Source organism: Spermophilus citellus, assembly GCF_964194105.1.
Source record: "Spermophilus citellus genome assembly, chromosome: X".
Taxonomy (NCBI): Eukaryota; Metazoa; Chordata; class Mammalia; order Rodentia; family Sciuridae; genus Spermophilus; species Spermophilus citellus.
In genome coordinates this window covers 121845546-121917634 of record NC_138190.1, presented here as the reverse complement: position 1 = coordinate 121917634, position 72089 = coordinate 121845546, and positions in this window count along the sequence as shown.

Here is a 72089-nt window from a genome sequence, read left to right as displayed (position 1 = left end):
TTTGATGGAATTATTAGTAGGGTGGTGGAAACTATAGGAAGTGGGGTCTATTTGGAGGAATAAGTCACTAAGGATATGTCGTAGAATGCTATATCTTGTCCCTGGCCCTTTTCCTTTCTCTCTCTCTTTTCTCTATCACCCCCTCCCTCACTCTTTCTTTCTCTCTCTTTCTCTTTCCTGGCTATTCCTCTACCTCTCTGAGTGTCACAAGTTGAGCAACTTTTCTTTGCTATACCCTTCCATCATGATGTTCTGCCTTACCTCGGGCCCAAAGCAATAGAGGGAGCTAACAATGGATTGAAACTTCTGAAACTATGAGCCAAAATAAAATTTAACTCTTTTAAGTTGTTCATGTCAGGTATTTTGGTCACAGCGATAAAAAAGGTAACACAATTAGCTTATTGAATCTTTATGTTAACACTCCAAATTTGGTATTATTATCTATATTTAAAGATGGGAAATTGAATTTTTGCTGCTGAAGGACATTTTCCAAGTCCTACATTGACTGACTTTTGTATAATGAGTTCTTAGGTGGACTCTGCAGCCAATTAGCTGTATACGATCATTCTGTACAAATAAGTCAAACTTGCTTAATATTCTTGTTAATTACATTTAAATAATAATTGTTATTTTCATATACAGATATGCCATAATGAAATCCAGTATTCTCTATACCTAATATATATACCAATAAAAATTAATAAATAATAAGGTTGGTTTTAAAATGAAACAAACTTATATTTATATTATTGCATTCTGAAAGAAAAGGTGCCACACAACTAACACAATTACCTACTTCGCAAAATTACTAGGAGGAGGAGGGTAAAATGTAGTCCTAGGAAACAACATATTCACTCAAAACATTATGCTAAGTGCTAGATTTTCAAGAACAAATGTAATCAAACATATAGTTGTAAGTGCCCCAAATGGTCACCAGAACACATCCAGTTTCATTTCTAAGTATTGTGCACTTTTGGAATAGTCAGATTCATGAACTGATCAAATTGCATAGTGTAGTATTAAGGCACCCAGTGGTGCTGTTTTGAAATGTTAAGACTAGAAATATGTTATGACTAGATATTGGAGCTTTGATCCTTAACTGTAACCTCCCTTGCTTCTATGGCTTTAGGCAAGAAGCTGAGCTTCTTGCATTTTATTTTTATCATTCCTTAAATTCATGCAACATAACCCACTTGTGACTATGTCTCACTCTATCAATACCCCTGTATAGTACCTAATTCTTTGGACTCCATTGTCCCTCTTGGCTTGTCAAAGTCACCATCTGAGGTAAAACAATTTCTACTTTCCCCTTTGTAAGGTTAATTTTTAATGATTTTGCTGTAGATACAGTTTCCCCCTTAATTTTGAGAGTCTTTAAATATTGTTCTACTTATAAATTCTACAAATAAATAAATAACCCAATATATAATGTGTGCTAATTCCAGCTCTCTCTAGGCTTATTCTACATACCAGCCTGAATGTGGAGATGGGTTTATGATAAAGACAAAGAGGACTGCTAATTAAACGTCTACCTTTCCAAATTGTAAACTGATTTCCTTGTTACCCAAGTTGAACTAAATCCCGTTTTCAATCTAGAAGTAATTACCTAGGCAGTGCACAACTGAACTGAGGCAGACTGCTTTTTGCATTCTGCATCCCTGAACTGTCATTAGCTGATATAATAAATATTGATATATAGTATAATACTCCATCAAGTTTATTAAAAGAATAATTTAGAAGTCCATAGTGGTTTTATCATCCAGGGTCCTACCATTCTCAGAAGTGTGATGAGTGCTTCCGTGGTATTCCTAGATTTTGTTTTTATGAGTTGTTTATGGCTCTGACATTATTTTATGCCAGAATTCATTAACCTTTAAAAAGTTTCTGATATGGTAAAGCACTATTGTCACCTCTGGTTTCTAGACACACAGAGTGCATCACTAAAAAGGAGGAGATGGGACTGATAGCATTCAGATTCATTGGAAGCTGCTTTCTTTGGCTGCTCGGTCTCTGAGGGGCACTGCTGGAGAGGGCAGAACTGCTGCCTGGGATGTGATGCCATTCTGATTCCTTTGTTACAGCCCCAAATTACAAGCTTCATTCTCTGATAACTGATGTCTTGAAAGGTATATTCATCTCTTTACTGTAAAAAGCAGAAGAGAAATAATGTCGTTATTTAAAGAATGGTTTCAATGTATATAAAAGGGGTGATTACTACGCAATCTGTACATTGCCTAAATGAGTTTATACTCTGACAAAAACATTTCTCTAATGGCAACTCCTTGGGCACATTAATGATTCTGTTGGGATCTGCTCAACAGAGCTTAGGGGACTAGATGAGATAGACAATGAAAAACAGGCAAACAAAAACCTCCACTCCTTTCAAAACTCTTTGCTCTTTGTTCAGCTAAAAAAAAAAGTGAAGCAACTATCAGAAGTACTTATTAAGTACTGAGCCTTCTGCTGCTAAGCAGTGATTTGGAAGGACTGAGGCTGAAACTAGATCTATTTCAATATTGATTCTGGCTTGGAATAAATGTTTATGTCCTTGAAATAATTTGTTGGTGGTTGTTCATTCATTATTGTCTTTATATATTAAATGGGAAGTCCTTTGGTCTCCTTCAAGTTCTGGATAGGCTAATTAGCCATTTTGTAAACCGATATGGTACAGTATTTCATCTGGATAAATTAATTTATAGTTTTGCATTGAAATGTAATTAAAATGTTGTTACAACTAGTTTTTAGTCCCTAATCAGCAATCACTGTTACTCTGTACATGAATTGGATGGTAAATTTCATTAGCTTGTTTTCCTGGGCAAAAGGTAGTGTCTAATAACAGTCTCTGATCCACAGAGCTGCAGAACAAACCCTTGACTTCAGTTTGCTAAGCAAAGTTGTCTACACACAATTTTTAAGGATATAGGGATGAAGATGCTCCTATTTGTTTTGGATGATGTTTTTCTGTTTCTTGATATTGTGTTTATGATTGAAAGTGTCTACCTTATTAACTTGAAAAGGAGTTGTTTTTGTTGCAGTTTTAGCCAGCATTCACTTATTTTGTTCTTCCTAAATAAATGTGATGACAATCGCAATCAATCCATCAATTTGTCTGCTAATGCTACTTAAAAAGAAATTTCAACATTGAAGCTTATCCATTCATTCATTTATTCTGTCACTCAACAAGTATTTATGTATGCCAGTACTCTTTAAAGTATTGAGCTAAGTAGACGTTAAGGTGTTATTTGAGGTCACAGCAAGAAAAAGACAATATGAAATTAGTCAAATTAAAATTTTTAAATGTCAGATTTTTAGCAGAAGGAAGCTAAGTTGATGACAAAATATCAGTAAATATGATGCATTTTCACAACTATAATAGTAAATAATTGTGACATCACCAACATATTTGTTGAATTAGTGACATTATTGGGAATTTAAATTGCTTGACTGATAGCCCTTAAAAAAACACTGATACACTTTTCTGTAAGGGTCTGTGCAATCATGTGATTCAGATTGCTAAGCATTTTTCCCCCTGGGAAGTCCATTTCCTCAAAATCAAATAATAAATGTGGGGCTGGGGTTGAGGCTCAGTGGTAGAGCACTTGCCTAGCATGCATTAGGCACTGGGTTCGATCCTCAGCACCACATGAAAATAAAATAAAATATTGTGTCCACCTATAACTAAAAAATAAATATTTAAAAGAATAATAAATATGGTAGTATGTTTGGGTTACATACCTCAATTTTAACACATTTAGTAGTATGAATTGAAGGCATTAAAATTCAGTGGAATGTTGGGTTGCCAGAAGTTTTCTTCAGGATTTTTTGTAATAGCTCTTTGTGACTTAGGTGAGATTTAATAAAATGTTTTGTGTTTGACAACATTACTTAAATTTGTAGAAATAAGCTTTTGCAACTGTTTTGACATGTACACATGTGAACATGCTTGTGCGCGCGTGCGCACACACACACCCACACACACACACCCACCCCCCCACACACACACTTATTGAAAAACAGAAGATTGGATCTATTTAGGACCAGTGGAGAAAACAAGTTAATGAATGAATATATCTAATTCGGAATATACCTTTCTGATTGATTAAGGAATAGGGTAGCAAAATACTCTGGAGTGTGAACTAGTTTATAGAATGGAGTAAAGAATGGAGTAAAGAAAGAAAAGAAATCACCTTCTCATTAAACTTGTTCTCAGCCATCAGATCACAACCATCACTCAGTACCAAAACCTGGTCTTCAGTAGGTAAGACAAGATGGGTAACAAGCTTCCTAATATGACAGTATAGTGGTGGTAGGTACTGAGAACAGCAACTGATCAGCACCAGAGAGGCTCCAGAGTTCACTGACCTCCAACACCTTACTGTTGTGTTAAAAACCTAGTCACATATCTGGCTATATGGCATCTGAGTACTCATCACAGAATACCACTGTTTGACTAATTTCTCTGTGTTACCAGGCTCTTGTTTACATACTGCTATCTCTAATGCCTTTTACCAAAGATGAAAATAATTGAAAGGCCAGCCTTCTGAAGTGCTCATCAGAGGAATTCCACCCCCCATCACTCTACTATGGTAGCTCTCTAGAGGAATTTTGGTCACCAGAAACTCACTCAAGTTACCATGGGGAATTAGAACTATTCATCAGATAAAAGTAATCAAGCACTACAGACTCCCAAGGTAGGAGAAAACTTTGTGGTTTATCTGGACACTTGTCTGATGTTCAGATAGCTTCCATTTTTTAAACAGAGTCCCACTTATAAAACTGTTGCCCTTGGGCTGGGGATGTGGCTCAAGCGGTAGCGCGCTCTCCTGGCATGCGTGCGGCCCGGGTTCGATCCTCAGCACCACATACCAACAAAGATGTTGTGTCCGCCGAGAACTAAAAAATAAATATTAAAAAAAAAAATTCTCTCTCTCTCTCTCTCTCTCTCCTCTCACTCTCTCTTTAAAAAAAAAAAAAAAAACTGTTGCCCTTATAGTGTTTCCTCAAGGGAGTTATCTTTAATGCCATTCCCAATTAGTACTCTGCAAAAAGAAGTGTTTCAAGGTCAAATAAGTTTGAGAAGCAATAGTTACCATATAGGCTCTGAATATTCCTGCCAAAAATAAACCTACTTAAATTAACCTGGATTTTGCACCAACCAATTTGGTTACAGAAACTTTCTTTCACATGTCATGTTTTAGTATTCTATTCACAGAAAATGTTTCAGTATATGTTTTTTCCAGATAGTACATATTTATTGAAGCAACTTGAAATTTCATTGGACTCATGTCAAGCTCTTATTTGACTCCTTGAGTTTTATTCTATAATACACTTACTATTTAGCCACATCTTCATATTTTACTTTGCTTGACTTCTTGGTCTTAAGTACCAGTTTTCTTTTGTCCCTTTCTTTTAAAAAACTTTACATTGTTGGAGCCAATTCATTTTTCCAGCTTTCCATTTTGGATCCTGACTATATTATATTATACTTTCATTATCAGTTTGAGATCTGTGCTATTTACTGATGTCATGAGCATATTTATTCAAATTACAGAATAGAGATAAGGAGTAGGAATAGGCAATATTGAAACCATTCTATAAACCATCACCCTTTGGTTGTGACTACTGATCTCATTAATTAGTAACAAATCCTTCAGAAGGGAATTTCCCATAGCTCATGCTTCTAGTCTTTGTGATTTGCAAACCTTTTATTCAAGAGGCAGATAAATCATCTTTTTTCTATTTTTTGCTCCCCAAGTTTTTCCATAGAAAAATTGTTAACAATCTGGTTTCTAAGGACAATGGATCAGAAACCCTTCAAGATCGATTCCATCTCTTTTTAAAAAATGCTCAACATTGCTAGCAGTCAGAGAAATGCAAATCAAAACCACCCTAAGATACCATCTCACTCCAGTAAGATTGGCAGCCATTATGAAGTCCAACAACAACAAGTGCTGGCGAGGATGCGGGGAAATGGGTACACTTGTTCATTGTTGGTGGGACTGCAAAATGGTGCAGCCAATTTGGAAAGCAGTATGGAGATTTCTTGGAAAGCTGGGAATGGAACCACCATTTGACCCAGCTATTCCCCTTCTCAGTCTATTCCCTAAAGACCTAACAAGAGCATGCTACAGGGACACTGCTATATTGATGTTCATAGCAGCACAATTCACGATAGCAAGATTGTGGAACCAACCTAGAAGCCCTTCAATAGATGAATGGATTAAAAAATGTGGCATTTATACACAATGGAGTATTACTCTGCAATAAGAAATGACAAAATCATAGAATTTGGAGGGAAATGGATGGCATTAGAGCAGATTATGCTAAGTGAAGCTAGCCAATCCTTAAAAAACAAATGTCAAATGTCTTCTTTGATATAAGGGGAGTAACCAAGGACAGGGTAGAGAGGAAGAGCTGGAGAAGAAGATTAACATTAAACAGGGATGATAGGTGGGAGGGAAAGTGAGAGTTAAGGGAAATTGCATGGAATTGGAAGGTGAGCCTCAGGGTTATACACAATTACATATAAGAGGAAAGGAGGAGTAGGAGAAAAATTATATAAGTGGAAGAAACGATTTATAGTAGAGGGGATGGAGAGAGAGAAGGGGAGGGGAGGGGAGGGGAGGGGAGGGGGACAGTGGAGAATGGGATAGATAGCAGAATACATCAGTCACTAGAAAGGCAATTTGTAAATCAATGGAAATGTAACTGATGTGACACAGCAATCTGTATACGGGGTAAAAATGGGAGTTCATAGCCCACTTGAATCAATCTGTGAAATATGGTATATTAAGAACTATGTAATGTTTTGAACAACCAACAATAAAATAATTAAAAAAAAAGAAGTAGTGTTGGTCAAGATCTTGCTTCTTACTTTGCAGAAAGTATGTCTGGGATGTCTTATAATATCCATTGTCTTTCAGTGCTTAGATAATATAGTTTGTGTGATTTCAATGTATTTGTATTGTAAATTTTTGTCTGAAAGAATTGACACATGAAATTGTATACACTAATTAGTGTAATGTAATTTGTTAAATAAAGATACTTTTGAATGCGTGGGATGTAAGGCTTTCAAATTAAGCATTTAAATATAATTGCTGTTTAAACATCATTTCACTTAAAAGATGAGTATTAATTAATTTTTCTTGTAACTACAGATTTGGAGTGGTCTGTTGTTAATTTATCTATACACAAAGCAAAAAATCTAATGTGTTGCTTAAATTTGCCCCAAACATCCTATTTTTAATGTAGTTTGTTTATATTTATGTAAGTATATTTGCAAAGGTTTAGCCCCAACTATTCATTTCCACTAACATGAATCCTGGAGAAGGAGTTTTGCTTTTGTGCAAATCACTAGGGTGGTATTACTGAGATTTTGAATCTACTTTTCAATAGCATAGCATCTTTAAATTCTCATTGTTAACATTAATTTAGAAAGGAGTATGTCAGAAGTAGTAGAGAGATAAAAATCTAACACGGAAAAATCCTGAGTCCATGATTGACATTATGCCATTTCCTGGATGAGGCATCTTGAATAAGTTATTCCATGTGTTTAAATCTCAGTTCCCCATTTGTAAAATTGGCATCAGGATGGTGATGGATACCTACTTCATAGTATTGCTTTAAAGACTACATGGGATGTATTCAAGTAAAGTGCTTACTACATTGCTAATACACATTAAGAATTGGTTACAGTCAGGCTGGGGTTGTGGCTCAGTAGTAAGCCCTTGCCTAGCATGTGCGAGGCTCTGGGTTCAATCCTCAGCACCACATAAAAATAAATAAATAAACAAACAAATAAATAAATAAATCTATTAAATAAAAAGAATTGGATAAACTCATTACCAAGCTCTTAAGTTTTATTTGTAAGCAAAACCCCTAAAATGTCCAGAAAATGTTGACATGGCAAAAATTAAACTTTATTTGCATGGGGCTCTGGCAATCAAAAGGGACATATTTCTCAAAAGTATTCTATTTTTATGATTACTGTGGATTATAGTATCTAATTCATACAACATGAGAGTATATTTTAAATTCAGAATATTCCAAAAGTATTTCATATAGCCACATACCAATAGTATCTAAAACATATTTCAATCATCACACTTACCACATTGGGCTTAATTGTATATTGTAAGTGAGATGATAGAGTCTACTGCCTTTGCATGGCCCACGCATGGCCCAAACAGTTTGTAAGAAAATGAACAAAATAGTGATTCCTTCCCATTGGACACACAACTATTCTGAATTTGCCAAGTTGGAAATGAGCTTCTGTAAAATAATTTAAGTTTAGGACATGTTTCTAGATATTTTCTCTTTTAGGGCTAGCTGATTTGATTAAAATTTCATTCGCATGTTTTTCTTTTCTTAAATATAGCAGAAGTTACAAAAATATAATGGGAGGGCTCTGGGTAAAATGTCTTTGGTTGAAACATGCTCCTATCTAATATTACAAAGACAATGAGGTTTAATGATGATCAGTCCTGTAAGGACCCAGATAAGCAGACTAGCCAGCAGGCCAAGTCCTCAGAGACAGCCTCAGAGAAAACATCCAGTACATAGTGTCCATACAATCAGCAAGTCCTTAGGGACACGAGTACAGATTGTTTTCTGCACAGGGAAGCATTGTTGAAGGGACATGAGTTTGGACTGAAATATAACTTGCACTTCACTCACTGTGGGTCCTTCGTTATTCTGCCTGAAGGTGGTAATTCTTCTACCCAGAGGGGCTATCTTCTATTTCATGCAAAAGTGCTTCAGGGGGAATGCACACTTACCCTCATCTCTGCTCTGCCTTTAACTCTTCTGCCTTCTGACTGTATCTTAAATGGATAGGACCCTTCAATAGAGAACTTTATGGTAGGGACTAAGATAGGATGACCTGGTTCCTTCTCAAATGTTGCTCTTTGTTTCACAACATTTCTGGAAATGATACAAAGATTACTTTAGTATTCCGATGGAAAGAACTGAGACTTTGTAGTTAGAAAGTCCAGGATTTTCATCCAAATTCTAACACTTACTGGCTTTGTGACCTTGGTTAAATTAATGGAAAATGTGGAGAACATACATAAATCAGATTGACTATAACATTTTAGATGGTCATATACATTGTAAATTTTATTAAATGAAATTCGGTACCTGAATTGAAAGAAATGAATGATTTATAAATCAAGGAAATGCTTTTTTTGGCTAGTGTAAAACAAAATAGTTATCCCACCTGGAATATTTACCTTAGGTAAAAATCACCTGTGGTCCACATTGACTGATAGAATATATGTATGATTCCTTACAATTGTGTGAATTTAGGAATTCTGAGAATAATTTCTTAGGTAATGACTGCCTCTGGGACATAGAAGAAGTAACTATCCATTTTGTAATATGGCCTCTTAGAGTTTGAACTGCAACCAGGAGATATCCCACAGCACTACAGTTTGAATATTTTGAGTTTTGAGTGTAGCAAATGAAACCATAGAAATTAGTTGATGTTATATGTTAACCCTACAAACACATTTCAGAAGTTGATAGAAGGCCTAAAAACTCCTATTGTGCTAACAAAGTTCTTTTTCTTTCATTTCTCAAGTAGGAATAATTCTAGGGAGAAGAGCCCCTTGCATATAGAATGCACTTATCAGCAGTAGTATTCTAATGCATTATTTACACAGAAATGGGAAAAGCAATGGGAGGTTCTAAGTAGCTTTCATTATTAGTATATACACTACATTAATAAATTCTGCCTCGGTTAGCCAGACATGAATTGTTCTGCTGGAATTCTAAAAAGTAGCCTAAGAATAAATAACTATAAAATCAAGCTCCAGTAATATCCATATAATTCTTATTGGCTCTGAGATTATGAGAAGAAGCCCTATGGAAAGTGATTGCCATAAATTATAAACACTTTTAGTAAAAAATCATATGGGTATTCTGTGTGTTGTTTGCTAGTTGTGTTTATAATTTGATCTGTGACTCACATAATTTTGTTCCCTATCTGTTCCTTGTTATTTTCTGGTGGGAGTTGGGTCAAAACCCATATTCATTTATGATTTCCCTGGCTCACAAATTCCTACTTCTCTGGAACACTTTGCTCCCATATTATACCATAGAATTAAGTTTTATCTTTATATTGTTCTTTTGAGTACCTACATCCCTTGATATCACATCTGTGATGAGATTTTAGTTCCTTTAAGAGCACTGCTTTTTATATGACTACTTTTAATGTGTCTTTGGGTTTTTGTTACTGTTTTCATTGATATTTATAACATTTTTGGAATAATGTTTAATTAACTCTATACATTTTTTGGCTACTATAAAGTCTTGAAACTTTAACTGCAAAGTAATATCAATAATAATAATAATAATCTTATAATGCATAAAATAAGGAATATTACCATGACATTCTCTCTTTCTTTTCTTGATTGAATAGCTTCCTTCTTTTGGGAATCTTTAATTTGACAACCCTGTTAAACAGGAATATGTTTGTTGGGTAGACTCAGTTTTCACATTTTAGAGAGTTGTAGTTTGACATGTGTTTTGATTAAAAGGAATTTATATACAAGGATGGGACATAATTTCTACAGTTAGTAGAGACTATCTAGAAAAAATAGATTTGCTACTTTTGTGAGGTATATTTCTTTTCAAAATATCACAATGGCAGATAGTGGTGTAAATTTATCCCAAGCCTCAAAGAAAAAAAAGGGGGAAAAAGCTTTAAACCATCCATTGCCTTAATAACCAGAAAATCATCCATTTCTCCCCTAAAATAATATTCATGTTTTAAATTATAGTTCTTTATTAGATACTGAAGAAATTTTTCTCTTCTGTTTAGTTTGGATGGTGGGTATCCCTAGCAAAAAGATTTGCATCTAATAAATGTATATTGTGAGTGCACATTGGGCTAGTGCTTCTCATCTCTAAAAGGATTTCTTGGTTTTATATCTACTGAGGGCAGGTTTCTGGGTACCTTCCTTATACTCCCTCAGGAGTGCTCAACTACTGAGCCACACCCTAGCCCTTTTTTATATTTTATCTAGAGAAAGGGTCTTGCTGAGTTGCTAAATGTCTTGCTATGTTGCTGAGGCTGGCATTTAACTCACAATCTTCCTGCCTCAGCCTCCTGAGTCACTGGAATTACAGGTGTGCACCCTGCACCCAGCTAGCATCATTTTCTTAACACACACAGCCTACCTGGTTTCCTATTAGTTGGACATACTACAATTTAAGGTGTCCAAACTTAACTGAATCCTTTGGGTTTCCTTATATACCTCCACGATTAAGCTTATTTTCCCTTTCCATCTAATAGCTATCTCTGGCTGTGTCTTCCTCCTTTGCAGTAGATGATTAAGCTTTCCAATTTCTCCAAGAGAGTAGAAATCATCAAGCATAAACCTCTTCAACTTTCCTCATCTTTAATTTCAAAACATCATCAAGCATATTTTTCTCATTTCCTCTTGTTTACAAGTAACAAGCCTGTTTTGCCAGTATTTTTTCATCTGTCTTTTACGTTGTTACTGCAGGTTCCTTAACTCAGGCTGTCATCACCTGTCGTTTTTTAACCATCATTGTCTCCCATCTTGCCCCTCAGTCTTCCAGTCCATTCTTCACAATGTAGCCAAAGCAATTCACCATTCAAATTGTGTCACTCCTCTACTTCCAACTTTTCATTGCCTGCAAATTAAAATCTAAAATATTTAATGTAATGAACAAGGTCTTTCATAATCAGGCACATTCTAGAGGGTTGTGCTTTGTGTTTATAATCTTATTTCCCACCACTGTCCTTGATGCACTCAGTTTCCTGGCCATGCCATGTACTTTTATATCTTTGTTGTTTTCTCTATGCATCTGTCTCTTTTCCCTTTACCTAGAGTATTTTGGATATCCTCTGATCAGAGTGAGCTCTTGCAAGAAGTACCTAAAATATTTTATCCATGTGAAGTCTTTTCCAGTTCACACTGAGAAACATTAATTTGTCTATATTTTCATGATCCTCTTTGCATACTTTTATTACAACATCTCCACCCTACAATTACATGTTTATTAGCCTTTCTGTCCTTACTAGGTGAATGAATATGTTTCACAATTTTGTTTCTCTAGATTCTAGTGTAGTGCAAAACATACAGTGGACACTCTGTACATATTGGTAAATGAACAAATGGAGAAAGAACAAGTGAGCAGCTTGGGTTTCATTTTGGATAGTCAAACATAGCTTAAAGCCTCAAACTTCAGTTCCTTAAAAGATTAATAGCATTACAGAAAAAAATGGCAAAATCAAAGAGGGAGATAGCATTGATAGTGACAGAGGTGATTACTGGATTTCTAACACTAGCTGAGGATTTTGTGTAGTATGGAGGGAGTAGGGAAGGAAGCAATGGTAAGAGAAGTAGGGAAACAGAATAAGTGACTGGCAGTGATGGGACCCTACACACACACACACACACACACACACAGCACACCACACCACACATCTAGATTATCTAACTGCCACCTCTTTTATCCTCTAAAGCACTAATATAATAAATAGATTATATTATAAATAGATTATGATAATATGTTTTTGTTATAAATATCATATATGATATAATAACTCAGTGTCTTCCATTTCTCCACAGTAGTATTTTCTCAAAGGGCCATGTTTACCACTCGACTTTCTGATTATCCTTCTTTATGTTCCTCCATGGCAGAAACAACAAAAAGAAGATGGATTAACTTAGTCTCTTTCATAACTACTACTATCTTCCGTCTCCTCCAATTTGACTTTATCTCATACAGCATGCCAAATACTTTTCTTGAATTCTTTGTATCTCAAAAGGCTCTAAATAGATCAGCTGCCAATATGAGGCATGGCATATGTTTAAATTATGAGCCTTTAAACCAAATCTGTTGAAAGACTGCCCATTTATTCATTTATTTATAAAAGCAACAATTAGATTATGAGTGCCTATTGTTTGCCAAACCACACAATACTCAGAAATATGTTCATCATATCCTCAGGGGATGATATGTTTTCACATATCAACTGAAATAATGTATACCTTCTGCTTTTTAATTTTTAAGCATATTTTGCAGTTTAGTTACCATCCATGGATAAAGTTAGGTGTTTCTAATCAATAATCTTAAACCCAGAAATCTTAAAATGATTTTATTGTACTTACCTCCAGGAAAATTTGACAAAATGGGGTCTGACAAAATAATTGGTTTCAACAAACAAGATGGGAAAACTACAACAGAGGTAACTTGAACTTGAGCATGACCTTGAAGGTTTATGAACTTTCTTTGAAGATCTTTATAAGATACCAATACCTCAGTAAAATATTATAGACAATCACAAACTTGGATAAATTGGTCTTCTTGAGTTCCTTTGAACATTTAGACCCTGTGGTTAGAGTCTGTGTCTTGTGTCACAGATTTTAAGTCAAAGCACTAGTCAGTTCTTGGATTTAATTTTTGGCATCCCCTTTAGAAATGTGAACTTAAGTAAGTGGTCTTTGTGCTAATTTGGAGTACATTGAGTTCTCTTTACATCACTGGTGATGGTGAAAGAAGTGTTTCACATCAATATTTAACTGTGTATAGGTACTTTGAAGCTATAATTTGATTTGAGATATCTCATTTCCTATTATAATGAGCTATGCTATTGGATGTTTATATGTAGTAGATTTGTTGTTAGGAAAGACATGCCTGGTGTTGTATGTGTACCCATTTTCCTGCTACAGTTTAATATTTCTTGTTTCTTTGCTATGGCATCTTAATTTTTCTGTCATCTTTGCCATTTTTATTTTTAATTTTATTTTTTTAAAATATTTTTTAGTTGGTGATGGACCTTTATTTTATTTATTTCTATGTGGTGCTGAGAATCGAACCCAGTGCATCACACATGCTAGGCAAGCACGCTACTACTGAGCCACAACCCCATCCCCAAATCTTTACCATTTTTAAATAAACTTAAGATAAAGACTTTATTTCTAAATTAGCTTTAAGTTTGCAGAAAATTCAACAGTTTAAGCAGAGATTCACTGTGCCATTTGTATGATTTATCTTACTATTAGCACCTTACATTGATATATTTGTCAAAATTAATGAACAAATATTGATATATTGTTGTTGGCTAAATTCCATAGTTTATTCAGTTTTACTTACCCAGCATTCTTTTTTTGTTGTTGCAGGATCCCATCCTGGGTACTGCATTACAATTGGCTGTCTTGTCTCTTAGGCTTTTATTGGCTGTGACAGTTTCTTGTTTTTAATGAATTTAGCCATTTTGAGGAGTACTGATTGGGAATCTTGTAGAATGCTAATCTGTTGCATATGTTTTGTGTTTTTATGATTAGACTGGGGTCAGAACAGCAATTATCAAGAATATAAGTAACAATAAGTGTTAGTGAGATGTAGGGAAAAAGGTACACTCATACATTGCTGGTGGCACTGCAAATTGTGTAACCATTATGGACAGCAGTATGGAGATTCCTCAGAAAACTTGAAATGGAACCACCATTTGAACCAGCTATCCCACTCCTCAGTATATACCCAGAAGACATAAAATCAGCATCCTACAGTGACACAGCCATATCAATGTTTATAGCAGCACAATTCACAATAGCTAAGCTATAGAACCAATTGAGGTGCCCTTTGACAGATGAATAGATAAAGAGAATGTGGTACACTATGGAATATTAATCAGCCATAAAGAAGAATGAAATTATGGTATTTGCTGGTAAATGGATGGAACTGGAGACTACCATGATAAGTGAAATAAGCCAATCCCCCACAAAAACAAAGGCTGAATATTCTCTCTGATATGCGGATGCTGACTCACAGTAGGGGGGGAAGGGGGACTGGGGGAAGAAGGAAAGGTTTACCAGAATGGACAGAGCAGAGTGGGGGACAGGTAGAGGGATGGGAATAGGAAAGGTAGTAGAATGAATCAGCCATAACTTTCCTATGTTCATATATGAATACACAATCAATGTAATTTCATATCATGTACAACCACAAAAATGGGAAGTTTTGCTCCATGTATATATGACATCAAAGTTTATTCTACTATCATGTATAACTAAAAAGAACAAATAAAATTTTTTAAAAAAGAAAATCACATGTAAAAATAATTAGACTGGTGTTCAGATTTTGGGGAGGAAGATCACAGAGGCATGAAATATGCTATTTACTTCATACCATATCCTGATAGAGATGATCTACATGTCAGTATTTTTGATGTTGGCCTTGGATCACCTGGCTTAGGTAGTATGTTTCAGATTTCTCCACTGGAAAGTTATTCTCTTCTTCCTCCTCCCACATTTCTACATAGTATTCTTTGGAAGGTAGGCATTATGTGCAACACAGTTAAAAGGGAGTTATACTCCATCTCTGTGAAGACAAAGTATCTACATAAATCATATGGACTACTTCATAGTATATTTGTCTTTTCTCCATTTATTTATTTACTTAACCATGCACTTATATCAGTATGGACCTATGAATATTAATTTTATACTTTGTATTCTAATCCAATACTACTTTATTTTTGTTCCTGCTTTAGCCTTTGGGAGTTCTTTCATTTGGTTCTTGTGTCCCTTTGACATATCTGTGCAATGTAGGGCTTTGAGGTTTTATTTGAGCAATTACTTTCTGTCATAACAGGATGTATCCAGCTCATTTTGTGTATTTGCTTCTTTGTTTATAATCTCAATGATCATTATAGAAGCTGCTAGATTACAGATGACTAGACAACATTGCATAATGACTTAGAAAACCAGTGTGATCTCATGCCTTTACTAGTTTTTCATCTTTCTTCAGATTATAGACAATAAGAAATTTTCTTGTGTTTTACTTGCCAAATTTATCTGCTTTCTATATTAGAAAACTAAAATTTGTTGTTGATGGCTTTCATAAATTTACAAAGCTTTTAGTGGATTTTAGATTCACTGAATTGATACTTATCTTTAGAGGAAAATAGCTAATATGGTTGTACCCAGATAGCATAGGCATTAGTTATGATTATTGAAAAGTTAGAAGAGAACTAAAATTATTTTAGGAATATTTTATATTTTCTAAATAAATTATTTATGATCCATTTTTAAGTAATTAAAAAGTTAAATAGGAGTATGTGCTAATAGTAACTGAAGTAAAGAAAGGCAATGGACATTGAAGATAGTAAATAAGGCAGTTCTTTTTAAAAAGTTTGTGTATTCTCCCTATGAATACAAATATTCTGTACTTTACAATGATTCACATTAGAGGTGCTCGTGATATTACAATCTTCTCTCGTAAGGTCTGTCAGCATTTTCATTATAAATCTACTTTTCAAAGGCATATAATAGCTCCTCTAAAATTTCATTTGGGATTTAAAGTTGCCAAACACAATTGTAGACTGAAAATTTCTTTTGAAAATTTAATCAGAATCATTGTTTTTGTCTCAGTGCTTTGACTTGTGTGATAGCTGCTTTCTTTCTTCCTGTGTCTTGATAAATGGTCTCTCTCTCATCTGAGAATGATGACTTTTGAATGAGAACATGGCCTTAAATTCTCTGAGTTTGATGGGTAGTGTGTAATATCATAACTCTTTGATTCTGTGGCAGGAACTTCTAGCAGTGAATGTGTTTCCTAAATGGCAATAAATGTTTCTTTTTCTTTTTTTAATGGCCTATTAATATAGTCCCCATGGCTTATACTGTACCTCTCTGCTGATGTGCCAGTGACAGACAGATAGAAATTATAAGAAATTTATAGAGAATTTAAAAAATAAATATCTTTAAATTCAAGGAATAATATTATTAAGAAAAATGTAAGGCTTACATTTCATTGAATACTACCAAGATTCCATAAGGAGCATAAAGTAAAATTTCAAGAAAGTGGAAATATACACTTTGATCTTGATTAGGATGTCTGAATATTTTTAAATATGTTAGTTTTACCAATTTAACTGGTTTATAGGCTATAGGTATAGGACATTTCATATTAATTCATAGGTCTATTCAACAAAAAATCTGTTCTCTTTTTAATTGATGATTCTGAAATTTATTTTGGAAGAATAAACAGATTATAAGAGTTATAATACATAGTAGTATGCTAAAGTGGTAAGAATGGAGAGGTGAATAAAATGAACCAGATTGCCTGGAAAAAATATTTTTTGTAATAAATGAAACAAGATGGACAATAAGGAAAAGAAACATTTAATAAATAGTTCTTTGAAAATTGGTTGTTTTGGAGATAGAAATAAACCATAAAATCTCAGATTAAATTATTAATTCACTATGCATATAAATAAAAGTTTGAAATATTTAAGAACTAAAGGTCTAAATTTTTAAAATAGAAACAAATAGAGTTGATTGTTGGTTTTTAAGGTGAGAAATACCCTCAAATCATAAGTATATAGAAAAAATCACAACAAAATGATGCTGGATTTCAGTCAGTAAGAACCAATATTTTTTCTTAGCCAGAAAGCATCATTAGAATGAAAAATGCAAATCATAAACAGGGAAAATATACTAATTCACATAAAAAACCTACGGTCTATAATATATGAATATCTCTTATAAATCAATTCAGAAAAAGATGAACATCTGGGGCTGGGGATGTGGCTCAAGCGGTAGCGCGCCCGTCTAGCATGCGTGCGGCCTGGGTTCGATCCTCAGCACCACATACAAAGAAAGATGTTGTGTCTGCCGAAAACTAAGAAATAAAATGTTAAAATTCATTTAAAAAAAAAGATGAACATTTATACAGGAAAATGGCAAGGATATGACTAGGAAATTGGAAGGAAATACATATAGAAAATAAATATTTGAAAAATATAAATTAAAAGCAATTTTTGGCAAATCATATTCATAGAGATTAGAAATAAATTAAGTTCTTGTGAAGGTGCTGCGAGTCAGATGTTCTCACAGTTAGACTTCCAGAGGAGTATAAATTAGTATAATCTTTCTGGAAAGTAAATAGTAATATGTTCAAGGAGTCTTAAAAGCTATTAAACTTTAACCCAAGAGTCTTCTATAGTGAAAATTATTAAGAAGAAATAATCAGATTGTGGATGAATATCCATATGCAAAATCATTTTATTTGATTACTAATGATGTAAGACTGAAAAAATCTAAATGCCAACAATATGGAAACACTAAAAGCATAGTACATCTATTATGATAGAATAATGTAGGGTATTTACAATCATCTTGTATACAAGGTTTTAGTTGTCATTAGAGTAGATAACTTTCTTTTCTGCATATTGCATCGTTGACTCTGTTCAAATTAAAATGAGAGATAGGAATTTTAATTAACGAGACCTCACAGAATTTCCCAAACTCTAAAGCATCACTATATCCTGGTTTCCTATTGGCTCCTTTGGCCTGGGAAAGAATGGTACTTTTTTAAGGTATGAAATTATACTTGACAATTGCTTAGAGAACCTAACCCTAAAATGACTTCAGAAATTATATGCAAGCAATAAACTCAAGTTCCATTCCAAAATAGTCATATAAAAAGGTTGACCATTCACTTTTCTGAAATCCTCTCCTATTGACTTCTGGGTCATTACTCTCTCCTGGTCACTTACCAGGAGACGTCATTTGTTTCTAATTGATCCTCCGATATCTTCCTAGTATGATGTGGGAAGTAGCATGTAAGTCTCTCAAACAGCTGTCAACCAATCAAAATGGCTGTGCTTTGGGTTAAGACACCTAATGCTTTATTATGTTAAGACATCTAATTCATCATTATATGGTATAGTGAACTTGGGGTCAGACAGTCTACATCTCTGCTGCTGTTTAGTTGAGTGGCTATGGAAAAATTACTTTACCTCTCTGAGCCTTTGTTGTTGCAGGTTAAGAGGTGAAAACCATATAAAACACTTAGTTATGAAACACTTAGTATATAGTAGGCTGTTAAAATGGTAGCTATTACTATTATTACTATTATGTATTATATGGGAGAGCAGTTGTTTTAGTCAATTTTTTTGCCCATATGACCAAAAGACTTGACAAGAACAGATAGAGGAGGAAAAGTTTACTTGGTGCTCACAGTTTCAGAAGTCTCAGTCCACAGACAGTCAACTCAATAACTCTGGCCCAAGGTGAGGCAAAACATCAGGGTGGAAAGTGTGTTGTGGAGGAAAGCTACTCAGAATGACCATCAGGAAGCAAAGAGAGGTGTGCTCACCAAGGACAAAATATAAACCCCAAACACATACCCCCAGTGATCCACCTACTCCAGCCATACCCTACCTTCTTACAGTTACCACCCAGTTGATTTCTATTAATGGATTAATGCACTGATTAGGTTAAAACTCTTATAACCCAATCATTTCATCTCTAAACCTTCTTTCATTGTCTCACACATGAACTTTTTGGGGACCCCTCATATATAAACCATAGCACCAGTGAATTTTAAAATAAAATGGTATTGTTTTTAGGGAAATGTATGTTTTAAATGTATCTTTTTTCATTGTAAATGGACACAATACCTTTATTGTATTTATTTATTTTTATGCGGTGCTGAGGATGGAACCCAGGGCCTCACATGTACAAGGCAAACACACTACCACTGACCCACAACCCCAACCCAAGAAAATGTATTAATAGTTAGTGCTACCAGTGGGACACAATATTAGCCAAACTAAGTATGCAAGGCATAAAGGAAAGAAGTAGTTCTCAGGAGACTCTTTAATCAAGGTTACCCTTATAGACCAAGCTTTATACACTGCTCTATCCCTACCACATAGCACAGCTCCCAGCAGATAGTAGTGCTCAAAAGAGATTTATTGACTGGATGGATGAATAGATGAATGGATATCTGAGGTTCAAGGAATCACAACCCTTGGTAGTTGGGAGGCAATGTGAAGAAATCTAGTGCATGTGCATCAAGAAAAGATGTAAGTATGGAGAAGAGAAGGGAGGGGAAGAGTGATATAAAGGGAGCTAGAAAGGCATTAAAAAGACACCTCCCAACCCTTTGAGCTACAATCATTTGTGTCTTTTATATTGTTTAGAACCCTGTTTTCACACCCAGCTAAAAAACAGTTGATACCACATGATAAGAAAGTTCCTGTGGTCTTACTTATGGGCTTGAGAATACCCTCTTTTACTTGTATGATCCTAGTAAAACTCGGCAACAAAATGACAAGGTAGTGACTACTCCTGGGAGCTATTTCTGAAGTCTATGGAGATCCAGAATCTAGGCTAGCAGGGCAATGGGACCATGGCTATAGCGACCTATTTTTCTAGCCCTAAATTGGGACACATGATCTGACCAAATTTTTTTCCAATATATGGATGGATTCATGTTAACAGTCTCAAGAGATACCTGTATCTCCCTTAAATGATTTTTACCATTATTGGAAATAATAAGTTCTCTGAAATTAGGGCTGTTCTAAAAAAGATAGAAGCATATGGTTGCCATGGTTTTGGGAATCTTTTTAAATATGAGTTTTTTTTTTAACTTTCAAAATTTTGGTAATCTCATGGATGATAGATGTACTTGTGCACACACACAAATGCATACACACATAGTGTAGGAAGTTTTGTCAGGATTTCAGATTTTTTAAAATTGCTTTTGTTTTTTAAATACATGACAGTGAAATGCATCACAATTCTTATTACACATATAGAACACAGTTTTTCATATTTCTGTTTGTATATAGAGTATGTTCACAGCAATTCATATCTTCATGCATGTACTTTGGATAATGATGTCTAACTCATTCCACCATCATTCCTAACCCCTTGCCCCCTCCCTTCCCCTTCCACCCCTCTGCCCTATCTAGAGTTCATCTATTCCTCCGATGCTCTCTCTCCCTACCCCACTATGAGTCAGTCACCTTATATCAGAGAAAACATTCACCATTTGTTTTGGGGGGATTGGCTAACTTCACTTAGTATTATCTTCTCCAAAGCCATCCATTTACCTGCAAATACCATGATTTTATTCTCTCTTATTGATGAGTAATATTCCATTGTGTATATATGCCACATTTTTAATCCATTCATATATTTTTTCCATAGTCATGATAAGGGTACAGAAGTCCTAGTAAAGGAATGGAGGGACATATTGCAGGTTTAGGAATAGTAAAGGAGCAGAGATGAGTAGCTGTGGTTTAGGTATAGTTGGTTAATAAGAGTACAATTTAGAATCTAGAGTCCATGAATTAGGGAATAAAAACAGGACTAGAAAAAAAAAAAAGGATTAATCAGCTGGACGCAGTAGCACACATCTGTAATCCCATCAGCTCAGAGACTGAGGCAGGAGGATCATGAGTTCAAAGCCAGCCTGGGCAACAGTGAGGTGCTAAGCAACCTGGTGAGATCCTGTCTCCAAATAAAATACAAAAACTGGCTGGGGATGTGGCTCAGTGCCAAGTTCCCCTGAGTTCAATCCCTGGTACAAAAAAAAAAAAGAAAGAAAAAAAGAATGATTGAAGTATGACAATTATTTATGCTACATAAATAAGCCACGACATAGATGCTATTTTTTTTTCAGTGGGAAACTGATTTTCGTGGAAAGATTTCAGGAGTTGTTGGGCTTTATGAAAGAGCCAAAGTACACATATTCAGTTGGCTTGAAAGGGAACCAAATATAGGAGGTTACAAAGATAAAATTGGTGTCCAACAACACTATTCATTCAGTCAACAAAGTTTTTGGTGTGCCTACCATGTGCCAGATAGTGTTCCAGGCACCAGAATAAATCAGATTGCTCAAGTTTTTGCTGTTATGGAGCTTACATTCTAATGGCAAGATAAACAATAAATGAATAAAAACACATATATAATGTGTTAGGTAGTGATACATACTATAAAGAAAAGACAACCAAGACAAGAAGATACACAATGGTGTAGTACAGCTGGGGCATTATTTTAGCTATGATAGTCAGGAGCCTTCTCTCTGAGGAGATAACACTTAAACAGACTTTAATAAATGCAGGAGCTGGTGATACAAAATCTGTATGGAAGGAGATAGCATTTCAAAGAGATTAATAAGTGAATATCAGTTCCTGAGTTGGAAATAAGTTTTATTATTAAAAGAACAAAGAGCAAGCCAGTGTGGTTGGATCTTAGTAATTTAGGGAGGAAAGTACCAGTTTGTGTGGAGCACTATAGATAGGCCATTGTGAGATATTCATTTTATGTTAAGTATGATGGAATGCCTTTGGAGTCTTTCTTACAGAAGAATCAAGTGACACGATTTATATTTTAACATGATTACGCTGGCTGCTAGGTAAAACAAGATTTTATAGAGTCAGGAATTGAAACAGTGCCGCCATTTAAGAGCTTATTACTAAAATCCAGATGCAGCCCAATGAGGCTGTGGCAGAGGATGATTGTGGTGGAGGTGGGGAGGAGTGACTACATTCAGAATGCATTTTGAAAGTAAACTGGATATATATTTTATATTGTAGAGTTATAAGGTTAGGAAGTTGAGAAACAGATTTGTGACATGTTACATTTCAATCTTCTATACTGTGACCAAACATATTAGGAGTAAGCAGCTTATTATCTGAGTATAAAGTTCAGGACATGGTTAGGATTAAAGTAATAATTTGAAGAGTGAACACATATCATTTAAACTATTGAACAAGATAAGGTAATCTAGGGAATGAATGTGGAAAAGAGGTCCAAAAGACACACAGAAAATTCCATAGACATTGCTGTCACCAAGACAGTCGAGAAATAATTTTGAGTGCTTATTATATGCTAAGCATTGTTCTAAGACCTGAGAATATAATAGAGACCAAATAGATAAATTGATGCCCTAATAGAGCTTAGAATGCAAAGTTACATGACTGATAAGAGGATCAAGGCAAAAATATCGCAGAGAATAATGGGTTAAAATGTTGAGTTTTTCAAATAATAAAAGAACCCTAATAATCACTAAATCAATATGCTCTATTGGAGCCAATAGGACAGAGAAAATGATCATGGGATTAGTGGTTGGAATGGGGAAGTAGGAGAGGATAAGAGCCAGGAATACCTCCAGGGGTGGGGTTAGACACCACTGTGATACATATATACCAGCAAAATTGAAATCTTGGATAGGCATTTTGAGCCTATTGGGGAAATGTCTTTCTCTGAGTAGATACAGAAGTGGCATAAAAGAAAGCCTAGAGTTACAAGTCAAGGAAAGACCAGAAAGGCAGAAAATGGTTATCAGCTAATGATGCAGAGGCAGAAATGAATGACTTTGTATTTGACACTGTTAGCTGTGTAACTTAGGTAATTTTTTCTTTCTGAATCTCAATTTTCTCAGCTGCAAAATTGGGCAGGGGGAAGTATAGGCTATACCTCACAGATATCTGGTCTATACAAAACACTAAATAAATGTTAACTTATAATAATACCAATTCTGATGATGATAATAAAGTTTGAGAATCTTCCACATCTGGGGCACAATGGGTCTATGTAAGGTGAATATTTACTCTCAAGGTACAGAGAAAAGAAGTAGGGTTAACGAGGCTCATAAGTAAACTTTGTCAATCAGAAACTTTGATGCGTGCTTTTGAACTTTGGATTTGCTATGTAAATATGAGTGACTTTCTGTTTGAATTTTGTAAGTTGTGTTAATATCACCCTTTTGTTTTTCATGACATATTGGTTAAGATATTTTCATATAACCCTCAGATAAGAGATATAAAATATTTAGTTCATCTGGGAATCTTGTCATGTCTAGAGAAGTGCTTCTTGAACCTTAATGAGAACAGAAGCTTCCAGGTGATGCTTCCATACACCAAACGTTGAGTAGCATGGAGCTAGGAGGCCTATCTGGAGAGCACTAGAAAAAATAGCAGATTTGGGGCAATCAGTGACTTGAGTCACAAAAAAAATGAGACTGACTCCTGCCTCTCATTTTGGCCTCAAGGGGTTGTCTTACATTACACCCAATATAAAGAGAATATTTGGTAGTGGGTTATAAAGTTAAAAAAGCAGGAGTGCTGCATGTTTCCTCCAGCCTCCATATTGTCCTGAAACAGATGTGAGTGCACATCTGTCTACTACAAAGAGAGCTTCTGAGGAAAGTCTTCATGGAGCAATATATCTTGCTTTTATCATTTTCCTCTTTATGATGTTTTCTTTTCTCAATCCCTTGAAAAATCACATAATGGGATTTTATTGTAGCCTGTTTGAATGGATAGGACAATGGAGAAATAATGTAGTCAAGAAAGTGTTCCCACAACCAGAAGAAGTTTATCTGAGGAATGTTTGTGGCAGAATGTAACAACCATTAGAAATGAAATTTGGACAAGATGAAAAATCATTTGATATCAATCGTATATTGTTTATCAGAAATACTTGTAATATACAGAAAGATTTTCATTATGATTTATTGAGATTAAAAATGTGGCTTTCAAATATACTGTTCCAATATGACCAGCATATTTTATTGCAAAAATAGTCCTTCCTCAAGACTTTGATAAATGCAGATTGAAACAGACAGTGTATCCAGATGCTACTGAATACCCTCAGATATCTTGCTTTTCAGCAAGTAAACCAGAAATTGATGGTGACAGTGTTTCTGGTTTGTTGACTTTTTCAAAAAACTGTGATCCACCCTTTTTATGAATGAAATGTTCAGTTTCATTTGCTTATTTTAGATGCATTTATTATCTTTATATCTTACTCAGTCTTTCATTGCTGTTTAAATTCATTTAGTATTCAAGCTGCAACACTTTTTTTTTGGTATTTTGTCTCTATTTGATTGATTAATACCAGAGGCAGTATAGTAAGGTTTTGAGACAATGAGCTTTAGAGACACACTGGTATCCTGACACTATTACTTGTGTGACTTTGGAGAACTAATTTAAACCCCTGGTGTCAGTTTCTTTATCTGTAAAATAGAATAATAGTAGTCCTTACTTACAGAGTTTGTGTGGATAATAAATGAATCAGTACATGTAAAATAGCCAAAATTGTGGCTTGCATAGTTGAGAACACTTACCAAGCATTCAAAATTTAATGACTGATCTTATTAATGATGCATGGTAAACCATTTCCTATCAATGTCCATGTTTATCTCCTCAGCCAGACTGCAAACACATTTTAAGTATGAGAGCAGTATCTTTATTTTCTGTATATTTTCTTTGAACATTTATTATTTCTCTAATGTTTGCCATCATCACTATGGATTTGGTTTGCAGATGTAACTACCAAGAGGTGCATTATAAATACAAAAATGGAAGCTGCAATTAAGAAAAACTGCCACCAATAAGCAGTAAGTAATGAGCTAGGGTAAACGGAAAGCATATATTTTACCAATAATTAATACTAATTATAATAACACCTATTTATCAAGCACCTATTTTTCTGTATTGGAGACTTTATATCATCACTTTTATTCTTCACAGCAATTCTATTAGGAAACTGAAACTCAGAGGTTTAGTAACACAAACTGATGCTAATAGCAAACATGAAACTGCTTCATCCGTTTTTAAAAAATATTTTTTAATTGTAGATGGACACAATACCTTTATTTTATTTATTTATTTTTATGTGGTGCTGAGAATCAAACCCAGTTCCTCACACATGCTAGGCAAGCGCTCCACCACTGAGCCACAACCCCAGTCCCCTTTTTAAAAATTTTTGAAATGGGATTTGTAGTTAAAGCTGATAAATTGTGTTAACATAACAGTTCTGCTTCTCACAAACCGTGTGACAACTTTGAATTCAGAGCCCTTATTTTTACAGAAAGATACTTTAAATCTAAAACTAAAGCTTCTTTCTAAGAGACTTCATCCTCTGCCATTTCCCTGCTAGACTGCTTTTCCTTCCTCCAGAACCACATGAGTTGATCACTTCCTCCAAATCCTCTAGTCACTGCCAACCTAAGACTGTGCATCCTCTCTTATGCCTCAGGATTTGTCCTCCTTTCCTCCGTAGGTTTGTGTTATGATAATGCATTTCTGATTTTCCATTCAGTGAGAAATGATGCAAATATGAAAGCATTGTCTTTCTCTATCTGTTTAAACACTAGGGCTATCACATTTTAATTAGTAAGTACTACTCTGAAGCAGTGGTGTAGAATAGAAAGAGAATGATCAATACTGCTGGTTCAAGTCCAGATGTACTATAATGAGCATCTTAGACATAAACAAGATAAGTTCACTTGATTTATAGGTTTAGAATTGGCGTATTATTAAGCCACTAATAATCTCCTTGTTCTAGTTTGCCTGGGGACCAATAATGTCAACAGATTCCCGTCTCTCCCCTATCACTTCTGTTTTGTCCTATTGTGAAGTGTGCATGGGAGGAGAAAGTGATTGAGGTAGGAGTAGAAATCGTGTTATGTCCGACAGCAGGAGGATCTGTGAATGTCCTTTTTAGTCTGAAGCATTCTTTACATGGGAATACATGTTGCCTTATATTATCTCATTCACCTGAATCACATGGGTCTTTAAGGTTTTGATTACAATTCCTTCATTCTTTGCTTTTCTTCCAATTTGAGTATCATTTGCAAACTAGAAAATGTTTTCAATATCCTCATCCAAATAATTACATTCATATAAAAATCTGGTAATGAAACATTAGAGCTCAGGGCTTAATTGCTGAAAAATCAACCCTTGGAGCTAGAAAATTCAGTTAAGGTTCCATGGCAACAGGATCTATTATTAACTGTATAAATGTTATCTAATAACATTTTGAAATTAAGATGCTAGTTTAGGTACTTTCAGGACTATATATAAGGGAAGGTGCTGTTTAAAAACAAAATATCTTGTTTAAATAGTTTCTCTGGATGAAAATTTTGGAAAACTTCCAGTTTATTCAATTATTTTATTGCTTGTCAAATTTAATGCTCATTTTTCTATCAGTTAATGAGAAAATGCTCCATTGCTTTTGAAATACGACAGCTTAATGTCCATGAGTTGTATTTATGCCTTCCCTTTTTTTTAAGGAAAAAAATCAACAGAAAAGAAAAATGAAATCAAACTTAATGATGTAGGAAAGCTGTATACTAAGGATGTATCCTAAGGAGGGATCTGGAAGAACAAATTATCCTATGAAGAAAGGAGTTCTAGATACAAAAATATATTCTTGAAACTTTTAAAGTAGGATATGGATTCCAAAGACATTTCAGGACAAGTTAAAGACATTGTACACTTATAACAAAAATATGAAAATTATTTCATATTAATAAAATAAATGTAAAAAGGTGATAAAACAGTTTTTGGTAGGCAAATCATTAATGTCAAGGCAGAAATGATTGCTTATTGAAATCACTAGATGTATTACTGAGAACTTGTAAATGCACTGGGAAGAAGATTCAGGAGTAGGAAGCAGTGATGAGATTTTCTTGGGGAGGGCATGGGAAAAATGGAGAGATTTTCTCATCTAAACACTGTTCATATTGCTGATAGCAAAACAACGGCTCAGGGCTGGTCAGCAACTCCAAGTTCAGATAAAATACAAAGATATAAAAGACTACATCATGCAGACCATATTCATGTTGCTGGAACAATGCTAAGTAAAGGAGAGGTTGTTATGGGGTGAGGTGATGCTAGAATGTGATGGAGCTACAACTGCTGATGCTATGTTGTTACTAAAGGAAAAGACAAAAATGACCTTTACTAGATTAGAGATTTATGTTAATCATAAGGAATGATTTTCACTGACTATGAAAACAACATTGAGCTCTTATTTTTTCTGCTGTACTTTTTTTACTACAGTACTTTTGGGACTGACAAATAGTGAATGGAAATATACACTCTATGCTGTCCAATAGCTTATACTTTAGTTGAAGAGAGAATATATTCATTTTGAGGTGTAATATAAAAATAAGGAAATTGATTATGTGGAAAAACAGGGATGTAAGCAAAAAATCAAATGAAAATTCTAGAATCATTTCAGTGAAGAGGGACCCAGTATTAGTGACAAGAAAAAGATGTGGAAATTCTGCAAGCTATGGAGTCAAACAGATTGGGTTCTAATGCAGACTTTGATATTTATCAGCTGTGCAGTTTTGCTAAGCCTATCTTTATCTGTACAACTAGTAAAAGAATAGCTAACCTGTAGGGTTTCTGTGAAAATTGTTAATAATACATGTAAGGATATGGGGCCTCTTTGGGGAGTAGTGTAAATATTCAAAAATTGGGTGTGTTAATGGTTGCACAACTCTGTGAATATATTAAAATCCACTGAATGTTCATTTAAAAAAGATGAATTGTAAGGTTGTATACACATGTATATTTCAATAAATCTGTTATGAAAAAAGTTAAACAAAATCACTGTATGAAAAATTTACCTTTTGATCAAGCAATTCCTCTCCTATTACAAAAGTAATAACATGCTTCCACACAGAAGGTATAATCCAATGTTAATAGCAGTATTGCTCCTAATAGCTGAAAAATGACCATAATCCATATATCCAACAACTGATGAATGGATAAACAAAATATAGTATATTCAGATAATGGAATATTATTTGGCCACAAAAAAGAATGAAGTTGTGATATGTGCTATAACATGAATGAATCTGCAAGTGATTATTCTAAGTAAAAGAAAACAGATACAAAATAGGATCATATGATCCCATTCATGTGAAAAGTTCTGAAAAGGCAAGCCTAAAGAGACAGAAAATAGATGAACGATTGCCAGGGGCTGGAGGTTGGAACAGGGACTACAAATGAGCTCAAGGGATGTTTTAGGGCTGGCATTAATATTCCATTATTGGTTTGTGGTTTGTTGCAAAACTCAATACATTAAAATTATTAAATTGTAGATTTTAAATGGGTGAATTTTAATGGCATGCTGATTATATCTTAAAGGTATAATGGATTGTAAGCATCAAGTAATATATACTTAACAAATGGTAGCTTTATCATTGTTGAAACAATCATGGAAGGTTTTCTGAAGGAACTGAATTTTTTTAATGATAGGTGATGGGTAGAGTTTGGGTAGATAATGAGGAAATGGGGATAAGAAGAACAAATGATAGGGAAATAATATGACCTCAAGTGAGAAATAAGGATGATGTTAATTTGTGTTGCTATAGAACTTGCTAAAGTAGGTAGTCTGTACTAAGGGATGTTGGGAATATTGGGAGATAATAAATTGTTGGAATCAGACCTGAGACTAGAAAAGTACTAGTAGGACATAGTTGACATGTTGCCATTGATGATTAGGTAGAAATTAAGATGTTTGAGTGATATATGCCTCAGTGATAGAGTTAAAAAATGTATCCTGTGGAGGAGTAATGATGCTAGGAATAGAGCTATTCTGGCTGAAGATGGAAGTCAATAATCCAAATCATTTAGAGGCCAAGTTGGGAAGAACTTCGGTAGTAGGTACCCAAGCAGTAATTTATGTAAGATCAATTTTACATCTGAACAAGCAGGCTAAAAGGGCCAGCATGAGGAGGAAAATCCCAGAAGGTCCAGCTTGGGTGTCTGTCAGGTAAATATAGTATTGTGGAGCCATGTATGTGAAAAGAATGGTGATCCCACTGGCTATCTTTTTTTCTGATGGTTGGTGGAATCATAAGCTCTGACTAAGCTGCCTTCTAGTCTTATGAGTTATTTAAGTAAGCAGCCCTGTCAACATTATGCCCTCCGGCTTTTGAAAAAAATTCAGTGAGGTCAATGGGAGAAATGTCTCTGAATGTGTTCTCGAAGTTGTGTAGAATTTTCAAGATTCCACACCCAACTTGAAACAAATATTTACAGTGCTTAATCTAAGTGTTGTGATAAGATCATGACCTTTTCAGAAATACCTTTGATGTCAATCCTAATTCTGCTAAATTCTATCTGACAGGGTAAGAATGAAACATTATAAGCTAGTTTGTCAAGCATCTCAGTAATCTGTTGTGGCAATAATCTGCTCTAACTCAGCCCTGTAGTGATGGGCCTAGTGAATAATGTAGCTTGACTTGGAAGAAACTTATTAAGTGTTTGACCATTGATAAATGAAGGGAAAACGCACTAGGTAGACCTTGAAGTGATAAACTGGACAGGAACCTTGGCAGACATTAGTGCCTCCTGCCTACTATCATACCATGATTTATTTTGAAAATGATGACTGCTCATTTTCTTACCCACATCCCCATAATGCCACAGGAAAAGCAGTGTTGACAATCAACAGACACAGTAATGAAAAATATTGCAGGTTACTCCTATTTTGAGTTTTAATTACCATTGTAAAAGTGAAAAATGCTCATAAAGGATTAGCCTTGTGAAAGCCCATTTTCCTTAGATAACTTTTCTGATGTATAAATTTTAAAACTATGCTATCATTTTTGATAATATAAGCATAAAAGATCAAGAAAATTGAAATTGCATTTTTATTTTTTCAGGTACACTTTATGATTGGCCATAACGGCAAAGTAAGTATGTGATATTTTTGAGTTGATCATCCATTAAGTTTTAGAATGCTTTTAATCTCTTCTCCATCAATGTATCCTATTTCCCCAAAGATCACAGACACTACAGTTCACAAACTGAAAAAAATGGGATTATTGTGTCTTTATTGCTTTTCTTAAGATTTTCATAAATTATCAGGTTTCTTTCTTTCTGGTAAAATTTACTTCTATGTCCACATAGATTATTGAGTGCTTAGGGGATTTGCAACATGCATCATGCTGATTTTCCTTTCTTCTGCTTTTGTGCTTCAATGTGATACACAATGTTTGATATGAAATATGTGCTATTTTATAAATTAGCAAATCATAAATTCCTATTGAGACTTGTTTACCACAAGTATCCCTTTTTTTGTCCAGGTTAAATTTTATCTTTTAATCTTTGAAGCCTCTTTTTAAAGATAGCCTCTCAATATAAATAACAAGGCAAATGGATAAGATTTCCCTCTGAAACAACAAAAAAAGACTATACACAATATTGTTATGTGAACAAAACATAGCTTTCATCGTGTTCAAACCCAAATAAAGTAAAAAACCAAGGGGCCATAACAAATTCCATCAGACCCAAAGGGTTTAACAATTGCAATTCTTCCTTGAACTTCTGAAGATTTCCTGTTCACTACAGCCCTCAAAACTTTTAATACTTCTGGGTGTGGTGGAGCATGCCTATAATCCCAGAGGCAGTAGGCTGAAGAGGAGGATTGCACATTCAAGGCCAGCCTCAGGAACTTAAGTGAGGTCCTAAGCAACTCAGCGAGACCCTGTCTCAAATTAAAATAAACAAAAAGGCTTGGGATGTATTTCAGTGGTAAAGTGTCCCTGGGTTCAATCCCTAATCCAAAAAAATAAATAAATAAAATAAAACAGAACTCATAATACTACAAAAAAATACCCCTTAATACTACGATCCTAAACCTTGCCTCATGATAATCCCTGTGTGAGCAATTCATTTACCAAGAATTACAATTTTTAAAAAATAAAGTGAGAAGTTATTAGTTTGATAACACAAAGCAGCCTTTCATGTCTTGATCCCCAACAGGTACTCTTATAAATTACTGACAAATTACAGTAGATGGCAATTCATGTACTGCTGCCACTGATAGATAAATCTATGCCATATTATTCTGGCTTTTATTGTCTCTTAAAACATCGTCAGATTGATTTTAGAGTAGCAAGGATATAAAATAAATACACAAGATACCTTTCCAATAAAGGAGAGGAAAACCAGCCTTCTTTGTGCCTGAGAATTCTACAATCAAAAGGGAATAACATTTCTGAGTACTTCTTGTTTCAGTACAAAAATTGTGTATCTGTTTCCTACTTGAGTATACAGAATACAGAGCCAATTTGTTGTATAAGAAAAAAACACAGGATCCAGAAAAACTCAATATTTTCATCCAACAATTGTCCTAACAAGGTATACGATCTTAAACATGGCATCTAAGTTCCCTGTGCCTTAGTTTCTACCTCTGTGAAATTAGATGGTTGAATTTGATGACCTTCAATATCACTTTTAGTTCTAATATCCTCTAGTTTAAGAGGATAAATGCAGGGCTGGGCCTGTAGCTCAGTGGCAGAGTGCTTGCCTAGCATGTGTGAGGCACAGGATTTGATCCTTAGTATCACATAAAAAAATAAAATAAAATAAAAATAAAGGAATGTTGTTCATCTACAACTACAAAAATATTTTTTAAGAAAAATATGATAAATGCCCACAACCCTCTATGTACCATACAGATAATTATGAATATAATTTATGTGGCTTGCCAGCAATGCATGAGTACAGAGATAACAAGTTTTTGAAGATCAAAAGAAGGAATGTGGCTACTGAGGCAGATTAATATAGTAACTAATATTTGTGTTAATACACTCAAATATTATTCATTCAAAAATATTTATGAATACCTGAGTGTCATATCAGTGGTAGGTATTGAGGTGAAGATGAAATATTCCTTTTTTCTTCACACATAGGAATGTATGACCTGGACACATTTGGATCTGTAAAATAGAAAAGTCTTGATTAATACTCAGGGAAGGGGATGTTAATTGAGACTTTTTAAAATTAAGTGGCACATTTTTTTCAGTCTTTGTGGTTGAAATGTTTTATAAAACTGTAGTCTATTTTGGACTAAGGTTGTGGCTCAGTGGTAGAGTGCTTGCCTAGCAGGAGTGAGGCACTGGGTTCAGTCATCAGCATCACACAAAAATAAAATAAAGGCATGTGTCCACCTACAACTAAAATTTTTTTTAATGTAGTCTATTTTATTATCTTAATGACTACAGTTTAGTGAACATAATTGGATTTTACTTTAGTTTTTGGAATATTTTTTCAGGGTCTCAAATTCATTATTCCCAAATCAGTTTTTGTTGTGCTGTAAAAGTAGATTGAAATGAATCTCTTCTGGCAGCAGATCACTTCTTGGGAGATTAATTTGTTTTTCTTTCAGTAAATCCAAGATATCTTCTTGCTTAGTCACGATGTTTCTTTTTCTCATAAAAGTTGAGTATAGCAGCCAGACACGGTGGCACACATCTGTGATCCGAGTGCCTCAGGAGGCTGAGACAGGAGGATAGAGAGTTCAAAGCCAGCCTCAGCAACTTAGCAGGGCCCTTAAGCAACTCAGCAAGACCCTGTCTCTAAATAAAATACAAAATAGGGCTGGGGACGTGGCTCAGTGGTCAAGTGCCCCTGAGCTCAATCACTGGTACAAAAAAAAAATGAGTATAGCACATGAAATACAGTGTTTCATTAGTTGAGCTTCAGTTAATTAAGATTTTGCTGTATGTAAGATCTTAATTAGTAACATAGAGATTTGACTTCTTTTTTAGGAAGTATTATGCTCAGTTTTAAATGTGAGAATTGGTTAGGAACATCCACTGGCTACATGATGGTATTTAAAAGAGACCAACCAGTAAGGTGGAGGTGAAGCATTTAATATGAATAATAGTGAAATGAGGTTAAATTATTTGTAGTGAAGAAAAAATGATGAAAAGGAAATAATATCTATTTGACAAGCTCTTTTGTAGAAGAATGAATAGAATGCCCAGTTTGGAAATGACCAAAAGTTTATCTGGTCTAATTTTTCTCATTTCATGGATATTCACAGAGTATTTGAATACCTTATTTTAGGGACTAGGAATATCTGGAGAACTTCTAGAGCAGCCATTTCATTCATGACTGCCCTAGTTAGCCTATTTCATATGGAGCTCAAATCTGTCAAATAGTTCGAGATATAAGGGTGCATCTAACTCCTTTCCACACCATAACCCTTTAGATATTTAAACAGTTTATCATGATCTCTTTTGTTATAGTTTTTAAATTCCTGAATCTTTTCCAGAAAGTAGAGCTAGTACCAAGATTACTCTCCTGCTCAAAAACTACTTTCTGTAGCCCAAAAGATAATGTGAAAGTCTTTTATCATGGCATTTAAAGCTCTGCCTGCCTTTGACCTTGATTTTCATTATTTTTCCCATGGAGGCTACAGTCCACCTAACCTGTACCTTTCTTTTTCATTAATAAGTCATTCATTTTGCCTTCATTCATGCTTTGCTGATGTTTTTTCTTCTTCTCTAATACCCTGCTTTTCCTTCTGAGACTAGTGAACTTTTAAGTAATTAAATCTTTAAGGCCCTGGTCAAATGTTCTATCTTTTGTTAAATTTTCATAGAGTTTTCTCCAAACTTATTTCCTCCACACAGAAAAAAATTCCCAATGTTTCTTTAACCCCCCCCCCTTTTTTTGGTACCAGGGATTGAACTCAGGGTCACTCAACCACTGAGCCATATCCCTAGCCCTATTTTGTATTTTATTTAGAGACAGAGTCTCACTGAGTTGCTTAGGGCCTCACCTTTGCTGAGGCTGGCTTTGAAATCAAGATTCTTCTGCCTCAATCTCCTGAGGCCCTGGGATTACAGGTGTGCGCCACCATGCCGAGTGTTTCCTTAACTCTTGATTATTATGGCTCATGCCTCTATTAAATCATTTCAAATATTTTATCACATTTAATTTTTGTCTGTTAGCCCAGATAGAAGGGAAACTCTTGATTTTCAGTACCAAATTTGGTTTATATTTTCCCCTAAATTTAACATATTTGAAAAAGTTAATATAGAAATGATATTTATAATACCTTATTCATTGGTCATAAACTCTGTTCATCGATTTCATGGGAGGTTACCTACCTTTACCTGTCTGAAAAGTGATGACCTTTTAAATCTTTCCATCCATAACTTCATTTATTATACTTCCATCATATACCTTTCTTCTTAGCATTCGTCTTTCCAGGTTGAAGAAACATAAATTCTTTTTTTCTGTTCCTTATTTCACTATTTTTTCCTGGATTTTTTTCCTTATCTATCAAGGAACAGGACCTTAAGCAGATCTAATTGGGGAGCAAGTGGCAACTGGTAGCATCATTCATTCCATGTGAAAAATCCTAGACTTTATCATACCACAATTTCTACTTCTTTTCATTCTGGCCTGCTTTTCCCAGAACAGTTTATAATTCTCACTGAATCACATAACTGTTGTGATTATTTCCAAGTCAGTGGTTTATTATTGATTTGTATTTCTTTGCTCAAAAATGCAAATCAGAGAGTGTTTTACATAAATTATGTGCATTTCGGTGTATGATACTAGAATGTTAGTTCTTACTTCTGCTTTGAAAATGTGTCTTTCACAGCATTTCAGGTCAATTCTGAATTAACTTTTTACTGGGATCTTAGAAAATTATAGGATGTTTCAGAGCCAACTCTTATTCTTACAAGAAAGGGAAGGGAAGGGTCAGAAGGAGAGTATAAAGGGTTGAGTTGTATCTAAAGTAATTTCTTCAGGTAAAAGTTTGAAAATAAAAACAACCCCATTCTGAAACAAAAAGCAAAACCAAGAAGCAATCACTGGGCTGAGGTTGTAGCTTAGTGATAGAACATGTGCCTAGCATGTGTGAGGCACTGGCTTCAATTTTCAGCACCACATATAAATGAATTAATGAATAAATAAATAAATAAATAAAATCTCCATTGACAACTAAAAAATATTTTTTTCTTTTTTTTATTGTTGGTCGTTCAAAACATTACATAGTTCTTAATATATCATATTTCACAGTTTGATTCAAGTGGGTTATGAACTCCCATTTTTTCCCCGTATACAGATTGCTGTATCACATCAGTTACACTTCCATTGATTTACATATTGCCATTCTAGTGTCTGATGTATTCTGCTGTCTATCCTATTCTCTACTATCCCCCCTCCCCTCCCCTCCCCTCCCCTCCCCTCCCCTCCCCATTTATCTCTCTACCCCCTCTACTGTAAATCATTTCTTACACTTGTATTATTCTTCTCTTACCCCTCATTTCCTCTTATATGTAATTTTGTATAACCCTGAGGAACACCTTCCATTTCCATGTGATTTCCCTTCTCACTCCCTTTCCCTCCCACCTCTCATCCCTGTTTAATGTTAATCTTCTTCTCAAGCTCTTCGTCCCTACCCTGTCCTTGGTTACTCCCCTTATATCAAAGAAGTCATTTGGCATTTGTTTTTTAAGGATTGGCTAGCTTCACTTAGCATAATCTGCTCTAATGCCATCCATTTCCCTCCAAATTCTATGATTTTGTCATTTTTTAATGCAGAGTAATACTCCATTGTGTATAAATGCCACATTTTTTTTTATCCATTCATCTATTGAAGGGCATCTAGGTTGGTTCCACAATCTTGCTATCGTGAATTGTGCTGCTATGAACATCGATGTAGCAGTGTCCCTGTAGCATGCTCTTATTAGGTCTTTAGGGAATAGACCGAGAAGGGGAATAGCTGGGTCAAATGGTGGTTCCATTCCCAGCTTTCCAAGAAATCTCCATACTGCTTTCCAAATTGGCTGCACCAATTTGTAGTCCCACCAACAATGAACAAGTGTACCCTTTCCCCCGCATCCTCTCCAGCACTTGTTGTTGTTGGACTTCATAATGGCTGCCAATCTTACTGGAGTAAGATGGTATCTTAGGGTGGTTTTGATCTGCATTTCTCTGACTGCTAGCGATGGTGAGCATTTTTTCATGTACTTATTGATTGATTGTATGTCCTCCTCTAGAAGTGTCTGTTCAGGTCCTTGGCCCATTTGTTGATTGGGTTATTTGTTATCTTATTGTCTAATTTTTTGAGTACTTTGTATACTCTGGATATTAGGGCTCTATCTGAAGTGTGTGGGGTAAAGATTTGTTCCCAGGATGTAGGCTCCCTGTTTATCTCTCTTATTGTTTCTTTTGCTGAGAAAAAAAACTTTTTAGTTTGAGTAAGTCCCATTTGTTGATTCTAGTTATTAACTCTTGTGCTATGGGTGTCCTACTGAGGAATTTGGAGCCCGACCCCACAGTGTGTAGATCATAGCCAACTTTTTCTTCTATCAGATGCTGTGTCTCTGATTTAATATCAAGCTCCTTGATCCATTTTGAGTTAACTTTTGTGCATGGCGAGAGAAAGGGATTCAGTTTCATTTTGATGCAAATGATTTCCAGTTTTCCCAGCACCATTTGTTGAAGATGCTATCCTTCCTCCATTGCATGCTTTTAGCCCCTTTATCAAATATAAGATAGTTGTAGTTTTGTGGATTGGTTACTGTGTCCTCTATTCTGTACCATTTGTCCACCCGCCTGTTTTGGTACCAGTACCATGCTGTTTTTGTTACTATTGCTCTGTAGTATAGTTTGAAGTCTGGTATCGCTATACTGCCTGATTCACACTTCCTGCTTAGCATTGTTTTTGCTATTCTGGGTCTTTTATTATTCCATATGAATTTCATGATTGTTTTATCTATTTCTACAAGAAATGCTGTTGGGATTTTGATTGGCATTGCATTGAACTTATAGAGAACTTTTGGTAATATCTCCATTTTGATGATGTTAGTTCTGCCTATCCATGAACAGGGTATATTTTTCCATCTTCTGAGGTCTTCTTCTATATCTCTCTTTAGGGTTCTGTAGTTTTCATTGTATAAGTCTTTCACCTCTTTTGTTAGGTTGATTCCCAAGTATTTTATTTTTGGGGGGGATATTGTGAATGGAGTAGTTGTCCTCATTTCCGTTTCAGAGGATTTGTCGCTGATATACAGGAATGCATTTGATTTATGCGTGTTGATTTTATATCCTGCCACTTTGCTGAATTCATTTATTAGCTCTAATAGTTTCTTTGTAGACCCTTTTGGGTCTGCTAGGTATAGAATCATGTCATCTGCAAATAGTGATAATTTAAGTTCTTCTTTTCCTATTTTTATGCCTTTAATTTCTTTCGTCTGTCTAATTGCTCTGGCCTGTGTTTCGAGGACTATGTTGAACAGAAAGAAGCAATCAGCTACAGAAGCCACTCCATATGGTAGCAGCAGTAAGAAAGTTATGTGTGCTATCTAGTTCAGCTACGACAGAAGTTTGCCTGCCTCACCAATATTCTTTTTGAGTTTTCTCTTTGATAACTGAATTTGAGTTACTAAAAGCCCAGAAAGGTGACATAATAGATCAATGAAACCCCAAAAAATTATGAGCAGAAATTAATTTAAAAAAAATAGAGGGGAGCAATAGGAAAAAGTTTCATTACTAAACCATATACTCACCCTCCCCATCAACAAAGAGCATTTCAAATTCTTTCCCTTGGAGTTTCTGGTGAAATTTCCCTTACCCAAAAGGCTCCAGTATAATAAAGTGAAATCTATTTGAGCACCAATGTTATTTTGGGTGTAAATGGTCTAAAATGCTTGGGAAGCTACTCCTATCATTGGATTTTTGATAAGGTTGGATTTTTCCCAAGATGACTTGATGTAGAATCTAAGGAAAATTAACCCTTTCCTTGGGAGTGTTGAAAAAGAGCGAGCTGTTAATGTTTGTTGTTCATCTCTGCAAACCAATATTCTCATATGGTAAAAAGTGAGCAGTGATTCTCTGAGCTACCATTTCTGTTTCTGAGAAAAACTGCATTTGAAAATCACTGAAAATGAAGCATTTGAAGCATTTCAGCCTTAAATCCTATGTGTATAAATAGTATATCTTTGGGTATTTCACTTTTGTCATATGCCAAGTATTTTTGCCTTTAAATAAATGACACATTTTACCTCAAGTATGTAAATTGAATTAAAAAAATTAGAAGGTGCCATTGTAATTTGAAGAATCCTTGCTTGGGGAAGGTCAGAATAGGAGGTCCTAGGCTTCTACTTTCTCTGTAGTCCTCTAGGGCCTTCTTTCCTAAGCATTGAATTGTGGCCAACTTTTTAAAAACTATTTTTTTAGTTGTAGTTGGTCACAATATCTTTATTTTATTTTTTTATTTTTATGTGGTGCTGAGGATCGAACCCAGTGCCTCACATGTGCTAGGTGAGCACTCTACCATTGAGCCACAACCTCAGCCCTGTGGGCACTTTTGTATGATCTGGCATTTATCATATAAGGAGACAGTTGATTAAATAATGACTGTGAAATCCCATGCTTATAAAAACGCACCTAAGTTGAAACAAACTAAGCGAATAGCAAATAAGAAAAATTGAGAAACAATGAAGACTGGAAATAAAGCTGTATTAGCCAGAATCTCTGAACTTAAAGTTTTTAGCTTCCTTTGAACTGAATATATACTATGGAAATATTTCATACAGTTTAATTCATTAAATGAAATGATAGTTGATTTCATGCTTTTACTATTGCTTTATAAAACATTCTTTTAAAATTAGCACAATATTGACATAATTAAAATACATTTTCAACCTGAAACTGACCTTGGTGACCATTTAATCTGCCTCCTTTTGCATATGGAAAAATTGAGACACAGAAAATGAACTAATAGCATTCTTACATAACCTTGATATTCTCTCAGTTCACTGAACTTCCTAATACTGCATTATGGGTCCCCTCTGCAGTCTACTCTTCAGGGATTATATTGAAGGGAATAACAATGAAGGGAATTAAAAATTGCTACTAAGTCTCTGCTTCTATTCATAGACATAAGTAGCTAGGTTCAGACTCATAATTTTGGGAGAGGGACTCCGAGCTGCAAACTAGTAGGAGATGGAATTAAAGAAGTAGTCCCAGACCATCTGAGTTTCAGAAAGAAGCTGACCCAGACAGAAGTTGTCCATGGAATATCCTTAATTTTGTGGCAATCCTGTGTTTCTTGGTTCCCAGCTCCTGACCAGCTGTCATTTATATGACAGCTTCTTATAAGTTTGCCCTCTTTTAAACATATACTTAGGCTTAAAAGAATCCATAGAAGTAAGTCATCTATTCCTCTTGCTTGAGTCCTTGACTATCTTCACAAATAGCCATTGAATTTATGCAAAGATAACACAACTTCATGCTATTCAACTATCATAGTCACTCTCTTCTGTACACATTGTTTGGTCTTTTGAAGACAAAAAGCTCACAACTGAACAAAAGATTCAGGTCTGTTTTTCACAACAAAAATCAGATCAAGAATCCATTTTTTCTTTCTATATTCTACATTTTCATTCATACATCTTATGTTCATATCACCCTCATCATCTTGCTATCTCATCGTGCTTACAGTCTCTATACAAAGATATTTTAAATCAGTTTCTACCACCATGTATTTATATAATATAGATATTTTTTAATGTAAATGCAAGACTCTAAATATCTGTCGTTGAAATTACAACAAGTTATCTTTGGATCATAGTTCCATTCCTACATGAATTTGGAGTGTCATTATTATGTCATACAATAGGTTAGATGCTCTACTAGTTCTATTATCTACAAACTTTGCTTCCTCATCTATGGCATGGATGAAAATGTTAAGTGGATCAAGGGAAATCAGAACACTAAAGACAAATTAATTGCGTATCTTGGAATGGTTGTTCATTTAATTATGTGTCAACCTAATTTTACCATCCTTAATCCCATCTGTATATTCTTTTTTAAAATATTATTTTAGTTGTTGATGGACCTTTATTTTATTAATTTATTTATATTTGGTGCTGAGAACTGAACACACATGTGAGGTTCAAATCTCAGCACTGCTTATAAATAAATAAATAAATAAATAAATAAATAAATACCCATCAACTAAAAATAATAATAAAAAAGTAAGCATTTTTTTTTAAAAAAATCATCCAATAGTACATCATGAAGGACTTTGCAAAATGCCTTATGCAGTATGAAACATATCTACCCATCTCCCTGCCCTGTTAATTTAGTCAATCTGTACAAAAGGGAAGCAAATTAGTCTGTCAAGGCATATTCAGATTATGCCTATGCCAGTTTATGGTGCTGGTTGCTTCCTAGTGTCAGAGATAAATCAATATTCTTAGAAATCTTTCAAAAGGCCCAGAAACATGAATTTTTAACATTCTACTTCATGGTGAATCCCAGTCTTCAATTTATTCTTATTAATGATCCTGTTATTCTGTCTAGTCCAAAAATAAATCTCTTTGACAGAAAAGACAGATGCAAAATAGGGGTTATCCACTTATTGATTGTAGGATTTGTTTGACAACTATCATCATTACACCATTGACTTCAGAAGTGCTCTTATTCACTCATTTTTAATTTAGTCCTATATGTATCTAGAAAAGCCTCCACCCTTGCCTTTTTTGGGCAATACCCATATCTTTTATAATTTGTAATAGGTTTAGCTAGTTTAACTAGTCAGGTTATATGCAATTATTTTTATCTTTTAACATCACCTTTTAAAAAAGTTCTCAGTTACAGCTATATCTTAATCCTAATGTAATTTTCCCCTTTATCTCCTGTCAGTGTTACTAGGATAATGATGATGATAATTATGGAGATGTCAATGACAACAACAAAAGTATTATAATAGATAACACCTATTAAGCACTTACAGTGTGCCAGGAACTATACAAAGTGCTTTTATCAAATTCATTGAAATAAATTCTATTATTATCTCCATCTTATATATGAGCATAATAAGACATAAAGAGGTCAAATAACTTGTCCAAAATCTCATGGTTAGTTAGTGTCAGAGCTGGAAGCCCTGCATTCTGATTTGATAGCCTGGGATCTAAACCTTTCACTGTATTGCTTGAGGACACAGGTTAGACACTGAACGTTTGAGTTGTTAAGAAAATCATGTTGCAGTCTCAGAATATCTCACAGGCAAACTTGTAGAGTATGCAGAATTCATTTTTCGGCATGCCTCCCTTCTGCTTCTGCACATTTAACTACGTTCACTGCTTCTTGCTGCCAACCTCAGGGTTTCCTCTACTTGTAGGCTATCTTAGCTTTTCAGCTGAACTGTTTTCTAGAACATATTTTTCTTATAGATATTCATTTGTCTCCCACATACCATAGGCCACCACAATACTAAACACAGGGCATATGTGATATCCTTGTGAAATGAAATAAGTGACAAACTTTGCAATTCATTCCTATAGGAGGTGTGTGTGTGTGTGTGTGTGTGTGTGTATGTGTGTGTGCATGAACATTTCCAAGCTCAAATGCATTCGAAGAACTGTGCATGGTGAGGGAAAACATGGTACCTACAATAAAACAAGTACTCTGTGCCTGGTAAATGAGTAAATGAATGAGGGGAGGGAGGGAAAGAGGGAGCGGGGAGAGAGAGAGAGAGAAAGAGAAAGTTTTCCTGGAATAAAGTCAATACAATTGTCCTCATGCCTTATTTCTACAAAACATATACTCTTTTGAACCATTAACTATTAGATGCATTGTCCTGATTGTTTTGCAGCTCTGAGTCATAGTAATTGTGCTAGAAATTTTCAATACTATTTCATTAGAAGTTCAATTAAAATATGAGTGTGGATCTGTGTGAGATACATATCCATGGGATATTTCTGGTTCCTGGGACCTCCCTCCAATGCTAAAATCTGCTGTACTCAGGTACCTCATATAAAATGACACAGTATTTGCAAATAACTGGTATACATCAACACATGCATTCTAAATTATCTCTAGATTACTTATAATAACTAAAGCAGTGAAAATGCTATGTAAATAGTTGCTATGCTGTATTATTTAGGAAATAATGATGAGGGGAAAAAGTCTATATATGTTTGATACAGATGCAATTTTGGAGGAATTTTTTATCTGAAGATTGTGGAGGTGTGTGTATATGTGTGTGTATGTGTGTGTGTGTGTGTGTGTGTGTGTAAATACATGTACACATATGTGTGTGTGTGTGTGTGTGTGTGTATATATATATATATATATATATCTCCAAAGATAGGTATAGATATTATATTTCATAGGTTTTTTGTTTGGGTAAACAGATTGACTCTGGTATTTTTCATCTGGGTGAATATGTTTTATTATTTTAGTATCTGGGTAAATCTTGAGGTACAAATTGACTCAGACCTATTCAAATTTAATATCAGACTTTAGACAAATCCTTTCATAACAAAAAATAAATGGAGAACATATGATGGCTTAGGTCTTTTATATATAATTATATGGTTCCCAGAGGGGAGTTATAATTGAATTATAAGCTGCCTCATGGAGTATTCTAGCTGGTGTTTAGAGAACCGCAAAGCAGAGCTGAACAATTTTTTTTCACCAGCTAGAATGTGAACAAGGCACCCTATAATTCAATTATAACTAGCCTCCAGGAACCATATAATTATATTATAAAGTAGTTTGAGGAAACTAGGAAACTGAATGTTTTTAAAAACATTGTATATGTTTTAGATGATAATTTAATAATTTTACTTTACCTCTCCCCTTTCCTAGCCACATAGGCTTGGGGATACCTTTGTGACCTTATTCTCTTTTACTGTTCAAAACTTTCAGAACAAATTATCATCCTAGGAGGTCCTTAGATCATTCTCCTTTCACTGTAGTCTGTCTGTACATGCATACTCTCAAACTCTTTGGTCACCAGTTTTCTCAACTATCAAATAATTAGATTTGATTTAGATGATCTGTAAAGTACTTCCTAACACCAACACTCATTGAATCTTGTATTAGTCATGGTTCTTCAGAGAAACGGAGCCAATGAACTGTGCAGTTATAGATAATATTATAGATATAGATATACAGGGAGAGAGAGAGAGAACATCAGTCTGAAGAATTGGCTTATGCAGTGATGGGGCTCACAAGTCTAAAATCTGCAGAGTAGGCTGACAGACTGGAGACCAAAGAAAGAGTTGATATTGCAGTGTGAGTCTGAAGCCAATCTGGAGGCAAAATTCTTTGCCTGATTGGATGAAGCCCACCAATATTATGGAGGTTAATATCTACTGACATAAATGTTGGCCACATCTATAATATTTCTTCACAGCAATATTGAGACTAGTGTATGACCAGAAGGTAGGTAGGTACTAGGATTTAGCCAAGTTTATGTAAAAAATTAATAATTATAAGTCCATACAGTGAAAGAATGTGGAATTACTCAGGTCCATTTTTCCAGATGTGGATTATCTTTTAGGGATGTGAACAAAAATTATGAAAGTGAAGCTTTAACTTTGAAACTTTGTTATGTTATTATCAATACATTACAATGAAAGAGGTTTTTATTTTTAATAAATTGGTCTTAAGAAATTATTTCAGAATAATTATTGTACTTTAGGGGATGAGGTGTTGCTCAATTCTAAAATTGAAAATGAAGCCAATTAAGACCTTTTAAAAAGCTTTCCAAAAATGAAAATGATGTATTTAAATTTATTTTCTATTGAAAACTTCTTCAAACTTTCCATTTCCTAAGTTGACTGATGGCATAGTAAGTCTACAGAGAAAACCCACCTTATCTAATTTTCCACCATCTTACTATCTTACATATATTTTCTCTGAGCAACTATTAGTTATCATGGCCATATTAATTTTTTAAAACTTTAAACTAGTTTATATTAAAAAGTAATGCATACATAGGTATATGAATGCTAATAACAGCATTATTCATAATAGCCAAAAAGTAGAAACAAACCAAATGCCCATCAACTGATAAATGGATAAGCAAAATGTGGCATATACTTACAATGGAATATTATTTAGCCAGGGAAGAAATGAAGTTCTGATACATGCTACAACATGTGTTAACCTTGAAAACCTTATACCCAGTGATATATGTCAGACATAAAAGGCCATATATTATATAATTTCAGATATATGAAGTATCAAGAATGTAAAATAAGCTTGTCATAGAAAGCCAAATATCTCATGATCTCATTCAATGCAGAATCTAAGAGTTGATCTCATAAAAATTGAAGGTAGATTGGTGGATACTTGAGGCTGAGACAGTTTGGGAGGATTGGGGGAAATGTTGGTCAAAGGATACAAAATTATGGTTAGATATGAGGTATAAATTTAAGAGATCTATTATTGTACAGTTGTGACTATAGTTAACACTATATTGTATTCTTAAAAAATGCTAAGAGACTGAGTGTGAAGTGTTCTCACCACAAAATGTTAGCTATGTGAGGTAATGCATATGTTACTTAGCCAGATTTAACCATTCCATAAGGCATATAGACTTTAATACATCATGCATTTGTATGATAAATACATATAGTTTAACTGTCAATTTAAACAAGAATAGGTAATGAAATTGACCGAATTATACTGCATGCATGTATGAATGTGTAACAACAAGTCCCAGTATTTTGTTCCATATAAAAAGGAATAGAAGGGAGGAAAAATAGGTAAATCCATAATCCAGAAATTATATTAGTGGTTGTGAGGGTAGGAAATTAGGCGAAGAGCAGGAAATGGGATAAACTAATTGATACAGTTTTCCTTTAGAGATAATAAAAATGTTTTAAATTTGATTATGGTTATGGTTGCATAATTCTGTGAATATACAAAAAATTGAATCTTACTCTTTAAATGATTGAATTCTATAGTATGTGAAATATATATAAATAAAGTATTTAAAGTAACATATGCATAGGAAAAGATTCAAATAACATTGAAGATTATATATTGGAAAATTAAAGTCTCCATGTCACTACCACCCCAATTTGTACTCACGACACCTGATCCCACTGCTTACTAGGAACCACTGTCAGTATTTCATACTTTTCCCCAAACACTTAAGTCTTCTGATTTTTTCACCCTTGTATGTTTCGGAAACTTCCTGTATCAACATATAAACATCTTTACCATTCTTACAAACAGCTGTGTAGTATTCCTTTATGTGGATGCATCAAAATCTTTATAAACATTTTCCTCCTGAGGAATTCTTTGTTTTTAAGAGTGCTTGCAAAAATGCTGCATGTACATGCTTTGATTTTTTTTCCAAGAAGGTGCAAAAATGTATCTATAGGAAAAATTGTTACACATAGAATTGTCTTATCCAAAGAAATGTACATTTTAGATTTTGATCAATATTGCTACCTTGCTCTATACAATACTGGGACCAATTGATTCTCTCACTGAATGTACTTGAAACTAAATTGTTTCTCCAAATTAATATTGGATATTATCAAATTCTTTAAACATTGTTGATAGGATGGGTAAAAACACTTTCACATTTTAGTTTTTAAATATACTTTGGATTATGAATGAAATTAAACATTTATTTTTATGTGCATTTTTATGTCAATTTATAGCATGCTTTTGTTCACACTCCTGTTGAGTCATTGGTCTTTTTATATTGAGCCATAAGACCTCTTCAAGCCTTAAGAAATTTATTAGCCCTTTGTCTATTAGAGAAGCTGCCAAAATTCCCTATTTTTCATTTGTCTTTATATTGTGTTTATGGTACTTTTGGGGTGGGTACTTTTTGAGGTATTCATTCTGTTACTTTCAAATGAATTATAATACACAATGGAACATATTGTTCAAACCAAAGTCACAGTTTATATGACTATTTTTTAGTAAGTCTATGAAGGCCCTACTAGAGGAAACTTTGAAATTACCAGTGGTGTCAATGTTTCACTGCACAGACCCTTATCCTCATAAATATCAGATATCCAATAATTTTCATCCTGAAGTTTCCTCTTAGATAAGGGTAATTTTTGTTGTTTATTTTTTAATTTGTAACAGATTGATCAATAAAAACATGATATCATTGAACAGATTTTGGATCTTTTTTTTCCTTTGCCAGGGCATTCTCAGTTCACTCAATGTAACAGCTGTCACAGTGCTTACATTATTAGCTAATTTAACTCTATTACTCCTTTCTCATACCACAGAAGGGTCTTTACAACACATAATTTTAACATGAAGATGAAATGACATATAAAATGGTTTAATGTAGAAAATGCAATTATAAAAGACCTGACAACAGGATATTAGCTATTAGGACTAATTTTCATTTCTTTCCTTCCCTCATTCCTTCCTTTTCCTTTCTTTCCTTCCTAATTTCTACTTTCATTTTTCCTTCCCTTCTTCTTTGTTATCATGAAAGCAATATATACTCACTACAAAATATGTATGTGTACATGTGTACGTATAGTTATATCAATACAGTGTATATAATGTAATAATAAAGGCTCCCTTACTTACCCCCCAACTCTCAGTTTATTACAGAAGGTGTAAGTTTTCTTTATGCATATTTTTGAAAATTTTTATGGGAATGCAAATGTGCATACTGTAATATATTATATTGCAAGAATATATGCATACAAATGAGTGTGATTTCCACTAGGAATAATCACATAAGAATAATTATCTTAGAATGTACACTGATTTCAATGCTGTCTTTACTAATAATTTTCTTGGGACTTTTTTGTGGTATTACTTTTAGATCTTGGATCTTGGGAATTGCCATTAAATATTTTTACTAGGAGGATTTTTTTTCAAGGATGGAAGTGATCTTTGGGAACAACTAAACACAATTTAGAACCAAGTGTGTTGAATATATGTATTCAATATATGTAGTATAACTTCTGATCAAAAACACTAGAATATAAATTCTGATTGTGTTAAGCAACTCATAAACAAACATTACAGATACTCATCAACGAGTAATTCCAAAAATGTTTTGAACAATGACAGCATTGTTTGTATGTTTATAGCATCACAAGGTGACTCACTCAATTAAGGAACTGGAGTTCATTTGAATGTGTGAATTTTGCTGTGCTAGTTTTTGGATGTCAGAATCCTGCTGTTCTGGTTACAAAATTCACCTTAGTTCCCCTCCCTAAAGAGCCTAAGAAGCATCATTCTAGGTCAGCAATATGGTGCATCCAGCACAGACTTTGGCTTCTGACAGTATCCCTGAGGGGTATAATGACAATCTTAGAGATGAGGAAGAGCCCCTGGATTTTTCCACAGGTCTTTAATTACCCATTATGCAATGGCTCCCCACCCACTCTCTCTTTTTCTTATCAATGAAAATTCTGAAAAAGTATTTGTTTCTGGAGCAGCTATATTGTTTTAATTTAACTTCACCTAATTTCTTATCTTTTCAGAGAAGATACACATCTTAAGACATTTTCTATCACCATTCTCATTATTCACATTGAGACACTTTTTTTAAAAGCTTTTCAAAACTGTCACTTAATAAAATTATTATAATGTCCTAATGTTCCAAGAAAATAAAATTATTATAATGTCCTAATGTTCCAAGAATTCCTTGCTTTCTTAAAGTCAGCCTCTATTTTCATTGGTTTTAATGGCCAGTGTAGACGTTTACAATTTAGATTAATGAAGGGCCCAGTAATAATCTGATAAATATTGCCTAGTTTAGATAAGATTGTGGCAGAGGCTGGGGATGTGGCTCAAGTGGTAGCGCGCTTGCCTGGCATGCGTGCGGCCCGGGTTCGATCCTCAGCACCACATGCCAACAAAGATGTTTTGTCCGCCGAGAACTAAAAAATAAATATTAAAAATTCTCTCTCTCTCTCTCTCTCTCTCTCTCTCTCTCTCTCTCTCCTCTCTCACTCTCTCTTTAAAAAAAAAGATTGTGGCAAATAATTGTTTTTTTTTAATTTTTGTAATATATGCAAATACTAGGTACAAAAAATAGGAAAAACATTACAGTATGATTTGTAAAGAGGATTTGTCATATTGTGTATAGAGCATAAAAGAAATCTTAAAAAGCTATTCAGAAAAATTGAACCTTTATTTTTAAACATGATAGGATAGATATGAGGAGGCTGATGTTTCAGACTCTTAGTAGTTCTGAAAATAGTCCCTGATTTCCAAAACGAAGAGTGGTGCTCTAAAATAAAGCAGCAGTGCATGTTTCCTTCCATATTTTTTTCATAAAAGACATGATATGACAACCAAATGTTGATTAACTTTTGTTTTAAATGCATAATTATTCAGGTCTATAATGAAGACTTTTGTCAGGCAACTTGAGCTTCTTGTCATTTATGATACCCATGATCCTTTGCACTGATTTGTTCCTTTTTTGAAATGTGGCTTTGCAAAGCGATAGACAAACTGTGGGTAGGAATGTCTTCAAATGATTTTATTGAATTCATATTTACAAAAATGTTCCTTTCTTTACAGAACATGTATTGAATATCTACTGTGTGCAAGACACTGGTAGCTATTGGGAATATAGAAATGAAGAAGGTGGCATCTGTCCTTGAGAAGCTTCTAATCTAAGTATAAAGTTGAAGTAGAGATGTGGTAATCAGGGCAAAAACATATAAAACATGCTGGGAAAGAAATATCTCATGGTATTGACTGGATATTCCAAAGGCTTTCTCAATCTCTTCTTTCATTAGAAGAATAAGTAAAGGCAATCCCAATTTAGAATCCCTAACCTTGCCACTTGCTAGTTGCAAAACCTGATGCAAGTTAAATCAAATTGTTTTTGCCTCAGTTATCTCTTTGTAAAATAGGAATAATTATATATTGAGATTGATGGAGGATTGCAATTTATATATATACTATGATTAGTTTTTGTGAACAATCAATAAATGACAGCTATAATGATGCTTATTTATACATAATTTGCTTATGTGGATTGCGTAATATGTGACTTAGGGTTTTTTTTTTTTTTGCCTTTTTGGAAACAAGATTTTTACAATTTAAAAAGTGACAGACATTGGAGAAGAAAATGACTGTATTTTCTCAGAGCATTATGAGCACTTGTAGAATACACCAAGCATGCTTTTATGGTGATACATTTTGTATCTGTCCAGCATGGCATGCATATTATGCTTTCCTTAAACACAATAATTTCACTTGCCACTTAACTTCTGTCTCACACATTTTCCCTTCATATTTTCCTTGTAAGGGTCATGCCAGGAATGGCAGTGCACAGAAAAATGGTACCCTCTCCTCTTCTACATGTCTCCTTTCTATTCTTTGATATCTTCCCTGTCAAATTGAAGCCTTAAAATTGGACTCTCTTTATGACATCAAAAGCCAGCATTGAATAAAGAAACAAAAATACTTCAACCTGACTTATTGTAGAAACTCACTTCTCTTTATGTTTTCTTCTTTCTGTCCTTCAGGTTGCTGCTTCCAAGCTTTCTCTACTTAATGTTGAAATGATTAATCATTTGAAAAAAAAATCAGCTGAGTTAGTTGGGCACTTGCAGACAGAATTTTTAGCTGACTGAACTTTCAGAACTTTTTGACTTTATGATATACTTAACTGTGTCTCTCTAGTGAAAGATAATATTTGCCCTGGGGCAGGAGTGTCAACTTAATCACATTTTTTGGTTAACTGAACATAAACCTTAAATTCACTTTTAATTTTCAGTAATTAAAAGTCTAGTAGTACTTTTAATTCTTAAATTCACTAAAGGATTGGAGAGCATATCACATACTATATGATAAGAAACATGTGTCTATCATGGGTCAACTATAGTGATTCTTAACTGAGTGAACTGATGTTTTCTCCTTTCCTCATCAAGAAGAAGGGGTACTGGGGTTGTGGCTCAGTGGTAGAGTGCTTGATTAGCATGTGTGAGGCACTGGATTTGATCCTCAGCACCATACATAAATAAATAAAATAAAGGTTCATCCAGAACTAAAAAAAAAAGAAAAGAAAAGAAAAACCTTTAAAAAAGAAAGAAGGAGGGTCATGGTACAAACAGAAACTTGCTGTAGAAATTTGATGAATGTTAGGAATATAACCAGAAAGGATAGGGTAAATACTTTTGAGCATCTACCATATGCTGCTTACCATGCAAAGAACTATGGACAGAGCAATGATATTCATAGACCCAATATCTGCCTTCATGGAATTTAAGGAGACATAGCTATAAAATTAAAATTGTGATAGTATACTAAAGAATAACTATCAGGTGCTATGAGAAAATATACAAGGGACCTTAAATATAGTCTCATGGGCAGGAAAGGCTTCCCTAAGTAAGTAACATTTATGATGAAAGGTGAAAGGAGGGCAGGCAATAGGCTGCATTCAAAGAAGATGGGATAATTATTGGTTGCATTAGAGCAGTAATTTTCAACTGAGGGACGATTTTTCCCTTACAGTGCACATTTTTATATTCCTGGAGACATGTTTGATTGTCACAGCATGGGAAGAGATGCCACCAGAATCCAATAAATAGAAATCAGGGATACTGCTTAACCTATTGCTCCTCCAACAAAGGGACCCCCCCCCCAAACAAAAATTTCTTACCCAAAATGTCAAGAGTGCAGAAGTTGAGAAACTGCATTAGATTACAGAAGAAAAGAGGAAGGTCATTGTCCTGAGGGAAAGTAGAGAAATAGTACAAAAAATATATGAGATTATTTCATCAAACCTTATTGAATACCAATTATGTCCTAGATGTGTGTTGTGGGCAAACATCATTCCATTCTTTTTTTTAATATTTTTTAGTTGTAGTTGGACACAATACCTTTATTTTATTTATTTATTTATTTATTTATTTATTTTTATGTGATGCTGAAGACTGAACCCAGCACATTGCACATGGTAGGTGAGCGCTCTACCACTGAACCCCAACCCCAGCCCCATCACTCTATTCTTTTTTTTTTATTTCGAAACTGCTGAATTGACTTTTATTCATGCTTTCAAGGATTTTTTTTCTTAAATATGTTCATTAACTTACATGCTTACTTTTTTTAGAGAGAGAGAGAGAGAGAAGAGAGAATTTTTTATTTATTTTTCAGTTTTCAGTTGACACAACATCTTTATTTTATTTTTTTATGTGCCCAGCACCCCGAGCATGCCAGGCGACTGCGTTACCGCTTGAGCCACATCCCCAGCCCTACATGCTTACTGTTAAGGCCATCCCATGGATATCATCCACTCTTAACACAATATCCTTCTGAGGCTATTGTTTTTTTAATTTTTTATTCTAATTTGTTATATGACAGCAGTATATATTATGGTTCATATTATGCATATAGAGCATAATTTTTCATATCTCCGCCCTTCATGTCTTTATACCTGTACTTAGGGTAATGAAATCCATCTCATTCCACCATCTTCTCTACTCACATGGCCCCTCCCTTCTCCTCCCACCCCTTTGTCCTATCTAGAGTTTGTCTAATCCTCCCATTCTCCTCCTCCCAACCCCACTATGAATCAGCCTCCTTACATCAGAGAAAACATTCAACATTTTTGGGGGGAGATTGGCTAACTTCACTCAGCATTATATTCCCCAGCTCCATCCATTTACCTGAAAATGCCATGATTTCATTCTCTTTTATTGCTGAGTAATATTCCATTGTGTGTATATACTACATTTTCTTTAAACATTCATCTACTGAAGGACATCTAGTTTGGTTCCACAGTTTAGCTATTGTGAATTGTGCTGCAATAAACATTGATGTGGCTGTGTCCCTGTAGTATGCTGTTTTTTTTTTTTTTCTTTTAAGTCCTTTGGGTATACACCGAGGAGTGGGATAGTTGGGTCAAAAGGTAGTTCCATTCCCAGTTTTCCAAGGATCTCCAAGGATTTCCATATTGGCTGCACCATTTTGCAGTCCCACCAGCAATGTATGAGTGTGCCTTTCCACCCACATTCTCACCAAATCTTATTGTTGTTTGTATTCTTAATAGCTGCCATTCTAACTGGAGTGACATGAAATGTTAGCATGGTTTTGATTTGCATTTCTCTAATTGCTAGAGATGTTCAAATTTTTTTTCATATATTTATTGATTGATTGTGTATCCTCTTCTGAGAAGCATCTGTTCAGTTTCTTGGCCCATGTATTGATTGGGTTATTTGTTTTTTTGGTGTTTACCTTTTTGAGTTCTTTATATATCCTACATATTAGTGCTCTGATTTGGAAGTGGTAAAAATTTGCTCTCATTCTGTAGGCTTACTATTCACCTTACTGATTGTTTCTTTTCCAAGAAGAAGCTTTTCAGTTTGAATCCATCCCATTTATTGATTCTTGATTTTACTTCTTATGCTATAGTAGTCTTATTAAGGAAGTAGGGGCCTAATCTGATATCATGTAGATTAGATGCAGGGTCTCTGATTTTATTCTTAAGTCTTTGATCCACTTTGAGTTGAGTTTTGTGTATGGTGAGAGATAGGGGCATAATTTCATTTTGTTACATTTGGATTTCCAGTTTTCCCAGCATCACTTATTGAAGAGGCCATCTGTTCTTCAATGTATGTCTTTGGTGTCTTTGTCTAAAATAAGATAACTGTAATTATGTGGGTTAGTCTCTGTGTTCCCTATTCTGTACCATTGGTCTATTTTGGTGCCAATACCATGCTGGTTTTTTTTAATTATTATTATTGCTCTGTAGTATAGTTAACGTCTGGTATAGTGATGCCACATGTTTCACACTTTAGCTATTCTGGGTCTCTTATTTTTTCCAGATGAATTTCATGACTGCTTTTTGGTAGGCTTCTGAGGGTGTCTTCTATTTCATCACTTGAAATTGATCTATTAAAATTATGTGTATCATCCTGACTCAGTTTGGGCAAATCATATGACCCTATAAATTTTTCAGTGCCTTCGATATTTTCTATTTTATTGGAATACAGGTTTTCAAAATAATTACTAATTATCTTTTGAATTTCTGTAATGTCTGTTGTGCTATTTCCTTTTTCATCATGTATGTTAGTAATTTGAGTTTTCTGTCTCCTTCTCTTTGTTAACATGGCTAAGGGTTTGTCAATTTTGTTTATTTTGTCAAAAGAACCAACTTTTTGTTTTATCAATTTTTTCAATTGTTTCTTTTGTTTCAATTTCATTGATTTCAGCTCTGATTTTAATTATTTGCTGTCTTCTGCTTTTGGTGTTGATTTGTTCTTTTACTTGGGCTTTGAGATGTAATGTTAAGTCATTTATTTGTTGATTTTTTTCTTCCTTTAAGGAATGAATTCCATTTAATGATCTTTCCTCTTAGTACTTCATAGTGTTTTTTTAAAAATTTATTTATTCTTTTTAGTTTTGGGCAGACACAACATCTTTGTATGTGGTGCTGAGGATCGAACTCGGGCCGCACACATGCCAGGCGAGCGTGCTACCGCTTGAGCCACATCCCAGCCCCTTCATAGTGTTTTTGATACATTGTATCTGTGTTCGAATTCACTTCTAAGAATTTTTTGATCTCTTCCTTGATATCTTTTGCAAACCATTTGTTCATTCAGTAGCATATTATTTAGTCTCCATGTGTTGGAGTAGTTTTTATTTTTATTTTATCATTGATTTATAATTTCATTCCATTGTGATCTTATAGAATACAGGGTAGTATCTCTACTTTTTAAATATTTGCTATGAGTTGTTTTGTGGCATAATATATGGTCTATTTTAGAGAAGGATCCATGTGCTGCTGAGAAGAAAGTGTATTCATTCATTTAAGGATGAAATATTCTGTATATGTCAGTTAAGTCTAAGTTATTGATTGTATTCTTGAGTTCTATAGTTTCTTTGTTCAGCTTTTGTTTGGATGATCTATATAGTGGTGACAGAGGTGTGTTAAAGTCACCAGCATTATTGTGTTGTTGTCTGTTTGACTCTTGAACTTGAGAAGAGTTTGTTTGATGAACATAGCTTCACCATTTGTTTGGGGCATATAAATTTGTTATTGTTATGTCTTGTTGGTGTATGGTTCCCTTAAGCAGTATGAAATATCCTTCTTTATCCCATTTGATTACCTTTGGCTTGGAGTCTACTTTATTTGATATGAGGATGGGAACCCCTGCTTGCCTCTGTTGTCCATGTGAGTGGTATGATTTTTCCCAAATTTTCACTTTTAGTCTGTGGATGTCTTTTCCTATGAGTCTCTTGGAGTCAGCATATTGTTGGGTCCTTTTTTTCTTAATCCAATCTGCCAGTCCATGTCTTTTGATTGGTGAGCTTAGGCCATTGACATTCAGGGTTATTATTGAGACATGATTTATATTTCAAGCCATTTTTGTTTATTTTTGAGATTTAACTTGACTTGGTTTCTCCTTTGAATAGTTTTTCCTTTAGTGTAGTACCTCCCTTAGCTGATTTTCATTGTTGTTTTTCGATTTCTCTCCATAGAATATTTTGCAGAGAATGTTCTGTAGTGTAGGCTTTCAAGTTGTAAATTCTTTTAACTTTTGTTTTCATGGAAGGTTTGTATTTCATCATCAAATCTAAAGCTTAGTTTTTCTGGATATGATTCTTGGTTGGCATCCATTTTCTTTCAGAGTATGGTATATGTTGTTCCACAATCTCCTGGCTTTCAGGGTCTACACTGATAAATCTGCTCATAGTATAATTGATTTCCCCCTATATATAATATGATTTCTTTCTCTTATGGATATTAATATTCTCTCCTTATTCTTTATGCTAGGCATTTTCATTATAATGTGCCTAGGTATGGATCTGTTGTGATTTTGTACATTTAGTGTCCTGTGAGCCTACTGAATTTGGTTTTCCAATTCATTTTTCATGCTTGGAAAATTTTCTGCAATTATTTCATTGAATAGATTGCTCATTCCTTTGGCTTGGAACTCTATGCCTTCCTCCATTCCAATAACTCTTAAATTTGATCTTGTTATGCTATTCCATATTTATTGAATGTTCTGCTCTTGATTTCTTACCATTTTCATTGTGTAGTGGTTTATATTCTTTTTAAGATTATATATTTTCTCTTCATTGTCTGTGGTCCTGTCTTCCAAGTGGTCTAATCTGTTGGTGATGCTTTCAATTGAACTTTTAATTTGATTTATTTTTTCTTTCATTTCAAGGATTTCTGTTTGTTTGTTTGTTTAGAATCTCTGTCTTCCTATTGAAGTAATCTTTTGCTTTCTGTATTTTTTATGTAACTCTTTGTCAAAATTAACTTTTGCTACCTGTATTTGCTCTCTTATATCATCCCTTAATTAACAGAACATTTTAATTATGTACATCCTGAACTCCTTCTATGTCATTTCATGTGCTGTGCTGGCCATGGATTCTAATAATGTGGTATTTTGATTTGTTTGGGGTACTTTCTTCCTTTGTCTTTTCATTTTGCTTGTGTGTTTTCCCTTCTAGTTCTTTGGATCTGAAGCATTACTGTTTTTACCCTGTAGGCTTATAGTGCCCCTGTTGGTATCTAATATCTCTCCTTTGAGGTGAAAGACAATGTATAGATAATATGTATCCTAAAAACAAATGTTGGCTCTTAAGACGTTTACAGTTTGATCACAATGTACGGAAATGGTGAATTCAGTCATTATCTACAATATACTCAGTAGGTTTGTAAAAGGGTTTCAGTATCTGATTATGGACAAAGAACCCAGGGTGAGGAGTGGGATGATATGCTGAGGAGGTAGGAGGTGGGATATAGAGTTACTATATCTTAGGAGTGTGAAAGAGAAATCTAAAGAGGAAGGTTAGTAGCAGAAGAAGGGAGAGGAAGTAATTTTGGGCAGACAAGTAAGTGAAAAGACAGTAGAGTACATAAAACAAACACATATTTTTAAAGAAAAATAAAAATGTTAAAATAGTAGAAATTGGTGGGAAAAAAGAAAGAAAGAATATACAACACAACTGTAATATAATATTCAGACATCCCAGACTTCAAAATCCTAATTCATGCAAAGTACTTGCTTTCATATATGTTGGGGACGTGAGGGCAGGAGAATAAAGAGAGAGAGAGAAAAAAAATCTTTGAAGAAACAGGTATTGTTTGGGGAGATCAGTATCTTTCCTGCTTCCCTTCTCATCTAATAGGTGGGGTCTTCTGTTGTTAGGTGTTAGCTCAGCCCTCAGGAATGTGAAGGTAACCAGGGTGACACTGTGCTGGGGTAGCAGCTGCTGGAGAGAGGGGGGAGTTAGAAACTGTGTACCTGGCCAGCCAGAGTTCCAAACTGGGAGTTGCCCCCACTGAAGATGGTGATGAAGGTAGCCCAATATAGAGGCACCTGCTTTTAGCCGTTGAGTGTTGGGTCAGGTGGGGGAAATTGAACGATGGTGTTGGATGATGAATTCACAGAGGAGCTCTGTAGCTTGCAGTGTGTGGCTGTCAGCTGACTTCAGAGCCTGTGTGAAGTTCTTGGGTTTAGGCAGGTTACTGTGAATAGGGAAATATCTCCGCTCCTGCAGAGTCCCAAGATGGTGGTAACTGGGGGAGCCCCATGATGGTAGATGGGGACAGGGGAATAGTGGCTGGAGTTCCTGCTTGTGGGAAGCTGCTGGGTGTCCTGCGTGGGAGTGGTGTTCGTGATTTCTGCTTGGGTGGGTGACTGAAAGTTCTTTGCAGGTGCTGCTGCTGCCGCAGATAGTCTCACTTGGGTACCGGGTAGTCCTGCGTGGGCGAGTAGTTGGGAGACCTAATCTGACACTGAGGTCTGGAGTCTGAGAAGGGCACTAAGATTCCTGCATGGGGGCAGGAATATAATTCACAGAGAAGTAGTATTCTCAGTTCTTGAATCCCAAGTCACAGAGCAACATAGTACTTCCTCCCTCTGGCCTGCCATTTTGGATCCTGCCATCATTCCATCCTTAGTGAGCTCAATCTAGTAAGGAAACTCCAGGGATAGTACAGTAAGTGATAGAAATAATCACACTGTGCTAAGAAGTATGAAAGAAGGATACTTAACCCATCTCTAAGGCGTCATGAAAAGTTTCCTCATTGACACATTTCAATATATTTTAAATCGTGGATAGGAATTAATCTTTCTGAAAATTGTAGAATCATTGGTGGCAGGGAGTTGCAGATATAGAAATTTAGAAACAGACTATGGAGCCAAAATTAAGACTTTGGAACATAAAACAAGAATATGACATGCCTTAATCTAGCAAGCAGGCTCATCCCAATGGGTCCTGGACCAAAACCTTTTATTTGCCATCTCCAGTTCTGTGTGGACCATTTGGGCAGAGAATTGTGCCCACAACCTAGTCAGGATGGAGAGTAACAGCAAACTTGGTGTGGGCATAGCTCCCAGGCTTTGTGGAATTTTCATCCTGTGATCAGGGAAGTGTCCAGATGAAAATGAATTTAGGGTTATCAAAACAGGAATTCCACAGCAACACAGCTATCAGCCAAGACCCCAAAAATAAAGCTTGATAAACAGGTTAATTTTAGTTAATAGGTGTATTCTGGATTTAGAACAACTTCAGGTTAGTCATCAGGAAACATTGCTAGCAAGGAAATTGTTGTATACTTCTCCTAGCAAAGGAACCAATGCAAAAGTATAAGCAAATAAGTGGGTATGTCTCCAAAATAATTCTGGATTTGAAGTACCTACTATTCACCCTTCTGATTTTTTTTTTTTTTGCTGTATAATAATTATAGCTAGTGCTGATATAGGAGATTAGTTGATCTTGGGCCTATTCTGTGTCTAAATTCTGAAATTAGTTTACTTATATGATTATATAACTATGGAATTTTTAAGCTCTTTATTTACAAGTTTACCTTTCATTTTTGAAGCAAGAAAAACTTTCATTTGGGGACATAGTGTAGCATAGTAATTATAAGTATGGATAGTGGAACCAGATTGACTGGATCTCAATTCCATGTATTTCCTAGCTTTGCAAACTTTGGTAAGCTATTTGACTTCTCTGTGCCTCAGTTCTCATCTAAGAAATGGGGATCATATTAACTCCCACTAGTGGTTTTTTTGGGGTGAAGATTAAATCAACTGATACACAAATTGCACTTGGAATACTGCTCAGCATGAAGAAAGGGCCATTTATATGTTTGACGTTTCCAAAATAAAAGTATTATTTTATGAAACCCAAACTGATACATGATATACCAGGCATAATGGTTGAATCAGAGAGAGGCAGAGGTAAGTAACAGTGTTGGCCTGCCCCAAGCTACACTCTACACTGTAGTCACTACCAGTGGGTTTCCATTCCTTTTTCCATCAGTATAAGCAACCTGGACATACTTGGAAAATCTGAAAATACTTTGATAGTCACTAATCTAAGACAGTCACTTCTTTTTACAAATGAGAAAATTGCTTTAGGCATATTAACTTATTTTGCCTAAACAGTAGTTCCCTTTTTGGAGATTAGGCTTAAGATCACTAGCAAACTACAGAGAAAGAATTTGAATCCATGCAGAAAAGCTAGTCAAGGTGTATAAACGTTTTTTTACATGCTGGATTTCAACTTCAAAGAACATAGGAATTTTCCCTAAAGAAGTATCTGTCAGCCACGGATTAGCTATTTGACTCTGGAGTCATCTGTTAATTTTGTTGAATCTCAATTAAATTAAAGCATACTAAACTAGAACAGAATAATGGTTTAGTCATTATTCTTGATGATTTTCACAGTCTCCTACTTTTTTGTCATAGTCTTAGAAAGAGTAATGTCAACATGCTACCTTAAAATTTTTAATTTAAAAAAGGTAGCTATGTGAGATAATGGATATGTTAATTAGTTTGTGGTAATTATTTCATAATATGTATGTGCATCAAAACATCATGTAAATATGTACCTTGAATATATAAAATTTTACTTGGCAGGAGCTGGGGATGTAGCTCAGTGGTAGAATGCCCAGCATGTGCAAAGTTTCAAGTTTCAACAGAATAATAATAATAATAATAATAATAATTTATCTGTCAGTTATACCTCAATAAAGCTGAAAAAAGTAATTAATTAAAATTGTGCCACTTTGGAAATTGTGCTTGAGGGAAGAAACATTTTTCTGCATCTGTTTTATGCTGACAAAGTCTGAAATTTCTCTCTCTTAAACATACTTGGTGCTAGTGGACAAAAGAGTGGGAGTTGTATTATCTGTTTTATTTGAGGGATCTGTCTATTGGGTAAGAGGTTTCTAAAAATATTTTAATAATGTCAGTCTTTACATGAAAAATGAACTGAATATTCTTTTCTGCATTATTACAATTATTAATATTGCACCCTTAAAGGAAGTGGAAAAATGTGGTAATTTCTTTCAATTAGATATTTGGGTGTATAGCACTATGGCAGGAGTTGTGTTTCTTCCTATAAGAGAGCAAGCAAGGTTTTGGTAATTTGGGTTGGGCTCCTCCCAGTATAAAGTGCCCCCAGTTAAAACCAAATGCATTAAATTTCTCCACTGCATCCAATTATTTAGTTAATTGAAAAGGACAGCATCCCAGTTTAATTATATGTTCTCGTTTCTGCATTTCTTTTAATTTATGGAACGATAAAAAGTAAAGCAGTGCAGAAAACAACCATTTGAAGAGCCATTTGGTACTGTTCCTACTTGACCCTGTCCATTTGAGATTTCCAGATTTTCTGTGATTTTGGTCCATCTCCCTATGCATGATTGTTAGCTTCACTTGTTATTTTCAACAGCACATTAAACGTCCCCTGAGATGTTGCTTTCTGGCTGACATTTGATATTGTTTCTGCTGTCGCTTTTAAGATTCTGTATTCTCCAGCTGTTGGGTTCTGGAGTAATCTGCTTGTGTTGCCTACCTCAGAATCATTTAGAAATTACAAGGTTATATGAATAATGATGCCATTGCATTGATAGTTTTAATAAGCACTCTCACTTTCTAGAGATGGTAATAAATTTAATAATAATAAAAAGAAGGTATACAACATAAAGAAAATTAAAAAAATTAAATGACAGTGCACAGAATGGGAGAAAAAATATTTGTAAACTATAGAGGGGACTTTGTTTCCAGAGTCTATGAAAAACTCATAGAAGTCAATAATGAGAAAATAAATATGACAAAAATGTGGAAAAGACCCTTGAAGAAGATAACACTTCTGACTAGTAAGCACACGACAAAAGGTTCAATATCATTACCCATCAAGGAAATGCAAATCAAAGCCACAAGGAGATACATGTCACTCTCACTAGGATGACTACAATAAGAAAAGATAGACAATAACATGCCTCATTAAGGATGTGGAGAAATTAGAAATGTCACACATCACTTGTGTAAATGGATAATGGTGCAGCCACTGTGAAAATATTTTTGTTAGTCCTTTACAAATAAAATGTTAAACAAAATTTCATGAACATGTATATATCCAATTAAAAACATGTACACACAAAATTTGTACTCACATGTACTTATCAGCATTATTCTTATAGACAAGAAGTGTAAATCCACCAAGTAACCATATAATGGAACATTATTCAGCCATCAAAAGGAATGAAACTTGAAACATGCTAAATGTAAGAAGCCACAGACAATATTGATAGACAACATGTTGTATGTTTCCATCATTTGAAATATATAGAATAGCTAAACCATAGAGATAGAAAGTGGATTAGTGTTGTCATTGGTGGTTAAGGGGGATGGGAGTGACTGCTTATGAGTATGGGGTTTCTTTTTGTAGTGATGGGAATATTCTGGAATTAGATACTGGTAATGGTTGCACAACTGTGAATACATAAAAACCATTGAATTGTGCACTTTAAAATGGTAAGTTTTATGGTATGTGAATTATATTTCAATAACACTAGATTTTAAAAAAAAGAGAAGAAAAATACCCAACACTGAGCACTTACTGAGTTTCAGGCATTAAACTAAATATTTTAGCATGCATGCTCATATTTAATGTTCATAACAAGTGTATATGCATAGGTGCTGTTATTTCTTCATGTTATAGCTGTGAAAATTGAAGCTTAGTAATGTTATTCAGGTTACTTAAAAATTTACTTGAGATACCAAAGACTAAAAGCCTCCAAACTACAATTTAGAATTTAGGTAGCTATCCTGAAATACATTTACTTCTTGCCTTTATCTTTTTTTTTAAGTTTTTGTTTATTTGTAGATGGAAACAATACCTTTATTTTATTTATTTGTTTTTATGTGGTGCTGAGAATCAAACCCAGTGCCTCATACATGCTAGGTAAGCACTCTACCACTGAGCTACAACCCCAGCCCCCTGCCTTTATTTTTATGACGGCTTTATTGATATAATTATTATACATATATATCATAAACATATCATGACAACAATATAATTATTGTTTTTAGTATATTCACAGATATGTGAAACTATCCCCACAGTCACTTTCAGAACATTTTAATTATCTTACAAATAACCCTCATTTAAAACAGGTGAATTGTATGTGAACTATATCTTGATAAAGCTGTTTAAAAAAAAAACACACCTTGTATTCTTGAAGTATCACCTCCCTATTTCCTCACCCTCTCCAAGCCCTAAAAAAACCCACTAATCTGTCTCCATGGTGGTAGAATGATACTGCTGCCTATAGTTATTTGCATTGTTGTATTCTCTGTTCAAACTGTGTCATTCAATGTAAGATAGAACCAAGGAATTATGAGACAGTGGGATTCCTTTTTAAAAAGGCTTGGAAACATCTGTTCTTAGAAAAGAGGAAAAAAATGAATATCATTTCAATGGACTCCCAAAGGCAAAGGGGGAACATTACAGGTTTTGATTTGTCCTGTTTTTGGAATTACCTGTATTGTTTTACTGAGGAGCTGAGCCTACTCAAGAAAAAGGAAACTTGATTGCACAAATATATTTTGCTCCTGAGAAAGATTGCAGAAATTGTCAGGAACTTTCTTTGCCTTTAGCATTGACACAATGCCCTTTAGCTAAATGGTTCTGCTAAGTGGCTTTGCTTGAAACCTTTCCTACCCTCCTTGTCCTGAAGCTACTGCTTTTCCTCCTGACCCTCTTGACTTCAGTTTGAGTGTATGTCTTCCAGTTAACAAGTAATTTGGGGGGAGTGTCAAAAGGTAACTAGTGTCCCCTGGGTTACAATTAACCTAAAAATTAAAAGGTGGAGTTTAAAATCCTCATTAAGTATAACAAAAACATAAAAGGGAGTTTCTGAATTAGAGTTGGATTTAGAAAGTCACCTTCGAATTAATGAAACTGACCGTACTTGACTATGCACCAAGCAAGGTATTTGAGGGAGGATATATATATATGTTAGTTTAGTGGTGATAAGTGGCTAATGCAAAGTAGAAAAATTCTTTCTAGGAGCATTTTTCTGCAATAATACTCACGTGCACATAATAATGTCCTTCAGTTTTAATTACCACTAATTTCTGAAATATGCTTGTGAGTGTTACATTATTTGAATTAAAAATTACGCTTTCTCATTTAACCTGGTCAGATATTTGGCAACATCATATTTCCATGAGAAAATTCTTTGATGATTTATTTTTAAAGGTGGCACAATAAAAGCAGCTGGGGTCTCTAAAAATGATTTATAGTGAACTTTTATAGCCTAGTAGTAAATTCTAACTAATATGTATTTCTGGTAATGGATGCCTACAGCCTGTCAATCTGAACTAAAAGTGGGAAGCAATATTGTTATTGTTCTTATTATGTAAACTTTAAACACGTATGTTGTGCTGGGTAAGTTCAAAGCATGGTGGATGCTTAAAATATTTAAGAATTCAGAACTGTTAATGTTTCTCTTTAAATATTTCTAAAAACTGGTCCTAAAAGCAGCAAGGTTCTTGGTCTAAAAATAACATTTAGAATTCCATTTTATCAAAGTCAGTTTGTGGCCTCTAGAAGTAAAGTATTATAAATATCATAAACATCTACTGGATAGAAAGTTTGGGGAAGGGATTGATAAACATCACTGTTCATTTGTGAATATTCAGTATGGAATTGTTCCCACAGTTGTGCATACCCTCTCTCCAAATATTTCTATAAAATGGTGCTTGGGTAGTAATAAGCCTCATTTATTTATTTAAATGTATTCCTCTTGCCCCAACACATACCCTTGGATGAGTAAAACTGCTATCTGCTGTTGCTTTCTTAATCTCCTCAGTTGCCTAGTTTTTAGAGAAGTTAGTTCTTTGGGGGGTTTAGAGGTGAAGCCATAAAGATCCTGTTGACCCACAGTCAACAGAACATTCCTCTTAGTTGTTTAGAAATGCAGATGGCCTTTTCAGGTCCTTTGTGACCTGTGGCACACATTTCTACAATTGTTGCTTGCAGTTAGGTTTTCTTCTATATCCATGGAACAAAAATAAGTGGTCCATTGGAGTATTGAATCCCAATCTTGGTCACATTAGTGCTAGGCTTTAACCAGCAGTTATATGATTATAATAAAGAGAAGAAGTATCAAAGGACAACTGTAAGAATTTTATGACTATTAACAGAGGCATAGGGTAGGTATCTACGATACATTATTTCTCATTAGAAATGCCTATGAAGGGTCATACATTTCTTCAGTGAGCCGTCTATGACACCATATGTCTAAGCTCTCGACAGCATTCAGGTTGTAAGATCTTTTTTACTGGAAAAGATTTTAAATTGATGTATGGTTTTGAATTTTTGAAAATGCATGCATGGGAATAAAAATAAAGTAAAAATGAAACCTTTTAAGAAGATAATGTATTTGTACTTATTTTCTTCCTTCTTTAATACATCTGTAAAAAATGAACAGATTTGGCTACTTAGTGGACCATCCCTTGATTTAGTTTATATCGCCATAAATAGATCAGAACTGTTTAAATTTCTTTGGTTTTATGTTTTAACATTGGTTTTCAATATTTTGTTTTTTTCCAAACTACCGCCTACTATCAGGAGTACAAATGAGGGAACTGGCAGTTCTGCTTGTACAAGAGAGAAAAAAATAGTAGAGTACGCTTCAAGTGCTTTGTAAATGAAAAATGGTGTAGTAATGCATATGTAGGGGGTCTTTTAATTGAAATTAATTGGTGAAACTGTTTTTGGCTTAAGCTGAATGAGTCACTGATGTGTTTTAAACTCTTGCAATAAATTAAAAACTTGATGGTAAAAAAGGATATGGAGCTGACTGATAATGATAACTCACTATCTTGATTGTTGGGAACAGATAATTTTCTACCTGCATTGATGTCACAATGTATGGTAAGAATATCCATGGGAAAGGATTATGCAGTGTAATCTAGATGAAGCACTATGAATCCAGAACGTAAATTTTACGATTTCTCTGGCATTTAATACAGATGCACAGTAGCTACTGGTTGTAAAATACTTTGGAATAAAGGAAAAAAACAAAATGCAAAAATAGTTCCAACTTTCCTTCTAGATATGTGCATAGGAATAGACTATGTCTTAATCTACAATCTATTTTTGCCATTATACATGTACTCTTTTTTGCATTACAATTCTTAATACACATATATACCACAATTTTTCATATCTCTGTTTGTTATAAGGTATGTTGACCCCAAATTCAAATCTTCATACATGTTTTCGTATAATGTTGACCATCACATTTCACCATCCTTGCTAATCCCCTTCCCCCTCCCTTTCCCTCCCATACAATCTAGTCTCCTTGCAATCAGTAATAAAACCAGAGTCTACTCTACAGCTTTGCTATTTAGTAGAATAGCATTAATTTTAGGTATATTTTGGAAACAAAAAAACAATCATTAAGAAATGAATCACTAATGAAATACGAATATAGTGTTAAAATCATAAAATAGCAATTGTCATATCTTCTAACAAATTTCAAATTATTTATTATGATCAAAATTTGATGGTATGTTAGATCTCCATTTCCTCATATAGTTCATTTGCCATTCATAGAATTATATCTTTGTATAGGATTTAATAGAAAGTGTGACTGTTTCCTAGGATGACAATATGGTACAACCAGGAATTTATATAGACTATGTTGTTGTTATTGATGAATAATACTTATGCTAAAGAGATGCATTCTATTTTTTATTTTTATTTTTTTTAAAAAAAATATTGGTTCCTTTTAGTTATGCTTGGCAATAGAACATACTATGACATAATTATAGAAGCATGGAATATAATTTGTTCTAATTCAGTCCCCAGTATTGCCCCTTCCTCTCCCTTCCTCCCAACCCTTGTTCCATTCCCTCTACTCTCTTGAGCTTTCTGCTGTTTACTTATAGTTTAGTTTTTAATTTGTGTCTTGTGGATGTACATGATGGTGAGATTCACTGTGGTGTATTCATATATGTACATAGGAAAGCTAGGTCAGATTTATTCCACTGTCTTTCCCTATCCTATCCCCTCTTCCTTCCTTTCATTACACTTTGTTTACTCCTCTGATCTTCTATTCTTTTTTTATCCTCCTTTGTTCTGGATTTAATTTGGTTTTATTAAGGAAGATACCATAGAATGTGATGATTGTGTGTGTGTGTGTGTGTGTATATATATATATATATATATATATATATATATATATATATATATATATATATATATATATTTAAATCTCTGTAATCTGATAAATACCTATTCACCTTTAAAGGTCAAGGTCAACATCACCTGTTCCTAATATTTCTACCCAGATTCAATTTTCTTGCTGGGAAACACTCTAGTTTACTTACTGTACTGACCAACTCATTGTTCAAGTCTCGGCCTGAATTTCACTTTTGATATTTAAAAATATTTCAGCATCTAGTAACACCTTTGGACTTTGTTATTTGATATTGTCTGATATCCTTTACTAAATGGTCAGTCATATTTATTTTATCAGGCTTGTTTGGTACATACTGTACTACAAAAAAGAAGGATTTGACATTAGTACCCTCCTTTTTGGTATTTGCATTTTTGTCTTGTTTTTTCCCTCCCCAAACAGCTCCCACCTATCCCACTATGATGACTGAAATTCCATTTTTAGAGTTAAGGCATTATTGCTTTGAGAGTCCCATACCAAAATAAAATTACAAGTATTGACATATTTTGTCTGATCAGTTCATCAAGGTCATTTTTAGCATTCTTGCTTAAGCAGGTTCCTAAAGGGAAGGTAAGTTTTGGCTTGGCTCTGGAATGAGAGATAAAGAAAGGGACATATCTGGGGATTTCACTGTTAACTAAGATGAATGTGTAAAATTACCTACTAAGATTAACAAGTAGAGGGATATGGAGATAGGAAAGAGCACTTAGGAAGGAAAAGCAGAGCTATAGATACCAAAATTACTCACATTTTGTTTTTTCCAAACCCATTCAAGCACCTAGAAATAACTCAGTTCATCACTGGCATTTACTTCAAGTTATATTGTTCCTTTTAAAGCTAAATTCTGTCTATATTGCTCCTTTTAAACTTAAACTCTAATACTGTGATGAAGAGAAATTAATGAACAACCTCAGCTTTCAAGTAGTTTTTTTTTCCTCTAAGAGCACTGAAGTCATACTTAAAGCTGTTGAATAAAAGTACCCATTAAGTACAGGATATATCCAGATATGAGAGGTTTATTATCCAGTGAAAAGTACAATGAATACTATGATCTCTAAAAGTTGTTAAAGCACACAGATTCTACTTGACCTGCTGTATTTACATAAGCTTTATTAGCATTTACCCTTGTTATATCCTCTTCAATTTCTTTCGTCCATTTTTGCTCTTTATCTTCCATACTGTTTATCCATGCTTTCTTCAGCTGTGCTCAATACCACTAACTTAAAGGAATATATAAGCCTGTGTGTGGTACATTTGAAAGGCTGCTGCAAGATCTACTTACTAGAGAGTCTGTTCTATCTTACACTAGTGCTTTAAATTCCCAGCATTTTAGTTATGATTGTGGTTAAGGCACTAGCTTCAAAAATCATAAGAATAGTACAAATATCCAAATCAGGCACACTCACATTTATTCCTTAGAATGTAGAGAGAAGATAAAATGTTCTATTTCTTTTTAAAAAAATATTTTTTAAAGAGAGAGAGAATTTTTTTTTAATATTTATTTTTTAGTTTTCGGCGGACACAACATCTTTGTTTGTATGTGGTGCTGAGGATCGAACCTGGACCGCACGCATGCCAGGCCAGCGCGCTACCACTTGAGCCACATCCCCAGCCCCCAAATTTTGTTAGTTGTTGATGGACCTTTATTTATTTTTATGCAGTGCTGAGAATTGAACCCAGTGCTTCACACATGCTAGGCAAGCGCTCTACCATTGAGCCACAACCCTAGCCCCCAAATGTTCTATTTCCCTATGACTTAAGTAATCTAGAATGTTAGAGTTGGAAAGAATCTTCGAGGTCATCTCCAGTTTTTAGTTAAAGTTGAATTGTTTTGTTTCAGAGTTTTTTTTTCTTTAAATGATATTTGATGTGAAAGTTCAATGTTTATGAGAGAACATTACGTCTCACCTTCTATTCTCATTATTGGTTCTGTGGAAGATTTGAGTTTCCATAGAATTTGAAATGAACCCACAGTCTGAGCCATTTTGTGAAGAAAGTGTGTGACCAGAATCCCATTTTTATGATTTGTAATCTAGAATTCTTTTTATCCTTTGGATTGGTCCCAATAGTTGCTTTTTTCCCCTAAATTTTGCCCTTTTATTCTGGAAATATTCTTGTTAGCATAGATGAATAATATTATAGCAGTACTAAACAGTGAAATGGTGACCACAAGGAAAATAATCCAAAGGAGAAGAGGACAAGTGATTCTGAAACATAACCCTCCTGGAAGGATCTATACTTTCTAAAAGAATCTCTGAAATACAGCTGAGAATGAAGTTTGGGTAGGGGTGTTATATTACTGGTAATTTTTGTTTTATTTTAATGACTCCCCAATTGACATTAAAGCAATATCCAAGTAAAGTGGCCTTTAATAGAAAGGGGAATGAATTGTAGGTCAGATTCTCCCAACTCCAGAAGATCACTTTCTGAAAACAAATAGCAATATCTGGTGAAAACCAGTTTATTGAGGTCATGAGCCTAAATTTTATTGCAAAGCTCCAAATGATGAATAGTATCAATTTTTTTCCTTCAGCTCAGATTTTTAACATCAAAAGGAAAAAAAGAAAGGATGTTGTATATAGCTATATATATATATATATATATATATATATATATATATATATAATCAGAAAATCCAAATACAATTTTTTCTAGTGAAACACTGTATCAAAATGGAATTTTATTAACCAACATATGTTATATTCATTGGGATGACAGTTGATGGTATAACATACATCTAGAGACATTTTAAAATACTCTGATGAGAGTTGAACATACTAGACTTCTGAATGGGTATTTGTAATGAATGGACATTTTCAATTTCCTAGTTTGTGGGAAACTACTATATGAGTGTTAGAGAGGTACTGACCATGAGGCAGAAAAATAAGTTTCACATCATGACATTTTATGGTCCTAACTTTCATAGAGTTCCAATTATTTGATTTTTGTTTTCCTGAGTTCTACAGCTTTTCTTTCAGAAAAACTTTTCTTTCTCTAAGACATGTAGATGGGTGAAGATCCAGGGTTTACATATGTTTGTATATGTTTCCCTGTTTAAGAAAAGAACACAAGATAACAAATGCCAAATTAGATATGAAAGTTAAGTATGTAGAATTGGTGTGTGCAAGTGAGGTTTCCTGAGGTTTATTTATACTTCAAGGTAAATCCACCCCTTAATGCAGAACACAGCACTAAATAATTTAGTAGTTGTTCAGTAAAGGAAAGAGAAGTTTCAGAAACCACAACCCTTTGATATTGGAACAGTTTGATATGTTAATGACATGTATAAATATAAGTGACAAGATTGCAATCATTTGGTCAAAGAAAGAGAATTATAATGCACAGTTTGATGAGATCTAAATTAGATCAATTAAACTTTGATGGTGCTGTGACAATCTGGAACGTCTTTATGCAGTGCATCTTGAGAAATTTAGTTACAATTATTTTAAATCACTGATAGTACGTTTTATACCAATTAAATGGGAATTACCAAGGAATACATTCAATCTGATCAAGGTTAATAAGAAAAGGCTCACTATTTTCATAATGCCCTATAAACAGATGGTCTTCAGTAACATGTAAAGTAAAAACTAGGATTAATGATTCATTTTTAAATTTGTGATATACAGTGCAATTTAATCTAGAATCACTATACTTTTAGGCATCTGATTTTTTTTTTTTTGTATGAGTTGGTTGCTAATAACAGCATCTGGTTATCTTCATGCTCACTAAGAATCTCTGTGCACATACATATTTTCTGTTAGGGCTGGGATTACTAATGTCTGTTTTTTTCTTTAACTTATTGGCAGCTTGATTTAAGGTCTATGAACATAATTACTACCAGGACGATTAGAATATATACTGATGGTATATATTCATGCTTTGGAGATTAGCTGATGAAGCATTTGGCCCCCTGAGTAGGTTGCATTTGAGGGCTGCCACAATATCTACCTGCTGAAGAGTATCTTACCCTATGGTCCTGCTCTGGTATCTGAAAATTCTCACCTTTTTAGTTATGGTTTAGATTTAAAACACTGTCCTAAAAATGCAAAACACCAGAAATTAATCCTGCTAAAATGAAAAAAAAAACATTTGATATCTGTCCATACCCCAAACTGGTAAGACCTTAGCTATAAATTCAGCAAAATGGGTACAGGCAAAATGAGGACAATGGGTGCTATTGCAATGTATTTATAGGCATACAACTAGAATTTAGGGATATAGTTGTAATAAATTGGCTCATTGGGAAGGAGAAATTGATTCTATTCCTTCCTGATTTGGTTATTGGCTAATTGTATGACTTCAGAAAGTCATTTAATTCTCTGTAACATGAAAAAGTTGATCCCTTCCAGTGGTAAAAGTCTATTTAAATACATATTTAGCATCAAATGTTTTGTAGTTTAGTCTTCTGGAATATTAAATCAGAGTTCTATAAATACAGGTCTGTTAGCCACTTGACACTGATGTCCTTGAACTCACTTTTTGCTGATGTACTACTAAATTTTATTCATTTCCCTTTTTCCAATATTAGCTTTTGATGTTGAGATCTAGGTCAATTATAGTTGTTTTTTGAGATGAAAATAACTGGAAAAATGACAACTTTATAGGCAACATAAAATTTTAATTTGAAAATTACCTACTGTAGATATGTGCATATCATATTAAAGACAGGTTTGGGCATCTATGATACCATGGTATGTATTACATGTAGTTGGGTGTGGATCTCAGGTAAATTAGGAAAGGTGCCATCTTAAATAGTAGAGTATGCCATGTGCCTATTAATAGCTGTTATAAATATTAACATGTTTTTATGAAGCAAATATATAAATAGCACTCACTGTGAGCCAGGTAGTATTTTCAGTGCTTTAATATATTGACCAATTTGATTTTTATAATTTATTAATGATGTTTGGCACTATTATTATATTCATTTTGTGGATGATGAAATTGAGACACAAAGAGGCTAAGTTATGCCCAAGTTCACAGAACTCATAATGGCAGGTGGGAGATTTGGTCTGGGTGCAGAGTCTTACTGAATGGAGTAGGTATGGTAAGGAAGACTAAACTATCAAAGAACATAGAAACATTTCCATAAGTAGCCAAACAAAGCTCTTTCACACCTAGAAAAATAATATGCTAAAATACATACAGTGGTTAGGAGCTATTTATAGTAATAATATTCTAGAGAGCCTGGTATGAGCTAATGTAAGACAAACATGGCTAGGCAAATGTGAATAGCTGTTAAAAGGGAATGAAGTCCTGTCATTTGTGGCAACATGGATGGAACTGGAAGACATTATCTTAAGTGAAGTAAATCATCTTTTGCTCCTGTGTGAAAGCTAAAAAGTTGATTTCACAGAAGAGCATACATCAGAGAATAATACAGGCTGGGAAGGTTAGTGGGGAGGGAGTATACAGAGAAGTAGATAATGGGTAAAAAAATAAAACAGTTACATAGGAGAAATAAGTTCTAATGTTCACAGGGTAACTGCAGTTCACAACAATTTATTATATGTTTCATAACAAATAAGAGGAGTTAGTAGGTTCTCAACACAAAGAAATAATAAATGTTTAAGGAGATGGTAATGCTAATTACCCTGACTTGATATTACACATTGCATATGTGTATCGAATTATCACATTGTCCTCATGAATGTACACAATTATTATGTTTCAAAAAGGGAAATTTTAAATACATAAAAAAATCAAAAATAGTACTATGATACTTAGTGGTTTTAATGTCTTAGTGCTGGAGTCATGATTACATCTCTTGCATAAGTACACCTGTGAAATGCACAATATATGCCAATACGAAATAGATAATTTTTTAAAATTCTATTTAAATGACATGTGGAATATAGAGCCCCTTATAACGAAAGTCTGAGAAACTAGGGTAATGCAGTACACCATGCTGAGAGCATTCCATGGGTCTAGAGAGACTAATTTATGAGGAAAGATTAAAGATTAAAAGGATTAATTATATACAACTTGGCTAAGTGATGACTAATGAGGAACATGAGAACTGTCTATAAGTATCTGAAGAACAAATATGCCAAGGAGAGAAGGGATTTACTTAGTGGGCACAGACAGAGGAAACCAGAAACACTGGATGAAATCACAGGGAGGATCATTTTAGCACGATAGCATATAAAACTTCTTGACAGGTAATATCTATTATACTGTAAAATAGATTCAGAACATAAAACAAACCAAAAAGGGCCTAGTGTGGCCTTTAAGAATATGAGCAGGGCTTTCAGGAAGGCACAGTGATGTATAGTAAGAAGATACAGCCTCAATTCAGTACTGTGGTTCTACAGTATGATGGTCCTTACAGCTGGGAAGGTATCTACCCATCCCACCCCATGACAATGTTATAATGTAAGTTAAAGTTATTATGTTTGGTCTTATAGCTCAGAGGCATGTGAAGTAGTTTTATGCCTGTTTCTCTGGATCATTGTTGCTTCAGAAGGAGAAGGGGCATTAATG